Genomic DNA, 72,089 nt, shown 5'->3' with positions numbered 1-72,089 from the left:
GTAAAACAATATTATCATAAAAGTATTATTATTTCTAGTCAAATTCGTCATATACATATTAAATATTATTTGAATAATTATCATCAGTATATTTGAATAAAATTACACAGAAAAATAATATACGTTAAATTTTAAAGTCAATCGTTGATTTCGATATATTATGTCATGTGCACAATAATGAGTTAAAACACTTTGATGGATGGTACGAAAACTCAAAAAATTTCATAAACTCTGTTTAGGTAAACTTTTAAATTTTTACATAATTTTACTCTACAATATTTTTTTTTCAAATTCTTTATTTAAAAACCAGTTATATACTCGCACTATAGTGTTACACAAATATATATTAAATCCTTATCATTTTATCAGTATCCAATTTTTTTTTTATCTCAAACTCTCTTTTTAATATTATTGTATAATAAACAATACACAATCGTATGTTATATTGTTTTGCACATTAATAGTTTTACATTATCTAATTTATAAATAACAGCCTTTTAAAATTATTTACACATTGTTGCGATAACATCATCGTCCTTTTAATTAACCCTGGGTCCGTGATCTAGTTTTTTTTTTTTGTTGTTCTATTGTTTTATGTTCTAAAGGAAATTTTTGAATACATTATAGAAAATATATGTGTCGTCAATACAAACAGGATAAGTATCACAAAAATAACTGTAACCGCCGGGCGCCAGATCTAAGGAAGTTTTATAGAAATTAAAACCTTGACAAAATGGAATACATTATCTGTTTCGTAAAATTATGTTACTGAATAACATAACTATTTTAACAACGATTAACATGGGATTTTAATAAATGAGTAAATGCATTATCAAGGTATTATGTATACTCCTAATACCGTATTAAGTATCTATTGGAGTATTACACGTTTTAATATAAAAAAAACTTTCCTAGACTAATTATTCAATTTTTGAACTTACGAAGAGTTTATAAGATTTAAATTAATAATATTCATTAATACTTTAAGATTTAAAAAATGTATTTTATGAACATAAAAGCCCATATTTATTCTTTCACAGAGATGTTCTAAATACTCTTCCTAGTTTCACCACGTCTCCTGATTTATCATTATGTTTGTCAATGGGGGGGGGGGTAGAAGGGGATTTTTATTTAAATGTTACGGTTTTTTAAATAATTTAACGATTTTTTTTTTACAAGATTGTACCAAATGAGTAAATCACTCTTATTATTTTCAATTTCATTTTATTAGTAATTTCTGTTATGAACATCACAAATTAAGTTAAATTATAAAAAATATTATATATTATATAGCTAGGCTTTAAATATTTTAATTATAATAAAAATAAAAAAAAACAATTTATATACGAATCGATTATTTAACACACGAGCGAAGTCAGGTTATTCAGCTAGTACCATTCTAAAATTAAAATTAAATAGATAAGTGTCATAATAATAAATACTAGCACACAGTGTAGGTTTGACAATTTTTTTTTAAATTTAATTCTTAAACTTTGAACTTTTGATAGGTACCTACTGATTTTTACAATCAAAGATCTCTTACCTTCTTTCAAAACTTTAAATTAAAAAAACAACTAATTTATTCCCGTGTTAAATTTAATATATTTTCGTTTAAATATGTAGATTCATAACGTTAATTACATTAATAATAATATATTAAGCGTGATAAATGTAATAACCACATACATACAAAAACCTTGTATAATAACAAAAAAATATGAAACTACCTATTACGAAATTTTAGTATTTTATTAATATTATATTTATAGAAAATGACATCAATAACTATCAATATAATTATTGTATGTAAATACAAAACGTATCTAATGTATACGTTCATAATTTTGAAATAATTCCAATATATATTTTTTATTATATGTAATTGATGATCATTTTGTTTATGAAATAATATAGAAATCAACATTTTACGGTTGTTACAAACTTATAACATGACTATGATATTAAAATATTAAATAATTAAGAATATTAATAAATATGAATACATTTTCGATAAAATTACAACAAAACTATTCATTTAAAATTTACTGCGCTACTATTTGATTAATATACAATAGATAGATAATAATAATATAAATAATAATTTAATATTTTTGAAGAAATATTCTGTTTTCAATCATAAAATTATCCGCGTATTATGAAAAAAATGGTAAAGATTTAATCATTATTTTTACAAATATAAAGTATAATTCATGATTACTTTAAACTATTTAAAATATTTTTATTCGACATTTTAAAAATACGATTTTAAACAGTATGATTTAATATGTGAACAAGGTGATTTGGTTTAAGTTAAACAATAAAATTATTAAAAAGTATATAGGGTTTTTAGAAATATTTATGTATTGAAATCATAACAAAACAACATTTATAAAAACATTTATATTATCGATATATATTTTCATTTTTTTGACAATTTACATAAATGAAAATATTTTTTCTCAAGAATATAAAATTAAAAATGTAATCAAAAACATAAAAATAATATACATAATTATTTTTTCAAAAATGTTATTTCATTATTTAAAATTATATAAAATAAATAATAAAAAAAAAAAAACATGTATGTTATAACAAATTGATGAAATTTTATTAAAAAATCATTCTGTATAATAATTGATTTACCATGTAAGATTAAATTGAGTCTAAAGTGTTTACATAATGTATACTATTTCAAATTATAATATTGGTACATTAATTATATTACATGGAAGTTTTTTTTATTATTATTAAAAAGCGTAATTACAATCTATACATTAATATTTGTATAATAATTAATTTTTACAACGGGAAATTACAAAGTGGGAAGGTACTCAGTACTCAGTAGTACTAATTGTCTAACACTTCCATTACACGGAAGTTAAAAAAGTTTTGAATAAATAAAATAAATTTTTTTTCACTTATATTATGTTAAATTTTCTGAAACAAATAACATAATATAGGTAGTTGAAAATATAATGTTCTTTTCGGAGGATTACTTATACTTAGAGTATTCTGATATTTATTTGGTACGTCATATTTATATGAATTTATTGCTGAAAAAGTCGGGATTTAGTTTCCCAAAAATGCTTTATGATTCAAAAAAATAAATGAGCATCTTTCCAGTTTATACCATATCATTATATATTTGATAGGAAAATAAATTTAAAAATACCATATGATCAGTGATGAAAAAACGACCTTAGCTTCTAATTAACTGGTGAGTTATCTTATTACTAGCTATACAAATTCAAATAAATGATTTTACCGTGGGAGTGATTTTCTATTGTTATTTTTCAATAATTTAAGTTGCCAATCCTCAGGGCTACTTAACTTTCTAATGGAATTATATTGACCATGTTAAGATATTATCTCCTCTCTTAATACATCATAAAGACTAAAGGCTAGGTACATTAGTATCTACTATTCCAAAAGCTACCCAACTAAAATTAAAATTTGTATTTTATACATTTATTTCCTGTAAGGATTTAATTTTAATTTAATTTTAAATTTATTTATTTATTTAACAACAAAAATGTATTTACAATCTGTAATATAGGTATACAATAAGTAAATTTGACAACTAATATGTATTAAGATAAACACATGAAGTGGTGTGTGGAGGTATGTCCACCAGTATGGAAACTCTCTGACTTGGGGGAATTTTCATTTTTAAATCGTTAAACATATCGTTAAAATTAAAGTGTTCAACCCAGTGACATAATGAGGAGAGAATGTATCAACGTAAAATGGTTATTAAACATAATTAATTGCAAGAACGTTTTATTACAAAATATGAATTTTAAGAAAAAATAAAAAAAGAAGTAACTTCTTTGTAACATTTTGAACTTCCTGGTACCTATGTAGATGTAATTTATAACGTGAAATATTAAAATACACCCATTAATTAAATTATTTTGCTAAATTAAACTCAATAATATATTCAAATTTATATTACATGCATTTAAATGTTACATTATAAATACTGGTTATCCGCTACAATAAGAAAATAACGATCCACTCACATGTGTTATTTTCGTCGTACAAACGTAGATACAACATAGCAAATTTGAGTTCAATAGAACCAAATTTGTGTTATTATCATACGTTTTAAACCTTACAGTGGAAATTGACCTACGAGTAATACATATTAGTAAATTTGCTATACTATTCCATCAAATTTAAAAGTAAGACAATTATCTGAATTTGTAGGTTGGTTTTTATATATCTTAATTTTTTAATGAAGTATGACTTATGAGTAAATAAAATATTAGAATCTAAGGCTTAAGTTAGAGGATTAATTAAAATATTGTAAATAAACCAACGAAAAACACAGATTACATTCTCTCCTTAAGTTTGATATTTTTCATCGACTCAATCACATATTATAATATTATATTATTATAGGTACTAAAACAAAATTGATATTTCTGTACGCGAAATTCCCCATTTAGTTTTTTTAAGATAGGAAAATTTGTTATGCAGGTATATAGTTCTATTAGATGTAAATACAACAAATTAGATGAACAATGAATTGTAAAGTATTGATTTTAAATCAAATAATATAGTGGCAATTATATAATACAATTTAAAGATTTATTTAGAGTAATACAAATCATAGGTTAAAAAATAGTTTATTATTTATATAATATTATGATCTAGTAGTGTATATAAAAAAAATAATAAATTAAAGTTTCTATAAAAATTAAAGATCATAATTCATATTAATATTATAGTGAAAATGTCAACGAATTGAAAAACGGACTGCAGGATTTATCATAATATAAATATTAAAACATAATTTTATAATACTCGATACTTATATTATTATTTCAAACTATATTCTTTATATCACAGTATAAATGAACTCATATGAAATTTGAAATCCAAGTTACATGTTTTCTCAAATTTATTGTATTCAACGGTAAACCATTCAAACAGTTCATACTGAATAACAATGCTGACAATGTGATTCTTATAGGTACTTTTTCGTCTAATACAAATGTACTATAGGTTTTCTCAATAAAAATAAGCTGCAAACGATAATGATGATTCGCCAAATAGTCAGATTATGTTTTCAAACCGTTGATATGACATTGACCTGAAAAAAAAATTGCCACTATTAAATCAATCATTCATACGTAATCCCAAGAGCGAGATGAGGACACTTATGAATTTCCGAACGTTTCCCACTTGAAATGGTCATAAATATTGTTGATATTAATTTTTCATTCAACCAGCAGTTTTGGTTATGGCTACCGTGTTTTATACGTATATATATATATATATATATAGTGAATATACAGTATACTACACACGTATATATTAGATATAGATATAGTACATGCTATGTCTTTTATAGTTTTATTGCACACCCGGGTTGTACAGCCGAGACCATTATAAACTCAGCTGGCAGATAGCCTGGAAAAAAAAAGAAAAAGGAAAAAAAACGATGCCATAAACTATACAGATACGTATGCAAATGGCTCTGTGGCTCTGTGTCGGGAAGGCCCAAGAACTAGTTTTGAAATTCGAAAAAAGAACAGAAACAGGATTTGCGATTGTCTCGTTTCTGCACATATTATTATCACGACTCGCCGAAAGAATTCCCAACATATTATTTTATTATTATTCGAAAAACGGTGTATATGATAAATTCCGTCTGCAGATGTTAACAGATAGAGCTGTATTTCAACACGGACAACCGCGTACTCCATACAACCGGATCATTGTTTTAAAACCAAAGGCGCTTTGTAGTCAACTAGACGCACCATTATTTGTCCGTTGACCATATCAAAAAAGCTTTTGGCAATTTGCCTAAAATGTTTTTTTTTTTTTTTATCAACAGGCAATATTTTAAGGGTACAATTTATAAGTGAACCATACCACTTTTAACTCTTTCTCGCAAATGTTCAAGTTCAGTATTAAATCAAAAACTCCACAAGCATAAGTACACTTATTCTAATAATAATAATAATATAGAATATTATAATTATTTTTGTATAGTAATCAGCGCTTTTAATTTTATAAAATTTAGAGCTGAAAGATTAAGTGTTGAATCAAACTAAATATTATAATACATTTATACTTTTAAAACTTGCAGTTAGCTTCTTTTCTTAGATCATTAAGTAAGTTTTAGATATATAATAATTATTAATTAATCATTTGTATTAAAAACGTAACTTAATTTTCTTTAGTGTCTCTAAAACCTAAAATAAAAATTCCTATGTTAAATTAATAGCATGCATTTAATTTTACTATACCTAGACAATATTTTATAAATTATATAGAGTATAGATAATTTTCATAAGAACACTTTTCAGAAGGATTTCTAATGTATAATTTAGTTATAAAACTATTATAATTGTATTATATTTAATAAAAAATCGCCTTTAAATTCCTCGGATAGCGCATAAAAAAATTTTTTTAGGATTTTGTACGAACTATTTCCTAACAAAGTAAAAATAGTATAATTACAACAGTTTTATTTTACAACATTATCAGTATCATAATTGTATGTTATATAATATATGTTATAATATATACAATTAAGAATACTTTTAAATTATTTTATTTAAGAAAAACTCTATTTCCAGAATTTTTAATCGTCTATAATTCTACACATCACTAATTTCTGAGTACCTACGTTTTTAAATTCTATCGTTATTTAAAGTTAATTCAAAAATCAAAGTTAAAGCTTTTCTTTCAAAAAAATATCTAACTAAGAGATGTGAAATATTTTGCTGTAAAACAATTGTTGGTTGTTTTAATGGTTTAATTTTATTTATATGGCCGACTGTATGGCTGCGCGCCACCCGTAATTAGAAATTGTCTGAATTTTCACACCTTAATAAATAGCTAACTCTAGCCTTAGACTTAGTCAAACGACATTTTTGAATTAAATTTAACCTAGTTACGACTAATAGAGTATGAGTGATAAGAATGAGTTCGAATTACTTTCCTTACCTAACTGCGATGTGTCATCACTTTACGAAATGCATGCTGGCAATACAACCCAGAGTTATTATATAAATTAAATGACTTATAATACATACATCTATTAAATTAGAACCTATTTTTTAAATACGTATATTATATTATTTCCATCATTTAATCGTTATACATGTTGACTTTTAATTTATACCTAGATAATATAATAATAATCTGACCTAATACAACTAATGAATGCTTCATATAAATACGTATTTACAAAGGTAGTATAAATTAATTATAGCACTGTATAAACTATAAATTATTCAGATTAATGTAAATTATTATAATAAATCTTTTATAAGAAAGTATCTAGTACCTACCTAGTATTTACTAATCGTAGTTGTGGTTGCCTAATTTAACCATTGTCTTAAAGGTTGTTGTTTTTATAATTATAATTATAATATTATATATATATATAATTATTTTGATTAACTAAATGTGTCACGATTGTTATACTGGCTTAAAACAGATGATCAAAACTTTCATACAATTATCTAGTTTATATAAATTTAGTTTCAGTAAAAAAATACAAGTACAAAGTACAACTTCATCAACTTTTTAATTACATCAACGTACGTTTTTGAAGAGTTTTATAATGATTTCAGTACTTGAAATAATTAGCTATCATCTACTATTCATATTGAATTCTGTAGTCATATTGGCGTATATTATAGAATCTATCCAATTAAAAATATAGTTATCAGGAATTAATATTGAAAATCATATTTTTTTTTACATATAAATAAATAATAATTAATAATAATTTTAATGTTAATGTAGTAGTATACCTATATGTATTTTAATATATTTTAACAAAATATTATTTCGTATATAAATATTTAAAAACACATTAATTACACATATCACATATATAAATTATATAATCAATCACTATTTATCTTATAAATTGAATATAATTATACCAGACGTCTTATTATTTTTTTTTTCATAGAATATGAAGATTTTAAAAACGATTAAATGTCTTTTCCTGATTCTATTCATAACATAAATATATTGAAAACAAATAGGTATAAATAATTATTATATTAAGAATATTATGGTGTAAAGTTAACATTGTATTTATTAAATATTGAATAGTAATTATTAAGGTATTTCTTTTAGATAAAATCGTCCTTTCCGTGGTTTAAGTATAATATTTTTACCTTTTTTTTAATTCGTACACATTAAAGTCACTAGTTCTTTCATATACTACTAACCGTCCTTCACTTTTAGTATCATTTATCTAATAATTATTTTTGTTAAAATATTCACTTAATTTTTATTTATAAGAAAACCTAATAACAACAAATGATGCTAGAGTTAAACACGTCATTGCAATATAATATTTTATGATTCTAATTTAAAAAGCAATCACATTTATTATCATTGTATTAAAACAATTATATATAGCTATAGTTAACTGAACATGTATTACCAACAAAAAGTTAAATTTCAGTTAAAAACGGTATTGTTAAAATATAAGATTATTCACGAGTTTACTCACGTTATTTTTATCCTATAAAAATTCTTTTATTGAATTCTATAGTTTTAAAGTACCCTACTACCCCATACTTAAAAACCACATTTCCAGATATTTATTAGTAGGTTCGGTGTATAACTACATTATAATATATTTTTTTATATTTATAATACTATTAAAAATGTTGATTTAAAAATTATCGTAACCAATATTAATATTTTAGTTTTATATGTTTTGAAAAGCTATGTATATAAAGTTATATTTTATACATGATGATAGAAATTATTATCAATAATTGTTATATCCGCAGTACCTATATAAAGTTTAATAACCCTGTTCGTTCCAAATTGATATATATGCATCAATATTTAAAAAATAAAACCATATACGTTTAATAATTTACAGGAAAAGGTTGGTTTTATTTGAAAAAATGAGTTAGTATCACTACAGCTTATAGACCACTCCAAAATTAATATTTTAAAAAGTATAAATATCTAAAAAAATATATATAAATGTATATTTTTATATAAAAACTGATATAAGTACCTAAAGATTTAAAAAATCGTAAGTAAATAAAAAGCATTATTAAGAATAAAAGAGGAGAGGAGTGAGCGCAGAAAAAAATATATATATTAAGAAAATATTATGTAAAAAGTCACGCTTAGATATTACATAATTAAAATATTTAAACTTTCAAACATTAATAAATAAATTGTCTCATCAAATCTAGAACTAGTGGTACAAAAAGAATATAATAATATTACATATAATGTATACAAAAATGTAATATACAATGATTTATTTTACGTTTTATATTCTGTCGTACTGTTGAATCTGGAATTTGCCACGACAATCGTGATCGTATTGTGGTTACAAAAATTATGAAGAAACGCTGTTAAGTTATAAATGAAATAAAACTGTATTTATAAAAAAATGTTATCTACTTAAACCTATCATGCATTTATCATTCAACTTGACACTTATGAATCGGTAACAATTAATATTATAAAACCAGCAATGCAATTAAAATTTGTGTATGTATATTACTTTTAAGTTCAAAAACAACTATAAATATATAGACTTCATATTAGAAGTCTTTTAGTTTCATATTCTTGCGTCTCTTTTTATTTTAATTAAAACATTTATTTAAGACCATAATCCGTAACACAAAGGTTTTCACGTAACATCTATAATGTTCCGATAATTTCCGAAAACCCTTATGTAAAGGGTATAAAAAATAATGAATATGTATATTAGTCCAAGGTTACTGGTTAGGTACTTGAGCAAGTAAATATTTATTTGCATATTGATAACTTTTAATTTGGTTATTTCTCGTAATTGTTTTTTGAATATGGTAGTTGTTGTGCTGAAATTAAAAAATAATAATATTGAATTACACATATTCAATGAAAAGTCGATAAAAACGAGATCCTTACATAAGAATCGCTTTGACCGCATTTTTTTATAATTTGTTATTTTAATATTGACACCAATTTGTAATACACATTTAGATAAATTCATCTAAGCGACTAAATTTTGAATCTATTGATTTTTTATTTTAAACATTATTTTTCAGAATTTTTATTAGGATCTGCGCTTATGACAGAAATATTTTTTTTTAACAAAACTATAATATTTAGGAAAACGCCGAACTAAAAATAAACACTACTAATTCATAAAATTTTTGAAAAATATTTTTGGTGAGTCGACAATATCAAGTCAGAATGCAGCGTTTATTTGGAATATCAAAAAATCGAATTTTCCTGTACATTTTAAAATTTTTGTTACAAATTTTTGCAAACAGTTTCAAAACCGGAACTGAATTGAAAGCGGTAACTAAATATATCTATGTTTCATGAACTTTGCACCCTCGAAAAAATAGAATATTCCCGAAAATGGATGGTGTTGCATATTTCAAAATTCGATTTGCAAATATTGTCATAAATCAATTGTAAAATACTGGCAAAGATACGAAGTGCATCACTCAAGTGAATGTTCTAACTTCAAGAACGTTCCTTTTTTTACATAGTAATAATATAACCGACTATATACGATAAAATAATAATATGCTGATAATGACAGGTCTGATCCGCGTGTCTCATTTATGTATTAAACGTTTAACGCGTAAAGAAGGAGCGAGAAGTGTCACAGGTATTAATGCTGGGTAATTATACGGGTTGCTTGCTTATTACTATAGTTATTATTAATCTGTGCCTTGACGATAAAATAATATAATTTATTATATTATGTATAGCCGACTGCACTCACGCAACTTAAAACTGATTTCCTGTAAAAATAGCTAGCTGTATTTTCGAGATTTAGTCGATTAATTTTTTATACTAAATCATAGTATATATGATAAAATATTCTAAGGTATGCATTTGATGACTTAGAACAAACTTAATGTATTAAACCCGAATATAGCTGTAACACGGGGTTTGTGTACGCCGTACGCGCAATATGAATATTTAATGCATAAAATTTAAAACATAATATGCTTGTCTATGGTACTACTATACATAAATTAACTTTATATAATAAAATATAAAACATCATACCACGTTATTGCTACTACTACTGTAAATACGAGTGAAACACCTAAAAGTTTTTAGAAAATAATTATGCCTCTCGACTGGGTATTACCTCTCAGCGCTGTATATTAATTGAGATACCTAAACGGGAAAAAAATAATATACTAATTGAGTCCCGGGGTTAGGAAACTAATAGTATACGAATTGAGTCCGAGGATTATTTCGAGTAAAATATAATTTTTTATAGTTTTATTCAGCCCATCCAAACATTTACCAACTTATAAACATTTTGTTGGATGTACAATTCGAAACGTATACAAAAATTAGAATGAAATTCGTTCATATAATTAATACAAGAAATTATATAAAAGAAAAATAAAAAGAAATCGGACATCAAATACAGCTGTTACAATCAAACACAATAACTAGATTTGAATATATGTATACAATACTTATACCATACATTTTTACCAATATAAACAATGTTATTTTATCATTATCTATATTTAGTAAATTATACACAAATTATTTATATTATATCATACCTCTACATTATTATATATTTATTATTTAAATTATAAAATATTTAAAAAAAAAAAAAAAAAACATTTTTAACCATACCTGTAGATTGTTTTGCTACAGACAGTCCTAAGTCTGTAAAAATAGTAAGGAAAATTTTTTTTTCTTTAATTTGACGAGACTCAGTTAGTATTAAAACATGGACTCAATTAGTATTATACTTAAAATTTCTTTGTACTCAATTGGTATGTAGGTACCCTAAAACAAGCCGGGATTTAATTCGTCATGAAAGGTTATGCTGGGACTCAGTTCGTATGCAGCCTACACATACATCAACGGCTACTTAACGATGGGCCCAAATCATAACCAATTAATAAGCTTTTATATTAAATTACCATTTTATTTGATGAAATTTAACGTAATTGCATTTATACAATAGTGATGTAATTTATTATATAAATCAATAAGTATTCAATTATTTTAATATAGATGCCTATCCTCCCAATAACCGTCTCAACATCAACAAAGCAAATAAACGTGCTATTATTATACCTACACATGCGCAATGCAACATCGCTTACTAATAATAATATACACTGCCAATAATAAAAAAAATTTCACACGCCAAGTAAGTTATCGGAGAGGTGACGCACGGTAGGTACCTGTATGATTAGGTACCTACTGTTACAGTACAATAGAATATAAGCCATTTTTTAAATTATATTCACGTACCACTGCTCGCCTATCCTATAGAATTAAAAACTATGTTGTTGAGTTTTTAATTAAACAATTTTACTAATTTCATCAAAAAAATTAGCGTGGGCGTTATAACAACAAAGATCTAATATGCACTACCAGTAACAAAAATTATGAACGAAACAATAAGATGTGATTTTTCAAAACTGGGCAATGTCCAACGACTACACCCATTATGCATATTATATACGTGCTTTAGTTTATTGTTTAGATATTAATAAACAATACTATCACAATTTAACAATTAATTTGTTACAATTCGATAAATTATTTCGTTTTTGAATAAAAATGTAAAAAAAAAATTTGTACAACTTACACTAATTATCCATAATTATTATTATTTTAAAATCTATGTTATGAATTTAAATTACTAATATTTCATCAAAAAACGATACAGCTATATCATTTTCTTGCCAATTATAATTAAGTTAATAATTTGAAATTCATAATTATGATTTCTGTAATCTTATTATTATTACGACTTTAATAAAAAAAAGATTAGTATCAAACCCGTGTGTTGAATAACAAAAATAAATAGTTAATTTTACAACCTTATATTATTTTATATTTATAAAATCAACTATAGTGTTCGTACTAGAATTCTTATTATTAACTGAGAATTTTTTTAGTATTCAACAAGTTATTAACGCCATGAAAAAAAAATGTAAATAATATTTATTAGTACATTTGTTTCCCGTGGCTATTACATTACCATTAATGATAATTTTACCATAGAATATTATAATATATTTTCATTAAAAACTACAAATTCTCATTCAAACCTTGAATTTAAATGTTTAATGTACCTTAATCACTTATAGGTAAAACGTATTCTGTGATTATTACACACAACGATTATTTTTTCATACTAATATGAATAATACGATTGTCAATAAATAATGTTATCAACTAATACGCATTGCATTAAACTATAATACTAAACCTTAAATATTATTTTCTCAATATTCTTATTTATGTACTTAAAATATTATAGATTAGCGAATAGTATTTAACTAGTAATTTTTATTCATCTATTCAACATGGACAGGAGTTTAAATGCATTTAAAACTAATTTACGCGTTGAGTAGTATTACATAACAAAATAATATAAACCATTTAGGCAAAAACTGTAAAATGTATATAATTAATTAATTTTCTTATCACATATCTATAAAAGTTAATGTTATTTTATTCAACGATTAACTTATAAAAACTATCATATAATATTAAAATAATTGTACCTAACCAGTATAGTATAGCAGAAGTATATTTAAATTTTATTAAACTCAGCTTAAATGTACAAAATAAATTAAAAACTACATTGGTAATATATATTTTTTTTTTTTGTAAAAATTCTATTTATGTCTATTGTCTACAGATAAATTATTGAAGCTTAACGTTACCGTATTACATCCGAAAACCACTCAACCATTAATGTAATTGGCACATTTGATAAGTCAGGTACAAATTGATGGTCATTTAAACTTAGGTTAGGTATTTATTCACCCTAATCTTAATTAACTATTTAAATTATCATCATCACTTAATCAGTTATCCATTTGTTTAAAATGATTTGATTAATTTCCATCATGACCTAAGACAGTAAAACAATAAGCCATTCCTATTAGTGAACATATAAAAAATAATGAAAAAGCCATTCTTTTCGTAGTGTTTTTTACTATTGATTTTTTTTTAATTAATATTAATCCAGACCACTTTTAAAAGACATTTTATTGAATTTTATTTCTTATTTCCAAATAATTATTTATTTAACTTTTCCAGGCACCGCAGGGATAAATAAAGAATAATCCTTAGCCCGAGGTTTCGTTTGTTCAGTACCTAATACACTATTGACGGCTGTAGCCACGATTGCAGTGAACGTAACTATATGAAGATGGCCATTGAACCATATTACGTACGAAACGTCAGATTAAACACATACGCACAATATAATGATATAGGATGCCACTAATTCTTGTACATCGTTTGTTTTTTTTATTTCAAGACCAAATCGTTCTTTGCCGCAGATCTGATCATTGATTGTAGATCCGGTTTGGATTACGTGTGCCATAGGTATATTATACTTCAGGTGATTATAATAAAACAGTCGTAAATAACAAGCTCACGAATGTATATGCAGTTCGTAATAGTGGGAGGACAATCAAAAAGCAAAGCTTAAAGTGGGGGAGATGAAAGAGAACTTGGTCCCCACCCATCACAGGAACCTTTTATAATACGTACCCTTCAACGTTTATTCGAAAACACGAGCTAGCGCAATCAAATATGACTTAAAATAATTGTCTACTGTATTACAAAGCAAATGTATTTGACTGCTAGAAGCCTAGAAGATTACCTTTAGTTTTGTACAAAATAATATTGAGATACGACAGCAGTGATATTATTATATATTTCATTAAACAAATTAGTTGACTATCTAAACAATATAGTTTTTTGAAATTTAAGTGTATTCTTTTTATTTCATATAAATACACGTGTACTTATATTATAATAAAAATATTAGATATACAGTAGGTATGTCTATTGTCTATGTGATATAAGTTCGTAACGACCAAAATCGCATAGAAATCATAAGAGTTTCTTTGTTAATTTTCAAAACTTTAATCTCTGTTTAAAATTATACCGATATTATAAGTATGTACTCTGTTTACGTCAAAGTTCTTATCTATTTATACATAATGCAAATAATAAAGTTGTATTAGTTGTATAAATGTGAATAGACCGTAAAATCACGTTAGATAAATTATGTATAATATTTGCGTCACATTGCCACGCGTATCTATTCAAAAGAAGCGACGAGAATGTGTACAAACGGAATATATTATAATAATATATATAATATATATATATATTTGGGTAGGTACCTGATAAACGGTACTTGGTAAAGCGGTGACGAAAATAACGAAAACCTAAATAATAATAAATATATATGTGTGTGTGTGCGTGTGTGTATTATTTTAGTCACGGGTGGTCTTTCTCTGTTGTTCTGTTCGTTCTTCTTCTTACTCACGTCCGCCACGCATTCGGGCGGCGGAGACGGTGGGCAGATCCATCCAGAGGATATATTACAAGGGAAAAAATACCTCCAACGTTTGCATAATAATATGCAACCAGTGCACATGCAATTTATTCATTGTCTCGGCTAGGCTGGCTCTCGTACAATAATATCTCACGTCGTATACATATATTATAGTATATATATATATATAGGTATTTCTGTAACGGGTTGGTGTACGTATATAAACACGCAATGTCGTATAGTCTTCGACCAATGACCATTTTTCATCGGTGTCGTTCAGAAAAAACAATAGTCGAAGAATATATTTTTTTTATGTGTAGATAATATTATTATTACTGTCGTGACCCATTATAGCGAATCAAATTTCTGAAAATCCCTAAAACGTGTTTTTAAGTAAAAGAATTACTATTTATTCTCATTTACTTATCAGTTATCACCATTGTTACATTTACATTGAGAATATTGTATGTATTAACCCAATAGAAAAAGTAATTAACAAACCACCTAACTCCCAAATTGATTTAATTTAATATCCATTAACAATTAATTTATATTAACATGGTACATATGTCCAATGTAGACACTAAAAAATATTTAAAAAACGCCAAATTCTACTAATATACATATGCATAACTATAGAAAATTGGTAAAATTAAAAAAAAATAATCATATATTAAATATATATTCATGTATTACATTTAACTGTTTCGGTTTTATTTATAAAAATTATAAAATTAGTAACCTTGTAAAACACTGAACAATTCAAATATTAAATACCTACTATTATTTTATTAATTATTATTCCATATTAGGTATAATTGATTAAGATTTTTTTTGAATGTTTTAAATATTCATGTTTTCGTGTCAATGTGCTAACAAGGAACTATAAATTTATAACTTTATAAAATTATAAGGGTTCTGCGCACTGCAATTTTGGAAATATGCAATTAGGTATAGTAAGTACTATAATTATGTTGAATATTGATGACTCAACATGAAATTGGCAACTAAAATGTATGCATCATATAATCTCATTTGTTTGGCAAAACATTCAAAATAATTCTTTTATAATTTTACCTAATATGGAATTTTTTTTGTTAACAAAATAATAATAGTAAGTACTTAATCGTAAATTGTATATGTTTCGAATACGTCATATGGATATACATAATGATGTATAATAACATGATGTATAATACATTATTATTTTTCTTTGTTTATCTTACACGCAATAATAATTCATTCATTGTAGACCTACCATTTTTGTATCAAAAACAAAAATTTTTAAATAATTTATCGATGTAGAAGAAAAATATTTTAAATTAACATAAAAATAGCTCCCACGTGATACTTTTGAATATACCAATATATCAAGTGAAAGTGTTCCGTCATATTATTTATTAATGTACCTACATTAGAATATATATAGTAGAAATTTTTATCTAAATAAATACATTTATAAGTATAAGTAGAAATTATGTCACCGTGATTCATGTAAAATTATCTTGGGTTATTGATCAAACATGCATCATGATTTAAATTGTTATTATTTTACTTTAATTAGTCAAATAACATAACTGGGAATATGTAACCATTAACATTTTGAAAATGGAAGTCATGATTAATGTGCGATAAATAATTTTAAATGCTGCCAAGTCATGTTAGTAAGTTATGTGTACCTATAAATGTATTAGAAATAAATCTGTTCATAGTTATTATATGTTATTATCTTTGATGCCATAATCTACTTACTATGCCATAATGCATAATCAAAACACAATATATTTATTAGTTATATAATTGTGTCAATTATTATAAATGTAAGTATGTTTTGAATAATATCTAAAAAATATAGTACAAATAGTACAATAATTCGTGAAAACTAAATATTTTGATTTATCCGACTTAATATTCAAAATTTTTACAAAATGATTTTAAAAGTTTTACAATAATAAATAAATAATTTAAATACCTACAAATATATTATTTACATATAATTGTGGTATTATTACTAAAATATTTTTATTTTACCATCGTTGAAAACTTAAAAATTACAATATGCGTATTGCATATATAAATGTAGATAAAAAGTTTTGTAAAAAAATATATCTCAGATTATCAGATAGTAGTAACACGAATGAAAGAACTTTAAATATACTATGCTGACTTATATTCGTTTCAGAAGTATTTAAAAGTTAAAACTATGTCACAATAAACTAAAAATTGTTATTATAATTCATAGTGTAGATATATTTAACGCATTTTAATTTATATACGATCACCGATCGTAAGACAAAATGCAAATTTCTTTATAAATATATTATGTTTATAGTAATTTATAACTAATAGATTTATAGAATGACAAATTGTAATTTGTGTAGTACTAGAAGTTCTATATTGACCAAACTGAATGAAAACAAAATTTGTTAATTTTATTTTCAAAAGCCATATTGTATAAATACCATAAATGGATAATGCAAATCTTCACCAGAAATAGAAATAAAAAATTAAGTGATTAATATATAATATTAGTGTACCATTAACTGTAAGGTTATAATTTATAATTCATAATATTATATTATAATAAAAAGATAAGATTAATAATATTTATAAATAATTTTAAAATAATGTTCTAAGTTTTTATTTGTAACATTTTGGTATGTGAACCAATATTATGTTATATGATCAGTTTACAGTTCCCTAATTAACAAACCATTTTTTTTTTAAATAAATTCATAAAGTCTACAGTAAATCAATTTATCTGTAAATTAATAATTTATAATATACATAATACATATACTAATATCATTAATATTGTTCTATTATAAATAGTATACTAATTTCTACATGTTATGCATAGAGAATTAAACTGTTGGTGTTGGTTTAGTTGGTTGTATACTATTATGTTATTAGCCAATTGAAAAGGTCACCAAACTATGATGCATCTTATTGATGGGTATGTAATATTGAAATAATTATCATCATTCAGCATACCTGATAGATTTTATGGAATTCCACGTTGATGATTTAGCCATGGATAAAATCTATTTAGCTCAACCTTGGAAATTGGATTTCCATATTCAAACGATAAATTCGATTTCACAGTTGATTTTAAAGTACCTATCATTTATTATAATAACATATTGCCATCCGTGAGAGATCGGTTTGGGTTATTATCATTTTTATTATTATTGAAAATATTATTATTATACTGCTATGAGGTGACAATTGCAATGTTTGTGTGCCTGCAATTTTATTTTATTTTTATTATCATGTAACTATGTAAAGTATATAATATATATTTATACATATATATATATATTTCCTATGTTAGAAAAATACAATTTTGCGCATAGGCGTGTTGTCGGTACCTTGACACTTGACATTGTGGATAAACTGGTTTTCGGTGGTATTCTTCAGAATTTTTGTGGACCTATAATATACACGTAATACTGTGGTTAGAAGGAACTAGAAAATTATATATAATTCAAAAATACACACACCAGTGCTGATAAACAAGAAAAATATCTTCAAAAATTATACAAATTAACGAAATACTATGTAGACAAAAATACAAAATTTAGTATGACATATCATTAATAACATAATAAAAAATGTATAAATAGTTAAGATCTCTAACATACCATACATCATTTGTTTCTCACTTAATATTTATAACTTGTTATATAACTTAACCAAACACAAAACTAATATAATATTTTATATAAAAAACACTTTTACAGTCTAAAAAACTTAAAACATCTATAAACATAAAATGTGTGTAATAGAGCAAATTACTATTCCACTTTATAAATACATGATATATGCAACGTATGCCTAAATCTATTTAAAAATTATTTTTTATTCGTTAGTACGCTGAGATATAAATTATAATCAACGTTAATATTTTGATTATAACTTATAGGCTATAACCAACGCCGTAAATTACCGACTCCAGTGTAATATTATAAACAAGACATTTTTTCATAAATCAAATACAGTATTCCTTTTATTAGCTTGAAAATTATTTAACTTCATAATTATTAACAATAAAATGTTTATAAAATCAATTTACTTTTTAATATTCAATTTATATTGTAATGAGACATTTTTTTATTTAATCAAAATAATCATATAAACTCTTGTATTATAAACAATGACAGAATAACTTATGATAGATATGTTATTTTTTTTTAAGACAAACATCTTTGATCTTTGGTGGTTAGAGGATTATGTTATTTACATTTAAAACTTTAAAATATCATAATATGTCAAATAAGATCCAGTGATTAATGTACTAGATTATAATATATTTACTTGGACAACCTCGATCATCAGAAAAATAATAACAACATTGTATTATTATTATAAAATTTAAGGTGATAGTCATATAATTCATGATGGTGTCCGAAAAAATGACGACGTGTCGATCATTATGTTAATTGAAGCAAATTGCGCTATTAAATATTTCACAAAATAATTATTTTAAATAATTAACATGAAATGATTAAATTTTAAACATAATACATAATATAAAAATTAACATGTAGTTAATATTATTAAGTCTAACTGATGATTGGACATTGCATGGATAGGATTTTCTTTGCCACCAAACTTTAATTCTATTAGATCTAATTAGTAATAATATTCGGAATTAGTTATGTTAAAATTTAGCTTTTAAATTTACTTTTTATGTAAATAACGAGCGTAGTAAGAGCGAAAGGTCTATGTATTTTATAGTTGTTTTAACAAGTCACTCCAATGTGGGCTAAAGATCATGGGATATTGAAAACTGATGAAAAAATGTGGCTTTTATAATCAATTTCAATTATTAAATATACCTTGGTATAATGGATTTAAATTTAAATAATTTAGTTTCACCGTCAAACTGGATGAACGATTAAATCAACAAAAAAACGATTGTAAACAGAGAAGATCTATCTGTCTATATCACTAAGTTTATTAAATACATAAACTTTTCATGGCATGATACAAATACATTGTATTAACTATTCATGAGTAAATACTAACTTTGTACTAAATGTATTAAATTATCAAACCTAAGCTATAATAATTACACATTTTATAAATTTTCAACTGTAAATTAATTTACAAATTTTTATTATTTTACATAATTTTGTCAACATTTTGTCAAAATTTAAACTGCAAACGATTATAAAAAATATCGTGACTGCATTTTTTCGATATTTTTAAACATATGAAAAACTTTAAAATTATATTAATGTATATAATTTATGTGACTTTTTTTCATTTTTTTAACATTTTAATTTCTACATTTAATACAAATCATAATAATTTATAATTTATCAAAATAAATAATAAATTGAATATAATACGTTCAACTATACCTAAATAAACTGTAAATTCAAACTAAACTGTTAGACATTTGATTCCAAAAAAATATTTTCAATTTTTAATTTGCTTTACAAGCCAAGCCAAGTACTCAATATACTATGTAATACAAATACATTAATAGTGATTATATATAATACGATATATCAGAAATAAATAACATCAGCTCATCATAACTATGTTTACTTGAAAGGCGTGTTAGGTACTGTTGTACTATTTCAGCAATACCAAGATGAACATGAACAATATTACATTAGTTATATTCATCTAAGAACATAAGTTATATATTAGGAACGTATAGAAATTAGAAACCAAGGGCTTAGAATATGTGAAGCGAGTGTATCTCACCTTACTAATTAGTATTCAGGTAAACTAATCTTATTAATATAAACTAAACCAAGCAAATTAATGATTTAAATATTTCGATTTTACGATTTAATTATATTGTTTTTCCGTGATTATTTATTTAAATGGAGCGATGAATATATTAGTTTAACAATGATGTTTGATTTTTTTTTTTTTTTGTAAGTACTTTACTTGGGTTAAAAGTAAAAATGACCAGTAATCTTAAAAAATAACCAAGAAAATCAAGTAAAAAATATACACCAAATATTTATAATAGTATTTAATAGGCAAGATATAATTTACAAAATGTTTTATCTGTTATAACTTATATTTGCTCTATTTATTTGAAATTTAGGTAACATATTATAAACATATAATACTCATCACTTTTTTTCAATTTTATATGCACAACATTTTAATTATTGTGTACTTATATATAATTTAAGAGATAAGCTCTAATTTGATTTACAATTGTTTGTTTTTATTTTGTTTCGGAAATCAGTTTTTTCAGTAATTAGAAAATAACAATATGTAATAATTGATTGTAAAACAAAAATATACGCGTAAAATATTTTTTGTGTCTAAAAAAAGCATTATTAATGCACAGCTAAATTAAGGTTTACTGTATATTTATCGTATTGCCTTTCAACCAAAAATTTATCAATACAATAAATTCAATGTAAGATTTAGTCTGTGACAATTTGGACTATTAATACACTCGCCCGATTGAGATGATTTTTTTTTGATTTTTATGTAGTTTACTATTATCTACTTTATTGCCTATACTAATGGTTTAAATGGGTATATTGGCCCACAGTATTATATCGTATCGCATTATCGTTAAAGAGAACGTAGTAATAAATGACCACGCTGAAATTGTTGGATGCACCGTGTCAAGTGAGTAGTGGACCGGACAACTGCTGATAATAAATTTAGGACCTCAGAGGTAAGACGGAACACGACGCAAAACGTCTACACGATTGCAGATTATAGATCCAATCCCTGACCCACAGACGTCTATTAATTATATAATACACTCACGTAGTATAATAATAGAGATCTATGCCCCGAACGCGGTCTTTGTGATGTGTATTTGTGACATTATAAAAACATTCCGCAAGGAGACCAAACGCTGTTTTTTAGCCCATCTCAAGGTGAAACTTTCACCGTGAAAGCCGAGTGACTTATTGGCCTTATAAAATGGGGCGCCGACATACAACTTACACTTACGTGAATACATGTTTTTGTTATTTTCAGTTTTCGACGAAGTATTAATTGATCAAAGGATAAAAGTTAAGCACATTAATCACGTTATTAGTGCATATTCATCGTTGAAAATGGATATTTCGTATACAGACAGAGATTGTTAACTTATTTATAACAATATATTATATTATATAATATCGTTTTAATTTCGATAAGATTTTTATTTTTATTTTAAAGAAATATTTACAATCTATTCTTGGTCAAGAACATATTATTATTATATAGTAGAATAAGTTAATTTGGTATAATAATTTTTAAAAAATAATTTTTTATTATGAATTATAACTAAAAGATAATACAGAAAACAAAACATTGGTAGTACTAGTTAAATCAATGAGTTGTACTTTGTTATTAGGCTCCGGAAAAAAATAGTACAATAGAATATAATTATTATTTATTTTATAATATTATATTATTATTGATCAATGTTATTTTATTGTATTATTATTATTATTGATAATATTGTAATATTGTGCACATAAATTATGTAATTTATACCATACCACATAATATAAACACTATTTGGTCATTTTTATTATTTAATTTATTTTATTGTAATACCATTACCTTACATTCATATGTATTAATAGTTACAAAATGTATTGATTTTTTTCATAAAAATGGCTTAATTTTTTTTTTGTAATTTTAAATTTAGGACGTTTAGGTTTATATTTCATCCAGGAATTAGGAAAATTGTCTATACTAGTATTCGTACCAACCTTACATTTTGTAGTTTTTATCCCGAGACTTCAAAAGAGATAGTTGATCTAACTTAATAATTTTGTTCTTAAATAATAATATACTACATATTTAATGACATAATAATAGTTCAATGGATACACCTGCATGTCATCTAATCTAACTAGATAATATTCTGGATCACTAGAAACTAATCAGCTAAATCTACTAGGTATATATTTAATTTATAAATTACTTGAATCTATCCGATACACAACTGTACATACAACATGATATAACATTTTGCTGAAATCATTTGTATAATGAGTCTGGGATTTTTAATTTTTTTATAAAATAACAGACCGATCAAATACTATCGTGGCATATGCAACGTTAAAAAATACGTTAGTATTTATTTATAAATGTAATCAATAAATATATAACACCCCCACCCCAAGGGTTAAGAGTACATTATATAAATTCAAAACAAAATTATAATTAAATAAACATTTAAAGAGAATAATTTAATACAATTTGACAAATAAAAATTATATATCAAATATTTAAGTTATAAATACGAGTTTTTAACATAAAACAAGAATCGAAAAAAAAAACAAAAGTTATGAACTTGATTGCTCATTATTAGCAGGCAACGCACTGGACTATTAGTGAAATAATTATTTTTTAAATAAGGTACACCAAAAGGTGAATTAATTCTGGAATGAAAGGAGGGTACTTTAAGACTAATATCTTATTGTAAGAATTCAGAACAGTTAATATCACCATTTAAGATTTTATAAGCGAAAGTGACAAATATTAACAGCCTACTTTTTAGTGACTTTAAATCTAAAAAATTAGCAATCTCACCAGTATTATGATAAATTAATTTGGTTTTAAATATACATAAAAACGTTTCTCTGAATTTTTTCTAGTTAATTAATTAAATACGATTGATTAGAATTCCATAATACTGTACCATATGTCCATATTCAAGTAATGATCTTACTAGTGAACAATATAATACTTCCATACATAAAGGATCATTAAAATCAAAGCAGGTGCGTTTAATGAACCCTAAAACACGGAAACTTTTCACATAAAATGTATTAATATGGGCACTAAAAGATAAATCAGCCGACAGTATTTTTAATTTTTAAGAGCATAAATCTTTGATAACATTCTATCATTTTTTTTTTTTTTGATTATAAATTAGAATTTTAGAGTCATACTAATCGAACTGAAAAGATTATAAATTTACATTATCACATATTCTGATAATTAAATAATAATAATTCAGAATTCTTATATAACTATTTTATATTTTTGTTATTGTACTAAAAATTATTCATATCTATTAGAAACCCTACAAAATATTCTTTTTATTGACACATAACACATAATAATCGTGAAACGCGTAGTATAGTATTTGTTTATAGTAGTCAGCACCTAAGAAATTTACCATCACAAATATGTATTATACTTGTAAATAATTAATTATGAAATAGGGCCAAATGTAGGTACGTATCGTAACTTCTACGGTTTTATGATCCCCACACCCTCGCTATATTAGGAGAAAGGATCACAATAATTACTGTTTACTAAATACTACATCATATTTCGTAAATTTGCGATGTCAAATATATATTATGAATACATTTCAAAATGATTTTATTTTACGACTCTTTAAGCTGAGTGGATTACATAATCGAAATAATAGTATTTTTAAATGGTCCATAAATATCTTGAAATATTATTTGTTGTGAATAAATATACGAAGAAGCGTTTATTATACGTATTATAATATTAATAGCTTGTATTTTATTTAAGCACTGATAATCGTTTAAGCAATTTTTAGTTTAATTATAAAATTTAAATTTTTACATTTTAATCTAAAGACTTTAGATTTATATACATCTAATATATATGTTTTCAGTTGAAAAAAAAAGTTACCAACGTTCCATCGAAACATGTTGAGAAGTGTATTATTTTTATATTTATTTTGCCTATTATTATTAGTATTGTTATTATTATTTGTGTAGTCGTGTTGTGTACAAATCTTTAGTACACACCGTGCCGTGACGAAGAGACGTAGATACGTCTTCGTCTGCCATTTAACGTTGTCATATTATTCTTGTTACATATTATTTACTTTCGGCACCTCAGTCATTGATGTGGTTATTCAACAAATGCATTAACCGTGTATAAGTTTGATTCTCCTACTTACTATATTGCCGCGAGTCATCGTAATCGAGCACATATTATTGCAGAAGCTACGGTGGCACCAACATCAATCGTAAACAATTGTTGATCCAGTGGACAGGATTTGACATTAAAATTTTAGCAAACATTTCAAATAAAAACATAAAATTATTATAACTTTTAAGTATATTTTGAACACACTGTTGTGTATTTTAAATTAATAGACATTTTTATTTGAAGTATACTGTATTTTTGTGTGTTTGCGTGTTGTTGTCATTATTGTACCTACTAAGGTCTCTAATTTTTCATATAATCGATTATTGAAGTATGATTATTCAATAATAATAAAATAACCATATATAAATGGCTGAACTCATGTTATTATGAATGGAAATTTCAAATCAACGATGATACAAGATTACCTAACATAAAAAATCAAATATGCTAAAAATACATCTATAATAATTATACAAATTAATAAAACAATCAATTTTTTTTACGTTAATTAAGTAATTACTTCCTATTTATCTATTTATTTGTTTATCAAATTGAAAATGTACAACAACATACAGTTGAATAAATAAACTAGTCTTTGATTGATTGAAATGTATTAAATAAAAACTGAAATTATTCAAGTAAATAAACTTATAAATAAAAACACAATGTAATAATGTAAATAAAAATACTATACAATCAATAACAAACCACCTTTAATTTATCTTTATCATTTACTATTGCTACTAAATCATTTGGAAAATCATATACGTAGTATAATATTATTTTGTTATTAGGAACTGTCTATAATATATATTTCTTCAAATGTATAGGGGCACCAAAATAAATTGAAAATTATGTCCTATATCTGTAGGCTTAAATAATTGTGCAACATCATATTGATCAAGCTTACTTTGCATTATTAAAATGCAAGTTGTTCGAGTTATTGAGATTCTTAATATAATTTTCTATTATGTTCATCTTATATGCGCGACGTATAATATCATAAAAGCCTCGTAGACTGTAGTATACATTCTACAAAGTGTTAGGTATGCATTATAATACTTCTAAAAGAATATTTTTCCTGCTGAATAAATTATTAATATATATATATATATAAAAATTCAGTGTCAGATACTGAATATTACAAATTAATACCTTTCATATTACCATAATATTCTATTGTACCAGAGATTATTATTATTATTATTATATTTTATATTAACTAAATAATTTAGTGTCCGTTTTTTATAAGTGAATAAACGTATTGAAACTTCACCGTTAAGCAAATTCACTGCGAAATGTTGATTAATAAAATAGTTGAAAATATTAATTGGTCTAAAAAGAAATTCTTGAGTATTCATTTCAGAGGACTAAATTATATTTCTCTACAGAAAAAGCATTATTAAAGCTGTTCTTTCTCAAAACATGGTAAATAATTTAAAAGCACCAAGCTTCAGTATTCACACCATGTTTCATTAAAGATAATGTATTCAACGTTTATTGAATGGTCGAATAAACTTCTGATAAGACAATTTTATTAAAACATGTTTTATTTAAAGACAGTAGAACTTCATGAATGTAATAAGAAATTGATAATGAACTCGTAGGAATTATAGGACATACATGATTTGTTTGGCCAGTATTTTTTAAATTGGTAAATGATATAGCCAAAAAAAAATTAAACAAAAAGACTTAGAAACAATTACTATATATTGTTCACTTTGTTTGTAAAACTAATATGTAGAATTTAGACACCTAAGTAGAGTTAGGAGAGAATATTTTTTAATTTATATTAGGTATATTTTATTATTATAAAAAAAAATACATAAATATATATATTTTACCAGTAATGATATCTTTAAATCGATATCAAAAAAAAAACAATAGGAATTATTAAATACTGACTGTTTTGGTGTTAAAAATATTTTAAACTGTTTATAAGCATTGATGTATGATTATATTATAGCGAATATCATAAATCATAGTTGCACGCAATAATGATATTTAGTAATCATTACCTATAAATTCAATGATGATTTAATAAACTCTAATACTCTAGAACGAATTAAATCTAAACTATATGCAAACAAAAACTAGTAAACTGCTTGACATTCAAACAATTCTAAAGTCTGTAAGAGGAAAAGAGATAAGTCTCCAGGAAGAGACTAGGGCAAGTAGTATAACCAGCCCATAATGATTCGTAAATTTGCATTACAAAATAAAATTGATAACTAAAAAGGAAGGGAAATATAGGTAACATATACTAATATAGTATATGTGTCGAGCATACCGTATTATTTTATTTTTATTTTTATATTTCACACGGACCGGAGTCCAATTATAATATATATTATAATGTACAATAAACCATAAACAAATAATAATAATGATAAATTACAAACAATACAGATAAACATTACGCTCTATATATCTGAATACTAAACAACTAAACATTAAGTTTAATACTATTTTTAAATGTATAAAGACTTTTTACAAAGGGAATCTTATATTTATTTTCTAATTGTAACATCCGATTAATCGGTGAATTTGAATTTAAAAATGTGATAGCAGAGTTAGGGTAAAATAAATTGGTATTACATAATTCACGCCGGCTTATTTTTAAATTTATCGTTGCTAATAATTCAGAACAATCTATATAATTATTTATTGTTTTATATAAAAAGATAAGATCCGATTTTTTACGTCGTATTTCCAATGTGTCTAAATTTACACAAGAGAGTAAATGTGAATATGATGAATGTGGAGCTTTGTAGATATTGCAATTAAAGGAAACAACACGTAGAAATCGATTTTGTATGGATTCTAAATCTTGAATTAAATAAAGTTGATATGGTGACCAAAGAGATGAGTTATAATCGAGACACGAACGAACGAAGGAACAGTAAAGTGTTTTTAATTTATAATGTTATTAAAATTATTACAATGTCTTCTAATAAATCCTAACTGTTTTGCTGCTTTGTTTATAATCATAGAGATATGATGATTAAAAGTGATATCAGATGAAAATTTAATTCCCAAGTCCTTAATATGTGTAACGATTGGCAATATAAAATTTGATATTAAATAAGAAAAATATGTATATGTTATTTTTTCGATAAAAAGAAATAACACAGTATTTCGATAGATTTAGACTCGACCACTTTTCCACTGTAGTTATATCATTTTGCAGATAATAAGAGTCATCAATCGACTTAATAGATCCAAGTAATTTGCAATCATCATCAAAGGAATATAATTTAGCAAATTGTAGATTAAAAGTTATATCGTTAATAAAAATATTAAATAAAAGATGGAAAAGGTGAGAGCCTTGCGGTACCCCGGAAGAAACATGAATAGGATAAGATAAAAAGTTTTTGTATTTAATTACTTGAAATCTTATTGAGTACAAATATGTGTTAAATTTTAATTTAATGGTAAATCATTGTATACGAAAAACGAAAATAACAAAGACGGTTATCGACATAATATACTACTAAGTATACCTAAAATTTTATGATATATATTTACTTGCTATTATAATAATAAGCTTTATTACTAGTAAAACGGTAGATTGAATTCATTTTAGATTAAAACCTTGAATTTATTAAATAATTAATATTTAATTATAATTGTGTATATTTATAGCATATATTATAATTATTAACTTTTAAATCAATATCAGATTTAATGAAGACCGGTGCGAATAGGATCGAGGAATAAATAGGTAATACCTAGTATAAATCTAAATGCATTGCAAAAATCATTGTGTTTATAAATTATAATAATATAGGTAGGTACGTAAAAGTTTCAAATCTCCATAATTAAAATTTTTGAACTACAAAAAATTATTAAAATCGTTCTTTTCCATTTAAATATTTATAAAACTAGAAATGTCAACAAAAAAACTGTGTTTGTATAATTTTGAGTTTTTTTTTTTTTTTGTATGAACTACTTATAAGGAAAATTATATTAAACTGTCAATCCTTAATAATTAATATAAAAATTGATCATTTTAACAATGCTTGTTTATAAAATAATTTATAAATATCCGTGATTTTAACAAATTGTGTCAACATTTGGAATTCAAATGCTTATAAAAAAAAATCTTGTTCTTATTTTACTCAATTATTAGAAAAAATACTGGGAATTTTTCCTTTTGACCCTCAAAATGCAAACTAGATTCACTTTCCTATCAGAAAAGATATTGAAGTTAAAGATTGAAGTATTTTTTCAACTAAAAAAGTATCTCTAGACACAAAAAAATAACGCATATCATTGTAAAATCAATACATTCTTCTCTCCGGTTAGAATCTAAAATGCATATGTCGTGATCGTACCGATAATAGAATTTAAACATTAAATGCACCATAAGTTCTCATGTGAAAATACTAAAAAGAATAATATATTACGATACAATTTACAACCATTTTTAATTTATTTGTTATTTAAAATTAAAATTGCCTGAGAAACAATAATTAATCTTAAAAACATATATCTAATAGTTTTATTGTAATATTATATAGCTGTTCCCGTGCACTAAACGTTCCCCGTACAAATTTACCCATTTTAAATTTTTAAATTTTTTATAATTTTTTATTTTGTTATTATTATTATTTTATGTTAAAATGTAGCCTAACACGAACGGATAAATAATATTATGGATTTTAATTAGTCATTGGACCAATGACAACATCATGTTGCATTCTGTAATCGGAGTTAACGCCGATTTCTAAATCAATAACGATAGATTATTATTATTGGTAGATTCTGCCGTAAGCGTTCATTTATTATGCTCTTCAGGTGTTGTAGCAGTTTTTAAAGAAGCTCACACTAGCAAGTGTTCAATTCGTGCGTCTCTCTCTCTCTCTCTCTCTTCAGATGTTTCATCAGATCTAATGGCTAACAGTTGCTATACGTGTCTGGTTGATCTTCTAATATTTAATTTATTGGATGGTATTTAAAATAATTTTCATTACTTAATGTTTGTTGACAAATGAGGCATCTAAAGATAGTTTACATAATTGTTTATTAAATAAATCGTGGTGCACTTGGAGCACCGCGAGCACTTTCTCTAAAAGCACCGTACGGCGGTCTATGGCTCATATAAATGAGTATTTTTTTTGTTCTATCTTTCATTGTGTTCATAGCAGAGCACCGCAACTGAATTTGGTTCAAAAAAGGGCACCACGGAAAAAAAGTTTGGGAACCGCTGGTTTATTTCATCTATATTGTTGACATAATATTATTTTCATTTTAATACTAATTCTAATAATAGTTATAATAACATTTTTTTTTTATTAATATTACCAATGTAACATAGGTATAATGTATTTATATAAATGGTTAGGAAGGGGCAGTGAAATTGAGCTATAGGAAGATTTTAATGAATTTAAATCTTCTCTGGAGAACGCAACCATTTTGCAAAACCTACGTAATAATCAGTACGGTTGTTTTTGATTCTATTAACTTTGGATATACCAAAATCCCTATATATATATATATAATAATAATACCTGTATATTGTAAAATAATTAAAATGCTAATTTTAGTACTGTCATGCAATATAATAATATAATATAATATTATTATTTTTATATTTTTATTTCGCTGATAAAAATTATTCAACATTCTATTTTTATTGTTTTAAAAGTAAAACATTATTCAACTGTTACAATAAATTGTGTACAAAAAAATAAAATTGAAACTATAATAGTATAATGAATTAAAGTTTTAAAATATTAAATTATTTAAGTTTATATCGTTTTAGCGTTAGCCTAATGAGCCATGGGTAGGTATAGACTATACAGATATGTATACCATGTGTATACCATATATTTATATTGTATTTGTATGTCCACGTTTTAGCCATTTTAAAACCAACACGGTTGAATGATTATAATATTTTATGGCATGTACAAAGATACTGAAATTAAATAACATTTCGTTGGATGTAAAATCTAATTAAAATTTCTTTTATCGTAAAATGGTAATCGTGTTATGTAATATTTCAAATAAAAATTTAAAAAAAAATCATAATCATGGTTGTACAGGGTGTTTCTACGACGAAAGTTACCATAATAATAAGACATACTCGATATGCAGTGGATAAAATACTACATTTTTAAAATGTTTTAGTTTTTAGACGTGGTTTTACATTAATAACATTTATAACTAAGTTGTCTAATGTCTTAACCACCAAAAACATTTTTACTATCAATTGAGTGTGTTATTATTTGTATTATATTTTTATTATAAGTTAGAATTAGTTTTGAATAATAATTGCAACGTTCATCGTAGAAACACAAACCCGTGGTTTAGATAATTATATAGGTACTAAGGTACCTAATTACTAAAACGTAGAGAAAAAATAGATACTTATACCAAATAATATAATATAAATATCACCATTTGTGATAATATTATACTTACTTATTGTTGGTAAGTGTATTAAATTATTGATTATATTATGACATCGATAAATATGTATACACTGATTTTTTAAATGAATATTACACTAAATTATTAATTGCTTTAAATAATAATTAACGAAGTAATCAGTAAATCATGTTAAAATAATTTCCTTTAATAAATTACGAAGTAAAAGGGATTACTTCATGTGAAAGTGTTAAATCATTTAGGTGTATCTACCTAACAAGATAAAATGTATTACCAATATAGTAATATTCTTCTTTTTCATCTTGATAATATTATATTGATTTATGTGATGTGTACCAAAGGAAACGTGAGTTTCAAAAATTAAATTTATTACACACTTATTTAAGTAGTTTTTTTTTTATACATACAATTATTATGGTTGCATAGTACATATACGAGCTTAGACTTACAATTTATTTACACAAATAACATTTGGTTGCGATGATCTCAATTCTTTAAAAATATTTCCTATCAAATGGGTTTAATATATTGGGTGATTAATTTAAGTAATTTATTATTAATTATTTAATTAGGTTATAACTAATAATAATATACCCCAAAAAAACTACAAATAAACCATTGCAATAAATTTAATTGAAGATTACTTTTTCAAAGTACAGTCGGAACTGTCAAACACGCAAACACGAAATGTTTTATTGTTTTACCGCCGTTATAGGGTAAAAACATTGAAATTGTTCAATAACAAATAAGTATTTTTTTTCTTTTGCCACAGTCATAAAATATTTGCATAGTAGATAAGTTGTATTTTATTATTTATTTTATATTTTTAATCCTATTCTATTAGATGTACTTTTTGAATAATTTTGCATAAAAGTTGTTTAGCTATAAATAGTATACATCAATATGATATTTAATAAATATTATGTATATATTATTTAGTGCCGATTAACGCACATCTTAAATTATATAAGATTAGAAAGCATTCGTCATTTTTATTCGCCATATAGTTTTTACGTCTTTCAATTCTTGGCATAATTTTGTTTCAGTTGATTTTCTTATAAAACAATATAAATTTTTAGTCATGTATGAATAACATACACATATGCAATATAAAGTTAGTAATTAATCCAATATCAAAACATAAATAATCAACACCAAAAAGGTGGTAAGGATTTATAGTCAGTTTAACAACTCAAAAATTCGTAGTTATATGCACACCGGAACTTACCAGCCTAAACAATAATTTTGTTTGCGCACAATTATTCCACACGTAGGCAGTGCATTTAATTAAATCGTGTAGCGACAGACAATAATAATAATATGATCGGTGGTTGGCGGTCCATTTATATTATATTAGACACGAGTTGTCTTAATTCCTTGGCCGTTTACTGTCACCTATTATAAACAAACAACAACCACTGTTAAAATACGCAGTCTAAAACGATTAAGACTTAGGAGTATTAAAAATCCGGGTTTGTTCGAACAAAAGCAAAAACCCATTTTAGTCGAACCACAAAATATATAATACAAATCAAACGAAACATATCGATCGTATTGCAGCCGAGTAAACGCAAGGAATGAAAACCGTACGAAATAACGTAAGCCCACCATGTCCGGGCGACTAGTGCGTATTAAATTAATATAATGATATTATTATAACGTAGATACCTATAGATACCTTATAGATACAACTAAAATAACTGAATAACATATTATACAGTTTGAATTCTAGATTATAACAATCGCATGGTACGAGTTCATAATAATATAATACTAAAAAAATATATATATAATAAAATAATATTTCGCACACGCCGTTAATCCGTTATTATATCGTATTATATCCGTATTATTATATCGTGTACGCAGTGGCTTTAGGGGTAAAAGCTACAAGGAGTGCAAACAAATGATTAGATCGATCCGCCCCTCCCCTACGTTGCAATTAAAAACCCGTAATGAAATCAAGTATACCTACTAAGTATATTTAGGTATGCGATGTTTGCTACAGATTTTTAATTTATAATGAAATCGTTTATTTAAAAATGCCTAATTAATTTAAATTGTTTATTGGCGTACTCTTCGTAATATTTTTATAATATACAATTTAAAAAATAACGATGAACATGAATATTTTAAATTATTAAAGCTCAAATCTGATAGTTTTTTTAAACATTTGCACCTCAAAGGAATGTTAAATATCCATACCATCCAGGTTTATAAAATTCTATGTAACAAAAACATCCATAGAGAACTTTAACGTAAATATAGTTTATTTTTTTTATTATGATTCATAAGCAACAAGTGACGCAATATATACATTCAATTATTACAATATTCATACTGTTCACAGTTCTATATTATGATCTCGCCACTACTTAGGTTGCGCATAATGTATCAATGGAGTAGAGCGGGTAGGTAAGTACGGACCTAACCACTTTTTCCAATTTTTCTTTTCAAAAAAATCTATACCACTGATGTCATAAAAAGAATAAATAGATGAATACATAACGACTGTACGAGTGTACGACTCAAAATATATAAAAATTATTTATATTATTTTTATTGTATATATATATATATATATAATATATTATTTATAACTAGCTGAATTACCCGTCATTGTCGAATATTAATATATAAAAACGTATACAAATTAATGTTATTGGTTTATACTGCGGCAGGATAAAGTACACGCAACCGAATCACAAAAAAATAAGATATTAGTCAAATATCACTACTACGCAACCAACAAACTGTGTAGTTCTCGTCAATTTGTTAAATACCAATCGAATGCATACTTACATACAAAAAATTAAATATAAAATCAAAGAAATTATAGTCTTAGTAGCGGCGTGGAAATTTCCGACGTCCGATACGTCACTACATCAGATACTTAAGTTAACTAAGTTTACAAAAACGTATCACTCCTAACCGATTTTAAAAATCCGACCAAAAAAATAATATTTTCCATTTTTACCCTTTTTACCCAATTTAACCTATTTAGAAACTGAATAATGGAAATGAGGTAATAGATGTATCATTATTTATGTTACATAGTATATAAACTAAATATAAAAAAAAATCCCACCAAGAAATAACATTTTCCATTTTTACAACTTTTAACCTCCTTAAGGGTTGAATTTGCAAAATTCTTAGCGGACATCTCCTACCTTTATACTATACCTACCTACCAAATTTCAGCTTCACTACAGGTTAAATATATTTTTCGAGATTTCGTGTTTAATAAAAAAATACTACAATCTTTTATATTATATATAGGTATACATATAATAGAGTATGCAAGCATTCAATATTATCGTATGACATACTCCTAACTCCTAAGTGAACTGTACATCTATTTACTTATTATAAATTATAATTATTTATAATATTATTTGAAATTATTACCTGACGCTATAAAGACACTTAATAATTCGATTAGTATTATGTATTTATATAGTTCAGCACTGTAAACCATTCGTACTACAACTACAATATGGTTATATTATTAATTTATTAAACTTCATTCCTACCGTCAATAGCATTTCCACATTAATCACAAACTGCGCGGATGGCTGGTTATCGATATTGTACATACGTATAGTGCTATCTAACAGACCACCAACGAGTCAATTCACGTCGTAACGTTACAGCCGGCTGTCGCGACTGGATTCCGGCACAGACGCAATCTAAACATTTTTGATAGCACATACGGGGTCACTCATTTGTTTATACTTATGAACTGGTTTTACAAAACTGAAATGTAATATATAAGAAATAATAATTATTATTATTATAATAAACAATATTTTTCTAAATATAATACAATAAAATAATAAAACTTTCCTTCACGCTGATAATCTGATACAGGCTTATATAGCACTAGAAATAATCAAATAAATATTATTTAATATTATTTATTAGCGTCCTTAAGTTTTATTCTTAAATATTTATTAAAAGTTTTTTTATCGTGTGATATATGGAATTACGGAAACTCGCAACCAATGGTCAGCGTGTCTTTAAGTGCTGCAATGACAACGTCTAGTTACGGTGGCACGATGGTACTGCGCGAGATCCATATATATTATTAGGGCTAGAGACTTCATGCCCTAAAAAACATTAAAATATGCATGTATTTATGCCCTAAACAATCGGTGACCTCGGGCCGTAATATAAAACAAATATAGTGTTTTTTTACACGTAAAGTGTTGCGGACACCCATCAAACAAAGACTGAAAAAATATTAAAAATACGTATATTTAGTTTTTTAGTTGAAAAACGACGAAAAATGAACAGGGGCCGCGGCCGGCCGTAATAAAAAATAAAAATCTCGATTATTTCGTGTTTTTTTGCACGCAAACTGTTTCGGCAACCCGCCTCACGATGCGTGTATAGTTTCAGAGTTTAAAAATAAATCCTTCACCGCGAAAACTTGCATACGAGTTTTTTTCAAAAAAGTGGTTTTTACTGTACTTAGGTGGTTAATATTGGGATTTTCGAAATTTTTTTTGATATAGAAAGAAAGTCGGACGGTACCTCATGCACGCTACATCGTTTTTAGAGGCATCGCGCGTACGCTTCCGTCTTAAAATTAAGTATATTTAGTTTTTTAGGTGAAAAACGAAGAAAAATTAGCTCAAAACCATATAATATTGTTTTGGTGCATAAAATTCATAGCCGCTCGACGATGCGCCATTCGTTTTGGTGTTCACATTACTTCACCTACAATATATACCGATCGTTTGTGAGTCGGCCGACATATCAGTTTCATTGTCAATACGGCCCTTATATGCACTTTTTCCCGGACGATGCCTCTCGCCTAAATCAGTAAATCACGCGTCCTCACAGTGCAAACGCGGACAGGTCGCCTCTTGTAATTGTACCGTATAGATACGTCCGTTGTGCATATTATTATTATTATTAGTATGAATGTGCTTCGTTCATAGACCTTATACTTAGTATAAGGTCTATGGCTTCGTTACAACCACGATAATAATATTATATATTATAATTTATATTATAATATACGTATAGTATTATTGTCAATCAGTAGCCGATATATTAATACGTTTGTGACTCGACTTATCGTCGACACAGGCCATCGACATTCGACGGTTTTGTTTTCAGTGGTCGCGATCCACGTCCTTTAATTCGTTTTTATGCTACTGAGCGCGGGCGGATGCGGTCGTTGTGTAAGTTCGTGGTGTTCACGATACACGAGAGAGATGAATGAGCCGTTTCGTGTGCCGACAGTGGACTATACAAAATCACCACACGGATGTAGTCCGATATTAGTCCACACTGCTACCGCTTGCATATTATATTGTCAAAACCCATTCGAATATGCGTGAAATAAGTGCGCCGTTACACGAATATACTCGTATTAGCATAACCGCGTGTGTATAAACATATGATTTAACGATCACTACATGTAAACCGTAAGGTGCAGTAGTTGTTGATACTCATTTGATCTCGATAGACATTTCCTTTAGTGGTGTTCTCACGGGGAATGCCAGTTGAAGGGTTCATATCTGTCCCAGTTTGGACTAGTTTTTAAATCACAACCCTTTCTATCCACCTACAAGCCTACAAGTCTATGAAAAGTAAAAAAATATTTTATATTAGAGGGTATTAACCTTCCGCGCCATGTGTATAATAAAAAAAATTGAAATCGCCATATATATATCGACTTATTGCAGCATTTTCTCCGTGTGTCGTAGTCGACAGTCGTTCTGTTCGACGATAACACACGAGGTCGACTTACGAACTACCGGTATAATATATATGATAGCAAAATGCAAATTACATACCAAGACGAATGGTGGGTGAATTGTTGAACGGCTACAAATTTCACGCACCAAAACGATATATGATTTTAAGTGTACCAATACACTCATCACTCAATCAACACTAACTAATTTTTAGTTATGTATATATTATTATTTATTTTTTCAATACTTATAAAACTTTTAAACGATTATAATCTTCTAACAAAAATAACATTATTAGTACACATAAGACCTAACATTCTTTTTCAAAATACTTTTAATCAAAAATATCCATTCAGCTATATATTATTATGTTCTCGACTAACAGTATGCTACACCGTGTGTCAAGTTAAATCAGCTGCAGATAGTATGTTAAAACACTTCGATTAGACATTAAAATATATAATTAATGTTGTATTAATGTGTAAGTATATAAATGTAGTGAAAATCTCTGTACAATGCGCTGGACAAGCCGAGTAATACGATACACATAATGTATATTATTATTATTATAAATTTTATATTATTTGATCATTTTAGCTTTAAATACAGGCATTATTAGTTATCAATAGTTACTATCATTGATTATAAATTCTAGTATTTATAAAAGATGCGGCAACGTATATTTCATTAGATATTCAAAATCCATAAATATCAATCTTCAATTACTAAAATTAGACAATCAAAAATTACGTGAATCGCGTCATTCTTTTATACTCTATAGGCCATAGGACATATAAACCAATAATGATGTAATTATAGGTAGGTATACGTCAATAGTTAAATATACTAATCAAAGCAGTGGTGTATCCAGGGGGGCCACAGGGGCCATGCCCCCCTCGTAGGGTCAATAAAATGAATTAATTTATATGTATTTACTTTAACAATTTAAACATTATTTTGCTTGAGATTTAAATGTCTTTTAAAATGTTAATAATTATCCCTTGCAATAGTAGAAAGTGCATACAATATTACACTCTTGTAAATATATTGCATTTAATGTTAAGCACATTTTAATCCATTATTATTCGAATAAAACTGTATTAAAAAATAAAATTATTTAATACTACATTGTACTAATGAATTTTTATAATATTTAAAAAGATTTTTATTGTTTGGACAAAAAAAAATTGACCATAATAAAGTAGAGTATCATATATTATGTTCAATTATTCATACATGTTCCAATTTTTTAATAAGCCACTTATCACTTAGTTGTTTTTGCGGATTTAAATCAAAATAGCTTTTATTTTTTTTGTTGGAAAGAATATCACAGTCAAGGTTGAGATTTTATTGCGTATTTGCGTATTAGGTGTATTTAAAGTTTAGACAAGCGGAGTAGTGGACAAACATTTTGCGGGGTAACTCTGTACCACTCCACTTCACGCATCTACACTTTAAACACTTATAAGTTATAACTCATAAACTACTCGCCCTAAATTCGATTTTTATGTATCAACATACTCAGAAAATTATTCTGCTTTGGAATATGAAATTAAAACTATGTTGTCATTCAAAAAAGTAAAAAACTTAAAAAAAAATATAAGAATAAAAAATATTTAAAAGTATATTTTTTTTAATAAAACCACTGTTTTGTTAACAACTTGAAACAATGTAACAAAATATTTTCAAAAACATAAATACTTTTTGAAATAATGAGAGTTTTATGATAAAAGAATCACCCTGTATACTATATTACTATATTATCTGAGTACTCGTGAACTTAAAGTCATAACACATAATCAGTGGCGGATCTAACACCCGGGCAACCCGGACATGTCCGACCGAGTCCCGGCTGTGTGGTTCCCCTGGCCCCTTAGTGAAAAGAAATAGAGTTAACACTAGATTTCATAAATAAATATATATTAAAATAGTTGTGCTACAATAAACCATATTATTAAAAGTTATTATATAATAATGATATTATAGAAGTGAGCTAAAAAATATCAAAAATATTTATGTTGTTTAGTAATTGCAGTCATTTTTTTTATAAGTTAGAGTTGGAAGGTTACCGGTATTTTTCCCGAATCAAAATTCCCGAATGAACATTTTTCCGAATCAATATTAAAAATCGTAAATTATAATGCATATGAAAAATTAAAAACATAATAAATTATGTAATGTTATCATTAAATATTTTAAAATCGATAAATTATAATGCATACCTAGCCACTAGGTATGGTGCTCCTAGTTATAACAAAATTTTTAAAAAATTTTGTTTCGGGAACAATAACCGTCGGAAAATAGTCGTTCGGGAAAAAAGATTTCGGTTTTCGGATAAAATACCAATCGGGAAAGTTCTTTTTGGAAAAATGGCGGGTACCGAGTTGGAAGTATTATATTAACAATTTATTTTTTTTTTGTTATGGGGGGGGGGGGGTTAATTAAATAATTATATGGAGGCGTGGGCCCACTGGGCCCTAATTTTAAATATCCGTCCTGGCCATTATTTTTAGATCCGCTACTGCACATAATATACAATATATTAATATATTATATACCTACACACATAATGGTACCTATGTTGGTATCTTTTCCATATTAATTGATAATATAGTGATAACAATGATGTGTAAAATATGTCAATGCCATAGCCCATATTGCAATATTTTCCTTACACATGTTATATATCATATCAATATTGCACGTTTAATAATTAGTTTACACAATAAATATTGCTGTATTGACCTTTAATATAAAATACAATTTAATTAACTTGAAGAAATTCATACCAATTGTCAAATACCATAGTCACTAATTGCTCAATTATATTGTCTTAATATTGTGATGTTCATAATTTTTACTTAATATTTAAAAAGTAATAGTTATAATAATAGGTAGTACAAATATTTATCCTTTCCATACTGCATACATTAAATTTAATTTTATGGAAACATAAACATATGGAATGAGGATATTACTATTTTATAATAACTTGTTTAAAAATTAATCATATTATTTACTTTAATATTTTATTAACATAACTCATAAGTATAAATTAATTAATATTTTTTAAAAAACATTCATGACTATACTAAAGTAAGTAACTTTTAATACAAATATTGTAATGCAGTCTCTACAATTAATATGTTTTTCAAAACTTTCAAGATTCTTATCAAATAGTTATTCATCTAGAACAGTACATTTTAATTCTCATGATATATTTTCTAAAGACAATTCTTTAAAATCTGTGAAATGTTTAAAGTCGTTATGTCCTGAACTGAACACTGATGGTAAACGTCAAGCTGCTGTCCTTATCCCATTATGTATTGTTAAAGATGAAATATCATTATTGTATACATTAAGAACAAATAATTTAAAAAGAAATAGTGGCCAAGTATCTTTCCCAGGTGGAATGCGTGAAGCAGATGAACAATTACAAGATACAGCATTAAGAGAATCTTGCGAAGAACTTGGAATAAGTAAAACTAGTATTGATATTTGGGGAAGTGGTAGATTTATTGTTTCTAAAGACATAGCAATTATGCCATTTTTAGGAAATATTGGTGTTATAGAACCAGATAATTTAAATATTTGCAATGAAGAAGTACAGTATGCGTTTGCTGTTCCCCTTAAGCATTTCTGCAAACCAGCTAATTGTAAACATACATATTTCAGACAACATTCAAACAGAATAATGATGATACCTGTTTACACAAATGACTATAAAAGAATATGGGGTATGACTGCTTATTTGACTTGGATGGTATTAAGATCCATTATACCGGAGAATTTCAATCAAAAACTTAATTCATCATTAAATGGAAGAAATTTAAAAGTATAATAAATGTATAATTTATTAGTTACCATTTTAAGTCATTAATTTAGTAATAAGAGTCAAAATAATTTATTATATTATTATGTACACTATTTTTAGCATGTACAATAGATTTAATATCTGTAGTTATAATCATAATTTAACTTATTAGTAAACAAATTGTGATACAAATTTTTAAAGTGAATTTTGGCAATATACAATATTTTTCTTATACATTTATTTTATATTTAATAAATTTGATTTTTTTATTATATTATGTATTAATAATTATTATTAATGTAAAAATAACAATAATAATACACGATACACGTGTAATTATCATTTTATTTTATTATTGTTATAAACCTAAAATGTATTATTTATTAATCTCTTCAAACTTGCTTTCATTTGATAATATGAAGTTTACTCGACTTTCTCTTTTAACAAACATTATTTAAATATTTAAAAAATAGTGTCATCAATTTTAGGATTTATTATTGAAGCATTTTAAGATTTTAATAATCCAATTACTTTGAAAATATTGTATTTTTCACTGGTAAGTTCTACTTAGAAAAATATTTCTGGTCACCTATTAATATTCAAGTACAGAGTACATATTTAAAATTATTCATCATACCAATGTAGTATTCCACAACAACTTCATACACAAATCTCAATAAAAGCCTTTGTTATATCCATTATATTTGTGCTCAGCTGATCAGGATATTTTTAAATATGTCCTATAAAAATAAGTTATCAATGTAAAGTTAAAATTACTTTAGTAAGATTTTAGAGGAAGATAAAATACTAGATGAATAAAAGAGAATTATTGAGGATTTTGAAAATTATATTTAAAATCAAGGAAGATATTGAGTATAAAAATTAAAGATAATATATACAATTAATAAACGGTTTGGTAAAATAAAAGGTTATTGAACAAGTTATACAATCGATGTCAATGAGCTATGTTCACAGCTGTAGTTGAGTAGATACTATTGTATTTATTGATAAATAATAAATGTATGAAATATTATTTTTTTTACATTAATTGACAGCAGGCATTTGCATTTGCAGTCTTCCTTAAGTATTAGGAGATAGGGACCTGTGCCCACTGCCTAGTCGGAAATTAAATAATTGAATAACATCTATGATAGTAAGGTTCACGAATTAAGATATATATCTTAAATCGTAGTATGGTCAATGAATCTTATATCATAATATGATCTATAAGCACAGAATAAATAATATAATGATAGGTATGAATCATACCGTATGATGTCCGCGATAGGTCCATACTCTGTGAGAAAAGGATTGTGTATTTGTGTGAATAATGAATATGAAACCACAGAATAATTCTGTGATGTAACGTTGTAGATAATAAAATCTATAAACTCTGTTTCTGGTGATAACGTTTAAACTGTTATCTTATTTTTATCAATATTGATAATATACAATTTGAATTATACACGTGTTTTTTAGTTTTTAGTGTTTTTACTGTTTTTGTACTCAATTTTAGTTTTTTTTTTCATTTATGTACCTAGTATTATCTAAATATTAAAGTACCTACAGTTTACACTATATATTATGAAGTATGCATTATGGACGTAATTAGTCAATCATAATTAATAACCAATATTTTATAGATTTAAAACAAAATTATAATGTATGAACCAACACTTAAAAATTTAACAAATGTTGACTATGGTAAACCTCCCGATTCCCAAAATCAAGTAAGTTATAAAAAGAATTTTTATTATTTATGAATGTTCATTTTTAAAATTATAAAATTATTTTCAAGATTCTTCAAGAATTGGGTACTCCACACATTGACTCCTTTAATTATATGATTGAAGAAGGATTGAATTTGGCGATCTCTGATTTGTTACCAGTTGAATTTGATACAAAAGGAAAGTATCGTGTGAAACTCACCTTACTGGTAATTAATGTACTTTTATAATTTGTGAGAAATTGTATATATGACTATTTATATATCATTTATATGATGTAAATTTAATATTTGTATCAATTTTTAATCTATATTAATTTTATACCTAAATGTCTAAAACGAACTTATATTTTAGGATGCAACTATTCATCAACCGCGAGTACCTTCAGGATCACTTGGTGTTAAATCACATAGTATATATCCATTAGAATGTCGACAACGCCATGGTACTTATTCAGGAAGATTAGAAATAAAACTCAGATGGAGCATTAATGATGCTGAACAAATGATAATTGACAGAGATATCGGCCAAGTGCCAATAATGTTAAAGGTATTTATTTTTATTATTATTACAATTATTATTTGATGATATATAATTTAAGATACTTATTTTTTTTTAATCATGATGAATGGTAAGCTAATTCAAAGAATTTAATTACAAATATAATTTTTACCTTATGTTGTTTATATTTTGTTACATTAAGATATATTTATTATATTTTTAGTCTAAACTATGTCATTTGGAAAAAATGTCTCCAAAACAATTAGTTAATCTAGGAGAACATCAAGATGAATGGGGTGGATATTTTATAGTTAAAGGCAAAGAACGTCTAGTTCGGCTTTTACTGGGAACAAGGAGGAATTTTCCAACTGCCGTTCAAAGAAATACATGGAAAAACAAAGATCAATATTTTTCAGATATTGGTATTTTGATAAGATGTGTTAAAGATGATTTAACAACTGTTGTAAGTTTTTTTGATACACTTTTATCTAATATATTTTAAGTGTATAGTTGAAAACTATTTTTCCTTTTAAAATAAATAATTATAGACGAATAATTTACATTATTTGACAAATGGTACTGCAAAACTAATGATCCCAATTAAGAAGAGAGTATTTTATGCACCCATAATTTTAATAATGAAGTGTCTAACTTACAGTTCTGATGAATTTATATTTAGACACATTATTAAAGGACATGAAGATGATTTGTATTTCATCAGGTAAGTTTGTCAATATAAATAATTTTTAAGTTATAATATGTATATATTTAAACTATTAACATTTTTTTTTTCTCGAAAAATGAAACATAAAAACATTTTTTCTAAGATCTGTAATGGAAATGATGCGTTCCTTGCATGAAAGTAATATACATTGTCAAGAAGATGCTAAGGAATATGTCGGTATCCTGTTCAGACCTAGATTTTATGAATTACCCGAATGGAAAACTAACAAAGAAGTTTGCGATCATATGCTCAGGTTTGAGATTTTATTTTCGTAAATGTTGTAATCAAATGCTATAATTTTCAAATTGTTCCAGGAATTATGTTTTAATCCATTTGAATACTGATTTTGATAAATTCAAACTTTTAGTTTTTATGTTGCAAAAGTTATTTTCAGTGGCACAAAATAAATGTTTAATTGAAGGTGCTGATGGAATCATGATGCAGGAATTAATGCTTGGTGGTCACCTTTATCTAAAAGTAATGAAGATAAATTCATTAAACAATAGAATTATAAAATCAATATTTTTTTCAGATTCTCAAAGAAAAGTTGCAATTGTGGTTGAATTTGGTCAAAATCAACTTGCTTAAAATTGACCAAGGTGGTCAACCATCTATTGGTGATATGATGACTGCATTAAGAAGATGTGATTTAATTGAGCACTCATTGACAAATTTTTTTGCTACTGGTAATCTCAATAGTCAATCTGGCTTAGGAATGCAGCAAGATAAAGGTACTTTATTTAAAATTTAAATTTATCCAATTATTAATTTACGATTTATATAATTGGTTATAGTTATTAGTGACGCATGTGTCGTATACAGTCAATAAAAAAAAAATATACATACATTCTTACCTTTATTTAATTGAAGCCTAAAGTTTAACAGTTATTATAATTTCATTATATATAGATGACCAAATATTTGTCTTATAAAAATATTTTTAACATCTCTTAAACAACTTTTGAATACTTTTGGTTGGATTAAATTATTGTTGCTCTTTTTCCTATAATTGTCTTTCAAATAGTTTGGTAGCTCTTTGTGATCTTATACCATGTTTTTCCATAAACATTTATTAATTGTTCGAGTTAGTGGTGTTAGTTCATTTATTTGTATTCCCTATTAAGTACTTACTATGATTGGCAATTAGGTAACTTCAGCATACTGAGGATCTCTATTCATCTAAATAAATAGTAGTTTCTGCTTCTAGTTTTTGAATAACTTTTGGTTATAATGTTGATTGATCTCTCTTAATATTAATTATCAAATAATTACAATCCAAAATACCATAACTACATCAATAACATACTAAAAATCACAGTCCTAGAACTAAAATTATCAATAGTGATTCACCCATATTAACAATTATAAAAATTCGAGTACTGAACACATACAGATATATATATACATAAAAGTTGAAACTACAGTTATTAAACATTTTTATTTCTTTAACAAAGGACTTACAATTTTGGTTGAAAACATAAGTCGAATGCGTTATATGGCTCATTTCCGCGCAGTTCATCGTGGTGCTATTTTTGAGTCTATGAGAACCACTGAACCTCGAAGATTGTTACCAGATGCTTGGGGTTTTATATGTCCAGTTCATACTCCTGATGGAACTCCTTGTGGACTTCTTAATCATTTGACAAAATCATGTATAGTAAGCAATAACCATAAAATTAAAATTTATTAATTTATATTTTTAAACTAAATATTTTGTTTTTAAATTAAATATATTTATTTAGGTCACTAAATCAGTTAGTAGAAAAATACTGCGTGACATTCCAAAGGTATTAATATCCCTTGGTATGTGTGAAGCATCATACAAACCTCAGGATGTCAATATTGGATTTGTATATAATGTAATTCTCGATGGTCGCATAATTGGATATGTACCTGAAACATTGACAGCACTTTTTATCAAAAAGCTCCGTACCTTGAAAGTGAAAGGAAAACAAGTAAATACCATTTATATTATAACATATACTGATGTTACTTATATAATGATTGCGCTAAAATTCTTGTTCAAATTCTGTAACCTAGAATAAAATGCTCAACACTAAATATTATTACTTAATTTAAAAAATATAAATTATAACTAAAATGTTTAGATACCAGAGACTACTGAAATTGTATGGCTTCAAAAGAAAGGAGAAAATATTTTGGGTCAATTTCCAGGTCTTTTTTTGTTTACTGGAAATGCAAGAATGATGAGACCCGTTTTTAATTTAGATTTAGAACAAATAGAGCTGATAGGAACTTTTGAACAAGTTTACTTAGATATAAGTATTTCAGAAGATGAAATCAGACCTAATGTATGTATAGCTCATAAAATTTAAAAATTTAATATTATATTAATATTAATATTATAATATATTTTCATAATGTAGATAACATCATATAGAGAAGTTACAAAAACAGATTTTCTTAGTCATTTAGCATGTTTAATTCCTTTGCCGGACTACAACCAAAGTCCTCGTAATATGTATCAGTGTCAAGTAATTATAATTGTGTATTTTGAAATAAATTATAATAAAAAATGGTTATATTAATATTTATTTTTATACATATATACATAAATGTAGATGGGGAAACAAACAATGGGAACTGCTTGTCATAATTGGCATTTACAGTCAGAAACAAAATTGTATAGGATACAAACACCAGCATCACCATTGTTCAGACCTGTTCATTATGATGCATTATCAATGGATGATTTTGCAATGGGTACAAATGCTATTATAGCTGTAATTTCATACACGGTAAAATAAAATTATATATTAGTATTTATAGTTCAACTATGGACAATTTAACAATGTTTAAATTGTTTTTAGGGTTATGACATGGAAGATGCTATGATTATAAATAAAATGGCATTAGATCGAGGTTTTGCTCATGGTTCTATATTTAAAACTGAATTAATTGAAACCAAGGTATATTAATATTTTTTTATGTTATTTATTAAACCTAAATTAACTGAACTATATAAACTAAAATTTTTCTTAGCCACATACTTATTTTATGCGTGATCCATTTAAAGAAGATCTTTCTAATTATTTGGGCTTAGATGGTCTTCCACATATCGGTTTAAAACTATCTAAAGGAACACCATATTATAGGTAACTAAAATATAATTTGCTTAAACTATTTTATCCAACTTAATTATATTTTGTTGAAGTTATTTTGATGAACAAATACAAGGATTTATAATAGCTAAGTATTTAAGTAATGAAGAAGTTATTGTTGATTCAGTTCGTCAATGTGGGGATTTTACAACTGGCCGAAAAATACCTAATAAAGCTACAATCACCGTGAGAGTTCAAGTATGTTAATATGATAAATATATATTAAATTCTATAGTATATTGTTTTTTTTTTACATTATACTTTTATTATCAGAGAAATCCAACAGTTGGAGATAAATTTGCTAGTCGTGCTGGACAAAAGGGAATATTTAGTAAAGGCTGGCCTTCAGAGGACTTGCCATTTACAGAAAGTGGAATGGTTCCTGATATTGTTTTCAATCCTCATGGTTTTCCTTCAAGAATGACTATCGGTGAATACTTTTCTATACTAATAACTTTAAACTTTTCTATAAAATAATTTAAATGTTTATTTTTAGCTATGATGATAGAATGTATGGCAGGAAAATCTGCAGCAGTGCATGGTGTAGTACATGATGCTACACCTTTTAAATATAGTGAAGAAGATACTGCAATTGACTTTTTTGGAAAACTCTTAGAAGCAGGTAAAATATCTATATTTTATTGGGAATATTATATAATTAGTCTTTACTTGCAGAGGGGGCTTGTGTAATATTTACCTACCTACCAAAAACAAATATTGAAAATATTAAATCGTTATAATACTACTTATGGTATTATCTATAGTACTATGATTATTATATTTTAAAATTTTAAGAAATTTAGAATATGAATATATTATATTTGAATTGGGTTATTACTTATTTATAAGAAAAAAAAGCTGTGCACCCTTCGTTGGGTATGGTGACGCTGAGTAGATGGTTGGTAATTCATACAATTGCAATACACTACAGTGCAGTGTTAAACTTGAAACATGTCATTACATAAAAGCTGTCTTAAATGCAATTTATGTGCACAATTGTTTCCATACACATAAACTAATTACATTTTTATCGGTAGTTTGTTTAGACATCTTCATTGTGTGCCTACCTTGTTATTTATATATATTGTCATTCTATTCTAATTTGTCGTAGTGACGTAGTATTTTTATAAATTAAGAATAATTAAAAGTTTTACTTGTAAATTGAATATGTAAGTTTACTTTTTTAACTTAAATAAAATAAAAGGTTAACAATTTAAATCTGTAAACAATATTTGTTTAGTATAATATATATATATATATATATGTGTATGATCATTAAATTAAATTATTTTTGAATGCGCACAACTTTATTAAAATCTAGGACACCACACCCTCGTGTATGTTGTCTTGGTCTTACAAACGTACAACATGTCAAATTTTCATTGAGTAGAACCAATTTTATGGGTTAAGCCTAAGTATAAGAGTGAAATGACCTAATTAGAAGGAATAGCATTATTTGTGTTTTCTCTTTGAATTATTATGATACTTTATTTTTTAAGTCAATTTTGAGCATTTTTAAATACTAATATATTACATATTCATAACGCGCTTAAAAATTGAAATACTGTAAAAATCCGACGAAAGAACACCGATAATTTTTTTATCATTTAGTTCGATAATTGATAATTTTAGTATTTTACTCTAATATTTTAACTAAATACATAAAATTAGTTCTATTGAAAGAAAATTTGCTATGTTGTACGTTTGTAAGACGGAGACAACACATGTGGGTATGGTGTCGTCTTAAGTTATTGATAATAAGTTTGATTATTTTAATGATTTTAAATTGAATAACATTTATTATTATAAATTCTTAGGTGGATACAATTATTTTGGAACAGAACAAATGTATAGTGGTGTAGATGGCCGAGCAATGAAGGCATCTATATTTTTTGGTGTTGTACATTATCAGCGATTGAGGCATATGGTGTCAGATAAGTGGCAGGTAATTATATCACAAGCCAATGTATTATTAAAAACAAAATTGAAAATAGTCTACTAATTTTATGTCAGGTACGAAGTACTGGCCCAGTTGATGCTGTTACAAAACAACCTGTTAAAGGCCGTAAAAGAGGTGGTGGTGGTCGTGTTGGTGAAATGGAAAGAGATGCACTAATATCACATGGAACTCCATTTTTAATGCAAGATAGATTCATGGATTGTTCAGATAAATCAACAGTTAGTATTTATAATTATAAAATGTATCAATACAAGCTTCAGAGATGCTCTTGATAATAATATCTTACCTTATAATAAATCAATTTTCTCTAATTTTAAAAATTATCGAGTAAAATGATTTAATGTGATACAAATATTCATGTTTGGTGTGTTGTATATTGGTAAGACAGATACAATACTTAGAGGAGTGGAGTCTTCTCATTATTAATTTTAACACAAACTTTTAAATCATAATTAATAATCATAAGCAAATTCGAGTTAAAACATTTTAAACTTTGAAAACTTAAATAATATTTGACTTTTAACTATTATCTTTTTAAAATATATTGCACTAAATACTTTATTATTAATAAGTAATTATACTCTATTGTACATTTTTAGGCTCTGTTATGTTTGAAATGCCATACAATACTATCTTCATTAATTCACTTTAAAGAAGATAGTTATTCAAGTAAGATGGCAAAATGTAGAACATGCGACTCTACTCAAGTACAAGAAATTGGAATACCTAATGTGTTTCGATATTTATGCTCTGAACTTGCAGCAATAAATATTAAATTACAGTTAAATATTGAAGTATAAATACTGTGAAAAAATAAAAACAATTTCAAAACAATTTTTTTTTTTTAACTATATAATAAATAAGAGTGGAAACTGTTTGGTATTATGCTTGTTTTTTTAATATTTTAAAATTATTTGTCCATATTTTCCTTTCGTACTCCATTTCATTTCTCTAGAAATGGTGGATTATTTATAATCTTTGATTTTAAAAACAAATATTGTGTGATCGTATGGACTCTTGTTTCCACAAAAGCATTTACATTAGCTAATAAGGTCTCCAATTTTTATCAGTTTTAAAAGGTGAACATCTGACATCAATTGCCTGGCGGCTGGTAGTCAACTTGCAAATATGATTTTAGCTATTATTATTTGTATTAGTTATGACAATTTATCGATGGTGGACACTTTTATTGGCATATTATAATATCCTTATCTAAGTCCTTAACACTTAAATGCATAGATATTTTATATAAAAATACTTATATCTATACTTGAATGAGAATTTCTATGAATGACGAATGTATATGTATACTGTGTAATGTGTGTTTATGGCCAAGAATACTAAAAAGACAGTTATAATACTAATGAGTTGTAGCGTTATATGTTATCTTGTGATTTTTTTTATTAATTTATCCTAAATGGTAAGACTTGTGAACAAATAGGTATTAGGCATACACGCATACCACATAATTTCTATCAGTTTTTTTTTCTAATATAAATAATATAGTGACAAAACTTAAATTATTATAATTAATCAAAAATAATAAAATAAAATTTCATAAATATTAGTTTTTATTATCGAGGGAGCTTTTGAGACTTATTACTGGCCGTATGCTTATTTATTTTTAATCCTGTGGAGGAAAATGACCGTCGAGCAAATTTCTGATCTAGGCAAGGAAATTGATGGGAATTGTCGACTAAAGAATCACAATAACACAAATTGAATAATTGGTATTTAATAAAAAAAAATGTATGCAAGGTAACTATAAGATAAGAATAACAGTGTTAGGTAATTTTCCACACCACCTGTATTATTAAACGACGTACAATAACATTGTCCGTATTGTTTAATAACTTTATGAGGTATTACACGAGGCGCGTTTTTTTTATTGTGGTGTCCCCAGTAGGCCTAATCCACATCGTAAGCGAGAACGCATCATATGCAGGGGCGTATTTAGATAGGAGTTTTAGGTTCAGTTGTCCAGAACGGCAAATTTTTAAAGATTTAGAGGGGTGGCAAATTTTTGTTTCGTATTTTATGAGTACTGGCGCAGTGACGTCAATCATTAATAATTTTCACAACACATGTGTGCCATAGAGGTATAAAATACTATAGTATTTATATAACATGGTATTCTATGGTATTAACAGTTTGACCACTATTGCGCGGCGTAGAAGTTTTTTAATTTTTTTTTAATGGGGGGAAGGCGGCAAAATATGTGTTGCTCTTATCCTAAAATTCCTAAATACACAACTGATCATATGAATGCATTCAAATAATAAAAAAAAAATATACAATAACTTAAACTATGTAGGTATTAATAATATTATATAATATAAAACGGGTAATGTGTATAATATATGTGTGTTGCCGGCCGGCGTAGTCAATGTGTTGGATGAGTGGATGAGAGATGAGCGCTAATGCGTAAAGGGGGGGACAACTAAATTAAGATGAGCTTCTTTTTGATGCTGCCAATCTTCCTCCGGGTTGAAACGAAGCCGAGTGCCGACACATTTCCCATCAGCTTTGTGACAAATTCTTCTTCACTAATAAATATTATATAATTATATATAGTATACTGTACCTACTACGATTCTAAAAGTTATAATATAATACGAACAAATCCTTTGGACAGTTGATTATCAGTTGAATTTCTTTTTGCTGCTGCTAGACGTCCTCCGTGTTGAAATACAGCCGAGTGCTGACACATTTTCCATCAGCTCAATGACAAATTCTTCTTCACTAATAAATATTTTATATTTATATATAGTATACTGTACCTACTACGATTCTAAAAATTATAATATAATACAAACAAATACTTTGGACAGTTGACATTAAGATGAGCTTCTTATTGATGCTGCCAATCTTCCTCCGGGTTGAAACGAAGCCGAGTGCTGACACATTTTCCTTCAGCTCAATGACAAATTCTCCGTCGGTGGGTAGTCCATGATCCAGCCAAATGTTCGGTTCCTATAAAACTTCAACTAATGTGTTGATTAAATGTAATTTAAATTTATAGTAAAATTTTAATGTTTAAGAAATCTATGTTGGTGTTCTTTTATTTTTGAATTTAAATTAATTTGAAATTTTATATTCATAATGTATCAGTTAAAAATGTAAACATGAACTAAAAAGATTATAGTATATTGCAGTTTAACTTTCTGTTCGGTGGCCACCTTTTTAATTCCTCACTCTCTTTTATAAGAAAGTTAAACAGCACAATAACTATAAAAAAAATATAAATTTAAACATACACAAAGACGAACTAACTTTGTGATAAGAAAAAAAAATTAAAAAAATTGGTAATTTATCAACGTATTATTAAAATAAAAAGAACACCTACAACCGTAGTACAGTATATTATCTGAAAAAAAAACCATAAAAATTAAATATAATTTAAGTAAATATTCATAATATACTGTACTACTGTTCAAAAAATTATATGTTATTAAACAAACACAGCCTTGCGACACTTATTTGTGTTATTCAGATGAGCTTCTTAATGATACTGCCAATCGTCCTCCGGGCTGACATTATACAAGGATATAGCGTAATTATTTCAGTTTTTCCGATACTATGGCAAGATCTGAAATTTTTTGTTTTATTTTATTATTTACCACCCAAAGTACCAATGAGATTCATATTTGCTACAAGAATTCATGACAAACAAAAAATAAACTACATAATTGTAAGATCATTATACATTTTTCGCTACGTCCACGTCCAGGATCTAAGGTGTACTATTCTACTACTATTCTAATATAATATAATCGCGAATAATACAAATAATACATGGTTGTTATTTCTTACAATTTTTGTCTACTATAACTAATGAGTAATGAGTAAAATAAGTAGGCATTGTGTACTATTTTTTCATTGGACCCTGGAGAATAAAATATGCGTCTACATCAACTACATCGTCCGACTAGCGCGGATTGTTCATATAAATTTGTATATTTTATTTTAAGTTTAAAAAATAATTTTAATCCCAAAAAATAAAATAAAAAAAAACTTACTTAAGCGTCGACTGTTCCCGTGAAACCGAGTTGTGTCAATCTTCAGACTATACGTAGTAGCTAGTGCACCGCCGCCGAAGAAACTGCAAATTTTCTTCATATCGATCTTCAATCGTGATTCTAAATGAGAATAAAAATTCATTTTTATGAAAATAAACAGCACGAAATGAAAATGAGAGTACTTGTCATGTACTTCAGTACTATTCATTAAGACTATTATAGAATTGTTAATCGTCTTCGACGAATGTCATCGATTGTCGTATGCCACAGATGACGAATATTATAATATGACAAATCTATGGTTTTTTTTTTATAGAACTCTTTGTGATATTATACGATCTATTTTTCTATTTTAGCTGTTTGACATATGAACGTAAAATTGAAACATTTAAACTATAGACCAAATCTTTATAGATATTGCAAAGTATTAATATTTTATTCTAATGAAAATGATTACAAATTATTTAATTTAATCTATAAAAATAGTGAACTAAACAAAAATAATTATATTATTATATTTAAAAAAAAAGAATTATGATTTATGATTAATATCGTTATGTTTCTGAGTTATTATTTCTGCATACTTTTGGTTTTAATCACGCAGTGCTTTAACTTAATATTACATATTCTTACATGTAAACTTACATATATATCTGAAGACACCTATTATAATAGAAACAAATTCATACATTTTTTTATTATGGTTTAGTGTAACAAATAGTACCCAGTCAATGCTTTGAGGAATTCAATTTTTAGTACCATTTTACAAAATAATCAAAAATTACATTAAATTAAAGATAAAGAAGTAATTATTACAGTGTTGCTTTATACATTAGTGATTAAGTTTATTACTGTAATTAGTGAGTGAAATTTGAATTTGAAAGAGACATTCAGGTTGACTAACCTTCATTAATAGGTATAATTTTGATGTATTATGACTTATAATATTATATGTTGATTGATATTGCTAAGTATTTTATTTTTTTTTTTTTTTTGTGAGTAAAGTTTGACAAGCTACATTTTTTCCGAAAACATTGCATTTATCATAATTATTATTATAATATTGTATAAATAATAAATATAATTTATACCGTATTATATTATTGTTAATTGTTATATACTTTTGAGTTAATAGGTACAACCCTTTCGTAAAATAATTTGAATAAATAATATCTTAAGATTAATCTATACGTATGTCAAAAATGTTATTGTGTCCGTATAGTATAACATGTAAAAAAAACTTTTATGTCCCTACAAATAATGTTTTAAATAATAACAAAATATCGTAAATATACATAATTTCAAAATATTTTGAAAAAATACTATTTGTAAGAAATACTCTCATAAGAATTTAATTAAAGTTTTAAGTATCTAAGATTATTCGTTTTTAACTATAACAAAATATAAAAATTATTTGAGAAAAAATATTTATTTTTAGGGTGGGTGTATAATAAACATTTAATAAATTATAGGTATAATACTGAACTTCAAATAGTCATAAAAAATAATGTGACTTTCCAGTAAACATATTATTTTTGTTTTAGGTTAAAAAAAACTAATTAGAATTAGTATATTAAATTTGTATATAAAAAGACAATATTATATAAATATCTGATGAAAAAATAATTTGGAAATTGTATAGATTTAGACAAAATTTTGATTTTAAACTTTATAAAAATATAATATCGTGACTATACATTTTTTATTGCAGTAATTTAGTGACTGATGAGGAACATTGTATTAAATTTTAAATCATATTTGCTATCAATAATTTTTAGTGGCTTAAAAAAAAAAAAAAATTAATTATTTAAAATTGTTAAAATGTTTTTATAATTATACAATGTATCGGACATCATAATGTAGACAGTTGGTAAAATTTTCAACATTCTATGATTAGAATTTTTGAACTAAAACTTATTAAATTAATTAATTTTGTCGAAATTATACAAGTATATATAGCGTAATGATTCCAGTTTTTCCGATATTATGACAAGATCTAAAATTGTTTATGTTATTTTACTATTAACCACCCAAAGTACTAAATATATCATATTTGCTACAAGAATTCATAACAGATAAAAAAAAAACTAAATAATTTTAAAATTAATATAGATTCATTGCTACGTCCAGCCTCCAAGGTATAATTGACGAATTTATTTTATTCTTGGCTATTTTTTAAGTTTAAACTTTTAGAACTCTCATAGTCTCATGCCATATTCACAAATTAAAAACAGTTTGCAGACCAGACAAAAATAAAAATTGTATATTCTTAAATTATTTACTATGAAAAAAAATATTATCTAGAACTTTAAAATAATAAAATATTAAAAAAAAGATTTCATCGTTTAAGAATTTAAAACGGGTCGTATACAATAACCCGCCGTTTACCGGCTATTGGAAATAAAATATAGTTCTAAGTAATCGGGGTGGCAGCTTGTACAAGTCAATAAATATTTATTTAAAGTATAAAAACTAAATTTATTACTACCCTAAAATTATAGGAAAATTAACCTACGTCAGTATCCTTCGACGCTTTTCGACGAAATCAAGCTGTGCCATATTAAAGTTCAAACGTGCACATCAGCCACCGAAGAAACAGCTAGCTCTTATTTCTTCATTCGTCTTCTTTGCCCTTCAGAATGAAATTATTGAAATTTTGTATGAAAATGAGAGCACTTGTCATGTACTGTAGGCTGTTGTTTGACGACTGTTCAATAAAATATTAGAATGGTTAATCATTCGTCTTCTACAAATGACGACGATTGATGTTTGCCATGGATGACAAATATTATAATAATATGATAGATCATATGTTTTTTTTATAGAACTCTTTGTGATATTATAGGATTCATTTTTATATTTCAGCTGTCTTGCATACGAAACTTTTGGTATCTAATTAATTTCATACGTAAAACCATAATAATTGTATATCCTGAATTTTTTTTTAAATTATAATTTTATTATTTCAATAGTTGTTTGGTAAAATTTCTCACCAACAAATAAGACCATCTTCGACCAGCATAATTTTACATTGTACACAATGTATTAATGCATTATACATTGAAAATTGAATTCAAATTTTACAAATTGTATTGTACAAATGTATTTATTTTATGTCTAAAAAAGTAAATTAAAGCTCTAAAAGTATAAAAAATCAAACTCACGTAAACATCGATTTTTTTTGTGAAACTTAGTTGTGTCATATTTGATGTCCCACATGTTCAGTAACCACATCGCCGACGCAGGAACACCTTTCCTCGTCCGTCTTTACCACGTTTCGAATTGAAGATATTGAGATATTTCATAAAAATAAGCTGAACAGAACGGCATATGCGTGTAAAATATTATATATATTAAAGTACGGTTTAACGATTTGTACGTCAATTTTTTTCTCCGTTAAAATTATTACAAGCGTCAATCGTCTCCGACGAATAGCGAAGATTGATGATTACCATAGATTATAGATTAATATGATAGATCCATATCCATAGATTATATACTGTATTATTATGTTGTAATATTATTATTAGCCAGACATTTAAATTTATTCGGGAGTCTGCCGTTCGAAAGACTCAATTGTGTACTTATACAAATTTTATATGCAAGGCGGAGGGCGGGGTAGATTGTATAGATGTTGTTCAGGACATTGAGACTAGACTCATTCAAAGTTTCTGCCATTGGCATCGCATAAATTAGTAATTAGTTGTTGTTATCGATATTTTTCGCCCGTATTATTATTGAATGACACCCGTCTTCTCATTATTAATGTAAAAAAATTAAAATATTATCAATAATCAATATTAATATCGAAAACCATCATAATTATTTTCCAAATAGACAAAAATATTAAATTATAGGTACTACAATTTTCTTCAAACTTTTTTATTGCTTTACTACCTTTTTTTATGGTGAGTCCGCCATCTCAAAGACCCCTGACGAGCCGCCACTGCAGGTGTTAATAAATTTATGGCATAAACAGCTTAAAACTAATCTACATAATATTTTGAATACTTCTCTGTTAGTGTTAATAATAATACACGAATTGGTGTCTTAAGTCTTTAAATAATATTTTTGTAATAATAACTTAAAACAAAATAGATAATTATATCTATATAATCGTTATTTTTCGTTAAAATATACAGTTTTGTCAATATTCAAATTTGGTATATGTACTAACAGTAGCGCCGAACACGGGTATGAACTGGGGAAAATTCCCCAGAAATATTTATGGGTGGGTGGGTGGGTGATAATCAAAAATAGTTTGTTATGCAGTATCTTGTATGTATATAGTTTTTTTTTTTTTTTTGGAGAAAAGTTTTTTTTTTTTTTATTTATTTAAGTAATTTACAATCTATACAACATTATGTACAATAGGCAAATTTGATAGTTAATAATGTGAAATAACAGAATTTAACATTTAAGGGCAGGCACTCAGCAGCACCACCCAACCGAGAACATTATGATGTCGTGGTTTTTTTTTTTTTTTTTTATTTTTATTTTAGTAGGTCTCTAGGCCACTGTCTTTTGAGTCTTCTGCACACATTGCCAGGAAGTGAGGTGGAAGAAAGTTGCTTTATTAATGGATTACTGTGAGAGTTTAAGTTGGAGTGAAATTTAGTGTAATGAGCTTTTGCTAATTGATTAAGTGTAGGAATTTTTAGGTCTTTGTGAAGATTGTTGTTTGAGAAATACCAAGGAGAAGATGTTATTAATCGTAGGCAGATAGATTGAAAAGCTTGAAGCGTGTTGGTGTTAGAGGGCTTTGCAGAGCCCCATATCTGGATACCATATGTCCAAGCTGGTCGAATTATTGATTTGTATATAATAAGTTTATTGGAAAGGGAAAGTTTGGATTTTAAGAGTGGTCTAAGGATATGAAGTCTAGAATTAACAGTTTTTCGTTTAAGTTTAATGTGTGGGCTCCAGGTTAATCGTTTGTCGAGAGTTAGCCCAAGGTATTTAACTTCGTTTGCCTTAGGAATTGTTATATTATTTAACGTGACAGGAGGAGAATCGAGATTACGTAGTGAAAAAGTTACTTGAACAGATTTAGTTTCGTTAACTTTGATTTTCCATCTGTTTGCCCACAAGCTGATCATAATATGTATATAGTTAGAAATAAATATAGTACCATTCGATCGTAACTAACTAAACATTTTTTTAGTAGGTGGGTCTAACACCAGCATTTTTTTTCCCTAACATGAAATATAGATCGGCGCCACTGGACTTACGACTAACCTCTGAGACTGGGAGTGAGAATATGAATAAAGTTAGAACTTTTAAGCAATAATAATAATAGAATAGTAGCTATAGCTAGTTCTATAGTTGTACTAATAGTTATATAGGTTTCTGATTAATATAAAAAAAAACATAAGATGGTGACCAGACATGGGTTATGGCTATTTTAACTGAGAAGTGAAATGTTCAGTAACTACAGTTACTAATTTTAATTTTTTATTAGATGTATAAACAAAACCTAACATTATGAAAGCTTTATTTATGAAATAATTTATGCGTGTATTATTAAAACATTAGGTTATAATAATAGAAAATATTTTTTAATTGTCTATTAAACAAAAATTCAGTGGCGAATTCTCCAGGCATGCTCAGCATGCGCACATGCTTAGAAATAAAAACGTTATTAATCAAAATACAAAAATTATTTTGCAATCAATATTATATTACGAATTTTAAAAGAAATATAATGTGTTACAATAATTAATTTATTTCTGTTATACTTATCTGTGTATACTGTATATCTTTATTGTAACATTTAATGCCAGAGCATGCGATAGATGTGTGCGCAAGCTATACGACCCTTGTTATCGCTGTAAAAAAACCAGTTATTCCAATACCAGCTCTACTATAGCAGCCGCAGTATTAATCACCCAGGGCATGCTCATTCTGTTGCGCTTCGTCAACGTACGTAATTTACGTGTACGAGTATTAGACAATTTTTTTCTCGTTCTGTTTTATTTTGCTATTTTTAAATATTACTTAGTTTACTAGTGTTTACTATTTAGTACTAAAATAAGTTTATTATTTTAAATAATATTATGGCTATTGTAGAAACTGAATATTGTGTTTTAAGTGACTTGATTTTTAAGCCTTTTTCAAGGAGATATTTTTCTGAAAAAAATGAAATTATTAAAATAGGTAGGCCTTGTCCAGTAATTCCTAATCTGACAAGTGTTCACAAAGATAAAAAAAGAGAATATATTCGATATTTTAATAGTTCACAGTATGATAATACTATTTGGTTAACAGGTTCTAGTGTATTAAATAAACTTTATTGTTGGCCATGCTTATTATTTTCAACAGAAAATGGTGTTTGGTCAAAAGTTGGTTTTGACAATTTAAATACATTGACTGTAGCGATTTGTAGACACGAGAAATCAATTAATCATATAAAATGTTTTCTTCAAATAAATACTTTTGGTAGAAATCGAATTGATCACCTACTTGACGAACAAAAAAAAAACTTGTGATTTAATGCATAATGAAAAAGTTAAAAAAAATCGTGCAATTTTGAAATGTATGATAGATGCTGACGATGCTGTGTGTTTTTTAGCTAAACAAGAATTACCTCTTCGCGGTCATGATGAATCTAGTACATCTATAAACAGGGGTAATTATTTAGAACTCCTAGAATTAATTCGTCAGTATGATCCTATTCTAGACAACCACTTAAAAGAATCGACTGTGTTTCGAGGTACATCATCCGCGATTCAAAATGACATAATTGCTTCCCTTGGTACATTAATAACCAACAGATTAAAAGAGGAACTCGATCGAGCTGATTTCGTAGCACTTATTTTAGACGAAACGTCTGATATAATAAATAAATCTCAACTTTCTACTGTTGTACGCTTCGTAGATAAAAATGGCGATGTTCAAGAGAAATTTCTTCATTTTACTGATGTAAGCAATGATCGATCTGCCGTTGCATTATTTGAATATATGTATATATATTAAATTAAAGTCTTATTTATAAATTAATACAAATTTGTGTATTATTTATTAATTATAAATTAAATAGAACTATAATAAATTATGATAATTAATGAGCATGCCCATACATCAGAGTCAGCATTCGCCACTGTGAAAAATTATATGGTTTATGCTAGATAACAACTGTTATACTATTGTTACTACGATGTAATAACGTAAAAGCATTTAAATACATTGATAATTAAAAATTAATAATACTAATTAGAAAATTAATTAATTTGTAAAATCCTTATGATTATTTTAATCTTGCGTCAATTGGATCCTCTTGCGTCAGTTAGTCACCGGGATCTAGCTGTCGAGGGATCTATGTGACCGTTCACCATCATGGTGTAATTACTCAATTGTTCTGTGCGAATAGTGCAATGGTTGAATAGGGTCATGCCCCCCACCATTATTTTGTCAATTTTTATATATATAGACTAACTTAGTTAAAAGCCAATAGGTCTGTGGTCTATAATATAGAATATATCTGTAAAAGCATGCATAAATATATATTTATATATAATATATACAATGTCCTCCATTGGTGAACATTTTTGCGTTTGCCTTGCTTTTAAAAATTAGAGGTGATACATTTGATAAATAAAGATGTTTTTTTAAGGTACATAATTAATTAATATCTTACTTCAATATATCTTGATATTTCTTTATCTCTGGGTAGTAGTTAAAATTGAATGATCAGTGAAGGGGGCTATGCAAACCTTGAATTTATAAATCTGTACCGTATAAACCCGGACTGTACATATTTGGACCATATAAATGTGTATGATACATTCATAAAAATCTGAACTATACAATTCTACGGTCCTAAAATGTATGATGTTGGTTCTTGTATTCTACGAAACGTGGAATTTTTAACTTTATGTTGTATCAGATTATTGCAGGGGCTAAAATATGTGTCCCTTGAATGCCAAATGTGTGTTTTTAGTTTTGATTGCAGAAATAAGTAATAACAGTCAACAGACATTTAGGATTTTCAACACGATTTAAAATATTTTGAACTTATACTTGTATTTATTTTATGGATTTTTAGCACTATAGTATCATATAAATAATATTAATGTGTAAGGTAAGTGGTATATAAAAGAGCGGGGATTTTGGGAGATATAACCTCCACAGGTTTTTTTTTGCCATAGAAATATGTCAAAGTCAACAGTTAAATTAATAAGTGAGCCCTGAAATCAGATGTATTCTAAGCCCTAGATTATTGTTATTAATTATTATTTATTATAGAACTAAGCTTAAAAACCAAAAGTTATTTTTTAATATTTTATACAGTTTTTGCCTTAATCTATACCATTCATATGTTGATTAATGGTAACACCTATTAGTAACAGTAAGTGCTTGGAAAATTATATTTAGTCATCAAGCACTTAAATTTGAATAGATACATGTATCTGTAAGTTATACTACTAATATGGAAGTATAGACTTTAAAACTTTATATACAAAAATAAAATAAGTTCAACTTCTTTTTATGTTAACTTTTAAGTTTAAATGTAGGTGCCAATAAATTGACCTAGTTCTTAAAATAATGTTGAAATATAGTTCACACTTAATGCCAGATTCTATTTTAAATACCATTATCAAATATTAGTAAATTGAATTAATACTATTTGTCAATGAATAATAGTACTTTAAGGCCAATGTCATATTTTATCTACTAGTATTTTCAATTAGTTGTAAAGCTTTATCAGTATTCTTCAAACCTTGACCTTCAACATAAATTTTACAAGGCATAATTCTAAAACATTTAATATTTCACTATAACACTGTACAACGAATAAATTTAAACAAGAAATAACTTAATTTAAAAAGTGTACGTGTACAATACATTACTAGGTATAATAAATGGGAACAAATAATAACAAAAAAAATAACAACGTGATTTTACTCATAATTTAATCTATTATAGTATTGTCACAAATACTGACATTACGCGGTAGCTTTTTTCAAATAAGCAATAACGTTGTTTCTTTCATCTACTTTCTTAATGCCAGCAAACACCATTTTAGTGCCAGGTATATATTTCTTTGGGTTTTCTAAGTATTCGAATAATGTTTGTTCACTCCATGTGATACCTATAAACAAAAGAAATATGTATAAATTAATCAAAGATATAAAACGGTTTAACAAAGCCCAATTAATTGTATTATTGACATTCCAAAAACTAAAAGTTCAGTTGAATTTTAAGACTTATTTATTAAAGTGACTTTGAATTTTCATTTAATTTCTTTATAAAAGTTCTATTTTACATGGAAAGTAGCAGGGGCATTTCATAAAATGTAGTGTACTGTTTAGTAGTCTTTAAACGATTATAAATAATTTATTAATAGTACCTTATAAGAAATTAAAAAAATAGAATGGTAAAAATGATAAAAGTTGAAAGCTTACAACGAATAATAAAAAAACCAAAATCAAGTTAGTAGTATATAAAAAATACATCAAATAGTTAGAAATTTATTGAAAAAAATATTTACCTTTTTGTTTATTGGCATCAGTATAGGAATAACCTGCAGCTTGGCCGGTTTTACGACCAAATAAACCATGCAAGTTAGGTCCAACTTTGTGTTTGCCGCCCGCTTCGACAGTGTGGCATTGAGAGCATTTGGTTTGGAATACCTTGAAATTATATTAATATTTAATCTTGCAATATATTTAAATAAAGTATAAAATATTTACTTTTGCTCCTTTTTCTACGTCACCCATTTCTTTTAATTAATTGAAAATTTGATATATCTGCAAAAATTTAAAAAAATCAAAACGTGACTCAGAAATAAACCTCAAAAAAAAAAAAAAAAAAAAAATTAAAAAATATTAATTTATGCAAATAAAAAAAATTTATGGCAAAATGAAATAAATTTTTTTATGAAAAAAAATCATATTAAACTTAAAATATATTGAAAAAATTGGAATAAGTACTTACGTGATGAGCGGAAAGGCGGGTACGCACGACCTGTCAATACAAAACTGTATGTGAAAAGAACGAGGAATTCGTATTGGTTAAGGAATAGGAACTGACCCAGTCAGTGTCCTACGATTGCTGTTCGCCCTGATTGCGAATAATGTTGTAAGCCAATTGGGTGGGGACGCCGGAAGGTCATGCTTTTTATCATCCATGATTGTAAAATTGATTAGTTTGTAAATTGTTTTCTCCATGACATCGACCAAGGTGACATTACCAGATACCGTATAACCTATCATACTGTTTATCAATTATTTACATATAAATATATATATAGCCTACAATTAATTACCTACCATGAACCAGCAGCTAACAGCAATGTTTACTGTTGAATAGTATATCTACTATTCTTATTTTTCAGCTGATTAGAAAATTAGTTAAATTATAAGACATTACTACATAAGTACACTTATTACACCTTAAATTTCTCGAGTTTACGATATTTAACTTTCAACCATTCAAAATTAATTTATTATATATTGCTGAGAAATTAAAATACTACTAAAAATTTATAAAAATGATTGGTTTGCTGAAAAATGTCAATCCAATTTCACGAAGTACTTATTCAAAAATTGTAAGTATTTGCTCTCAATTTAAATTAGAAACTAGTTAGGTTCCTGTTAATTACTATAAATGTATGGTTATAAATTAATCTTTAAAAAAAAGATTGTTTGGCTATTTCTTATTGCATTCTTACAAATTATAAATGAATGAATGGTTTAATTTCAATATCTTTACAATACATTACAAAAATATTAATTTTTGGAGTAGTTTATTAAGCGATTCATCTCTAGAATCATCAAATTAAATTCTATTTATCGTCACTTTATACATCTGTGTATAATTGTTGAAATTCTAAAAGCCAAATTTCTTTATATTTAAAATAATTTATTAGAAGCCAAACTATGGAAATTATGTAAAGCTTAGGTACAGTTTTATAGAAATATATTTGCTGTATTATCAATTTTTTATTATTACATGACTCATAAGCAAAAGGCATATTTTTAATTAAAATTAAGAATAGTATATGCAAAAAATTTTTTAAAAAGTAAGATGAATTAATATGAATTTAAAAATTTATAACAATCTTGAACCTTATGGCTTATGAACAAAATTAATTTGTAGGTTCTTCTAAAAGGTCTTCTTTTATGCATGCCACTGATACTAATTAAATTAAATTTAATTGATGTAATTAAAAAGTAATGTATATTTATTTATGTTAATAACTGTATTTTATAATTATATATCTTATATCTATCTATAATTTAGTTCTAATGGTTTTCAAATTCTTTAATTTAAATGATTTTTGTATATTTTCATTAAACTGTTGTTTTAAAGTTAAAACTAAATAGTTTTTATTATCTACATATCTGCTCAAAGTTTAGTTATTAGTAATAAATTATTACTTCTATAGTAGTATTGCATAATGTGTTGCAATGTTTCAGTAATTATTAATTTCTCAAACTAATCAAACAATTAAATGTTTTAAGGAAATAAAAATAATAAATTTAATATTTTTAAATGATACATTTTTTATTTTTATGTTTATACATATATATTGACATGATTAATTTTTGAAAATTTGTGAATATCTATATAGGAAGAACTTAATAATACAAAAATAAACTATGAAAAAACTTAATACATAATTTACAGTTGTTTTTATCAATGAAATAACATTATATTTGTATTCAAGTAGCATAAGTTAATCAAATTTATCTGTGTATTTATTTTCTAGAATAATTGGAGCCGTCCATTAATTTGCACAAGAAACTTACATCAATCCCAGTACTATTCATCAAAACAGAGTTCAGCAGTAAGCATTTTTTTCCAAAACAATTCCTAAATAATATAATTATTTTAATTTTTTTATTTTATCTTTATTTATTTTTTGAGAAGATAATGGGCCCCATTGAACATGTTTTAGTGGGGGCCCATGAGTTCACTATTTGAAAAATAAATAAATAAATTACTTAATATAAAATCAAAAGATTACAATTTGCAATAAACGTTTCTCGCATAATTAAAGTATCAATATAAATAAATACATATTTTTTCTTTGTTTATATAATATAATATTATAATGTAGTATTGTGTAATTAAAATATTAAAAAAATATATTATTTGAAGCTTTGTTCAAAATTGAACAAATTAAACTACTTAGATTTGTTTTTATTTAAAATTATTATAATTAGCATAGTTTATTTATATTGAATGTTAAATAATTTTAATAAACATACTTTTTTTATTTTATTTAAAAATGTTATATGTCTAGTATTTCAAAGTACTATTTTCCTTTGTCAATTATCATAATATAAAAATTATAAAAATATAATTTTGTACAATTTTTTTAATTGATAAAAATCTCTAGGGAACTAATGCATATTCAGTTATTGATCATGAATACGATGCTGTTGTGGTTGGTGCAGGAGGAGCTGGTCTCCGTGCCGCCTTTGGCTTAGTTCAAGAAGGATTTAAAACAGCAGTTATTACTAAACTTTTTCCTACAAGATCTCATACAGTTGCTGCCCAAGGAGGAATTAATGCTGCTTTAGGGAATATGGAAGATGATGATTGGCGCTGGCATATGTATGTAAATTATATTATTTTTATCAAATATTTAAATTAATGTAAATAGTTTATTATGTTTATTTATTTTAGCGGTATTTAAACTTTTATAAAACACGGACCCTCGATAAATTTTTTTTAGATACTGCAGACTCTGCTTACCAAAGTTTTTTTGACAACAATTTTTTTATAAATATCTCTTGTTATATGTATAGACCAGAAACATTGATACAGGTGATGGAGTGATCTCCTTAGGGCCTGTGCACCATAGCTAATTTATTATATTTAAGAGCAAAGTATAACCTAACTAATTTTATTGAAAATTAAATTAAATTTTAGCCTTGTTCATGTTTAAAAAAATTTGTTGGGTTTTTATACTAACATTTTTAGTAGAATATTCTGTTTTTGATTAAAATATAAAAATCAAAAGTAGATAGAGGTTTCACTAACAAGCATACAGGTGTAAAAACATATATCTTTTAACTAAAGCCCAGAGGAATATATTAATTAGGAAAAATATATATTAATATATTAACATGAAATGTATGAATAAGTATTTTAGCCATTAAGCAATTTGTAACTAAAATATGTATATGCGATTCTAAATGATTTTATTTATGAAATATATGTTGTTAAAATTAATTTTATTTATATTTTAGGTTTGATACTGTTAAAGGTTCAGATTGGTTAGGAGATCAAGATGCTATACATTATTTAACTAGAGAGGCACCTGCAGCTGTCATTGAGTTAGAAAATTATGGTAAAGCTATTTGAAGTTTGATATTAAATAAAATAATTAATTAGTAATTACTTTTTATATTTAAGATAAAAAAAATACATTACTAAATTACTTTTATTACTAAACAAATAATTATTATCTAGGATTTTTTTTAAATTATAACTATATTAATTTAAAAAATTTAAAAACTGTATAGGTATGCCTTTTAGTCGTACTGATGAAGGCAAAATATATCAACGTGCATTTGGTGGTCAGAGCTTACAATTTGGAAAAGGTGGCCAAGCTCATCGTACTTGTTGTGTAGCTGACAGAACGGGTCACTCCCTTTTACATACTTTATATGGATATTCATTAAAATTTAATTGCAATTACTTCGTCGAATATTTTGCTTTGGATTTAATTATGGATAAAGGACAATGTGTCGGAGTTATTGCCTTATGTTTGGAAGATGGCACTATTCATCGCTTTAGATCAAAGAATACAGTTAGTATTTATTTTTATTTTTCTAAATTATATTTTACTTTACTTATATAATTATGAATTTTATTCTTAATAAGGTTTTAGCTACTGGTGGTTATGCTAGAGCCTACTTTTCATGTACAGCTGCCCATACTTGTACAGGTGATGGTCAAGCTTTAGCATCAAGAGCTGGCATTCCAATGCAAGATATGGAATTTGTACAGTTCCACCCTACTGGTATCTATGGTGCTGGCTGTTTAATGACAGAGGGTTGTCGTGGTGAAGGAGGATATTTAATCAATGGTTTAGGTGAAAGATTTATGGAAAAATATGCACCCAATGCTAAAGAACTCGCATCCAGAGATGTTGTATCTAGGTCAATGACTATTGAAATCATGGAAGGAAGGTTAGATACTTATTTTTTTTTAACATATAAAAATAAAAAAAATTAATGGTTAAACACAACTAGATAAAAAAAAAAAAAAAAACCATAGATATTATACCCATAGATATTTATATATATAAAATATAATTTTATATAATAATTTGTAGTGCCCTCGGTGGATGTCGACATTTACATTTTACATAATAAGATTTGAAAGTATGTGCATAGTGTTGTATGCAAAGCTGGGCAAGTTAGTCATTTTTTTCAACTAGTTAAACAGTTAAAGTTGTGTTACTTTAATATAAAAACAAACATAGTAAGAATAGAAGTTGATTTCTGAAATTTACCAAATTTCTAACTTAGAAGTTAGTTTAGTGAAAATATTAACTTAAGTTAAAAGTTATTTTTTTTTAGTTTAAAATAAAAATTAGATTTTTCAAATTGATTGTATTACATAAATTAGTTATAATGTAGGTAGGTAACAAACAGTTCAATATTGGGGATGAATGAAAAATTAAATTGAACAACTGATATTGATCAAATTTTCAAGTAGGTAGGTACGTTATAACTTTCATTTCTTGGAATATCATAACTCATTAGAATATAGAAATTTTAACAAAATAATAAATATACAAACAGTATAACATAACATATTTGCTTATACCTACTCTATATTGACACAGTATAAATACAAAACTTCATACATAATATAAGCAATATATAGCCTATATTTTCTACATTGGCTATATAATATAGTATATAGTTTTATTATAAAAGTAAATAAAAATAAATATTTTTGTCATAAAATTGAAAATTGAAAATACCTCAGAAAATACTCAATAATAATCATATTAATACATTATTATCTGAAAAAAAAACTACTAGAATAACTAGTTACTTGTTGGTTTTAACGAGTTTGATTAGATTATTTTACACATTAAATTCAACTAGTTAAGTTACAAAGTTAATATGCATTAAATCTAACTAGTTAAGTTAGAAAGTTATTTAAGTAACTTTAATTTTTTAATTAGTTAGTCCCCAGCTTTGGTTCTATGTTTAAAAATAACAATCAAACGTAATATTATAGTATTATTGGTATTTTTAATTACATTAATTCAGTGATTGTGATAATATCTTTAGTAATAAAAGTCAAATGTTTAAAGAAATCATCTTGTACAAAAAAAAATATGGCGGTAATCAATAATTATTAATTCTGATAGCTGGATTGGCTAAAAAACTATAAATAAGAAAAATGAACTTGAAAAAATTATATGCACTGATACTTTTAAAATCCCAATTATTCAAAAACCATTCAAAATAATGAAACAAATATGGATAAAACTTAATTCCTTTTAAAAAATAAAATAAAATAATACAAATTCCTACAATAATTTATAAATATGTATTGTGCTATTTGATTGCTTATTGGGGGAAGACTAGGGTAATTTAATTTTCAATATTATTAATACTGAGAAAAAAGGCTGAATCTAATTGTTAACTAATCAAGAAAATATTTTTTAGAGGATGTGGTCCAGAAAAAGATCATGTTTATCTTCAACTGTATCATTTGCCGGCTGAACAACTTCATGCTAGATTACCCGGTATTTCAGAAACCGCCATGATATTTGCTGGAGTTGATGTTACTAAAGAGCCTATACCTGTGTTGCCAACTGTTCATTATAACATGGGTGGAATACCAACAAACTACAGAGGACAGGTTAGTAAATAAATGCTAAAAATTTAAAGTAATATTGTTAGCATTACATTACAGTAAATTTACCTATTTTCAAACTAAAGAGTTAAAAATATTGTCTAAGGTAGACTATTATTTTATATTCAGAATAATTTTAATAAGAATATTTCTTACCTTAAAATTTGATAATAAATCAATTCACTCTAATATTAAAGCTAACAAGACAAAATAGGATTTCCCGAAAGCACATTTAATATGTTGTCTGTAGAGCAGTGAGAGAGAAAACCATTAATGCGCTGAGTACTGATATCATAATATAATTATTTATTTTAAGTTATTTATATTTAGTAAGGTTATAAAAACATTTTGAGTTCCAATACTAAAATAGCTATTGTGGACCCTATTTGTTAATGGGAATAATTTAGTAATTTAGAAGATTAATATTTTTATTTATAGTATTTAGTTATTTTAATCTTTAATTATGTCATACAATTTATTAATTTTTAATTATTTAATATAGGTAATCAATCCTGAAAATGGAGAAGATAAAGTAGTACCTGGATTGTATGCTTGCGGAGAAGCTGCATGTACATCTGTTCATGGAGCTAATCGTCTTGGTGCTAATTCATTACTCGAGTTAGTGGTATTTGGACGTTCATGTGCTTTAGATATTGCTAAATGTAACAAACCTGGAGATAAAATACCGCAAATTAGTGATGTAAAGTCTTAATAATATTTAATTTAAGATATATTATTTAAACAAATACAATAATTAATACATTTGTATTATAGAATGCTGGCGAAGAATCCATTTCCAACATTGATAAATTACGTTATAAAAATGGAACAATTCCTACAGCAGACTTACGTTTAGATATGCAAAAAACTATGCAACTTTATGCAGCTGTTTTTAGAACTGGATCTACACTTGATGAAGGCCGCACAAAAATGCAATCCATATATTCAAAGCTTAAGGATATTAAGGTATGATTATTTGTCAATACAATTTTACTTTACTTTAAAATTTAAATAAGTTTAAATAGTTTAATAATATTAATATATCCCAATAAGATACATTTTTATTATAATCAGTGACATACCAAAGAATTTTATGAGTTCACACAGTTCACAAAAGTATTATCATCCGTTCCTTTTTTTAATATGTAAAAATTATACACTTGCCCTAATTATCACCTATAATATAATATAAATAGTTTTACCTCATTTGAAAGATATTTAAAGTAAAAGTATGCTTATATAGATCTTTACATATTCAAAAATAGAATTCAGAGTGGTTTTTGATAGTCAATTTTATTATAATTGTTAAATGTTCAATAAATAACTTAAATTAATATTTAAATGTTAAAATTTTTTAAAAGGGTAGAAGTAATAATTTATTATACTAACCATAACACAAAACTAGAAATGGTTAATTACTATATTGTATTCATATGTTTACAGTTTTAAATTTTGTTTATCAGCCAAATTTATTATAAAATGATCAAAACATTTTTGTTGTATAATTTTACCAACTAAGATAAAGCTGCATATAATCAGTGAACAAACATTTATTTTCAAATTCTTTTAAAAAGTAGAAAACCATTAGTACATTTTTAACTTATTCAATGGCTTTTTTAAAACATAAATAATAATATATTATTAATTTATGTTATGGTCAAAGTGATGATTGTGAAGGGACATAATTGGATGAGAAATATCCTCAGTACCCAAAATTAGCTAACTATGTAAGAAATGTATGTTAAAAAACTTATTTTATACTAGAATTTCTAAGATTGGTGGTCTAATATGATAAAAATATAACATTGTAAACTTAGGGATATAATTTCAATGAAAAATCTATGGGAACTGGAACTCTTAGTTTTATGATTATGAATTACATAATCATCAACCATATATCTTTACCAATACTGTAATGTCTCATAGTAAAATGTTTAAACTGTGTCATCCAAAATAAATAGATATACCCATTGATCAAGTTTTTATATCATTATCAAAATAAAAAAAATTATACTTTTTATATAGATAAATGATCGATCAATGGTTTGGAATTCTGATTTAGTGGAATCATTAGAATTACAAAATTTAATGATAACCGCACAGCAAACAATTGTTTCTGCTGCTGAACGTAAAGAGTCCAGAGGGGCACATGCACGAGATGATTTCAAAGTATGATATTATTATTATTACTATTATATTTCCTATATTTCAAATTAATTTTTTCCTTAGGATCGTGTTGATGAATTTGATTACAAAAAACCATTAGAAGGACAAACCGAAGTACCTATTGAAAAACACTGGAGAAAGCATACACTTGCACACATCAATCCAGACTCTGGAGAGGTTTGTAAAACTAAATTTTTTTTTTTTAATTGTTTATTTAATAATAATAATTTTTTTTTTTTAGATAAAATTAACTTATAGACCTGTGATTGATCATACTTTGGATGATAAAGAAGTGAAATCGGTGCCACCAATGATTAGATCTTATTAAGATTCACCCATTACCACTAATCAACTACTGCTCGTAACTCTAGTCTGCCCACTCAATCAAATCACATAACAGCTCAAATCTTGTTTGCATTTAAAAATATGTATGAAAAAAAACCTTAAATAAGGTATATCAGTAAATACTATCATACTGATTTATTAATACAAGTTGTTTTACGAGCAAAATTCAAAGGAAGTATTAATAGTTAATATTATAGTAAAAATAAATTACATGAATCTATTGTTATTATTTTATTTTGTTTATTACCTGTAAATAATTATTTCATGCTGTGTCTATTAATATTGGTAATATATATATTTTTCAACAACCAAGAATAAAATGTTATAATTTGTTGCAAATGTTTATCCTTCATTTTGATTTGTTTTAAACTATTAATTGAATTAATACATTAAATGTTTATAAACCATATTGGCATAGTATGTTATTAATATAATTCATTTTTAAATATATTTAGAAACATAGGCATAACTTATAAATAAATGAATTATGTGTTCTTAATACTTATATAAGTGTTACTAGTTACATAACATTATTCAATTATTTTTTATGCTAGAAAACTCAGTTACTTAAACAAAACTAAAGATTTTACCTATTT

The 72,089-nt window shown here is 25.8% G+C and overlaps 4 protein-coding genes and 1 long non-coding RNA gene across 7 annotated transcripts; 3 read left to right on the top strand and 2 right to left on the bottom strand.

Moving 5' to 3' along the window:
• Window positions 1-39,936: 39,936 nt before the first annotated feature.
• On the top strand, window positions 39,937-41,364 carry LOC132918126 (mitochondrial coenzyme A diphosphatase NUDT8). 3 transcript variants are annotated; one of them, XM_060979233.1, is made up of 3 exons: window positions 39,937-40,757; window positions 40,833-40,882; window positions 40,954-41,364. In XM_060979233.1, the coding sequence occupies exons 1-3, from the start codon at window positions 40,403-40,405 to the stop codon at window positions 40,996-40,998; spliced, it is 450 nt and encodes a 149-aa protein (XP_060835216.1). In that variant the 5' UTR covers window positions 39,937-40,402; the 3' UTR covers window positions 40,999-41,364. The 3 variants fall into 3 exon arrangements, with proteins under 3 accessions (XP_060835216.1, XP_060835214.1, XP_060835215.1); XM_060979231.1 differs by having other exon boundaries at window positions 39,947-40,757; window positions 40,833-41,364; XM_060979232.1 differs by having other exon boundaries at window positions 39,949-40,882.
• Window positions 41,365-42,549: 1,185 nt separating this feature from the next.
• LOC132932296 (DNA-directed RNA polymerase I subunit RPA2) lies at window positions 42,550-50,011 on the top strand. The gene is made up of 22 exons (XM_060998601.1): window positions 42,550-42,681; window positions 42,736-42,822; window positions 42,891-43,028; window positions 43,174-43,368; window positions 43,544-43,783; window positions 43,869-44,041; window positions 44,148-44,297; window positions 44,359-44,521; window positions 44,577-44,775; window positions 45,499-45,701; window positions 45,787-45,999; window positions 46,153-46,356; window positions 46,432-46,539; window positions 46,627-46,803; window positions 46,876-46,974; window positions 47,048-47,160; window positions 47,220-47,364; window positions 47,440-47,596; window positions 47,663-47,788; window positions 48,984-49,111; window positions 49,180-49,344; window positions 49,726-50,011. The coding sequence occupies exons 2-22, from the start codon at window positions 42,754-42,756 to the stop codon at window positions 49,924-49,926; spliced, it is 3,366 nt and encodes a 1,121-aa protein (XP_060854584.1). The 5' UTR covers window positions 42,550-42,681; window positions 42,736-42,753; the 3' UTR covers window positions 49,927-50,011.
• A 1,019-nt stretch (window positions 50,012-51,030) lies between these two features.
• LOC132917867 (uncharacterized) lies at window positions 51,031-52,306 on the bottom strand. The gene is made up of 3 exons (XR_009660352.1): window positions 51,949-52,306; window positions 51,747-51,868; window positions 51,031-51,672 (listed from the first exon to the last, which is right to left on the bottom strand). It is a non-coding gene; the product is annotated as an uncharacterized LOC132917867 (long non-coding RNA).
• A 9,588-nt stretch (window positions 52,307-61,894) lies between these two features.
• Window positions 61,895-63,236, bottom strand: LOC132922571 (cytochrome c-like). Its single transcript, XM_060986154.1, has 4 exons — window positions 63,082-63,236; window positions 62,838-62,894; window positions 62,636-62,777; window positions 61,895-62,236 (listed from the first exon to the last, which is right to left on the bottom strand). Exons 2-4 carry the CDS (start codon window positions 62,862-62,864, stop codon window positions 62,091-62,093), a joined length of 315 nt encoding a protein of 104 aa, XP_060842137.1. The 5' UTR covers window positions 62,865-62,894; window positions 63,082-63,236; the 3' UTR covers window positions 61,895-62,090.
• A 231-nt stretch (window positions 63,237-63,467) lies between these two features.
• Window positions 63,468-71,813, top strand: LOC132922563 (succinate dehydrogenase [ubiquinone] flavoprotein subunit, mitochondrial). The gene is made up of 12 exons (XM_060986140.1): window positions 63,468-63,694; window positions 64,859-64,936; window positions 65,492-65,709; window positions 66,348-66,448; window positions 66,624-66,910; window positions 66,985-67,292; window positions 68,793-68,988; window positions 69,485-69,682; window positions 69,757-69,948; window positions 71,008-71,151; window positions 71,212-71,325; window positions 71,390-71,813. The coding sequence occupies exons 1-12, from the start codon at window positions 63,638-63,640 to the stop codon at window positions 71,474-71,476; spliced, it is 1,980 nt and encodes a 659-aa protein (XP_060842123.1). The 5' UTR covers window positions 63,468-63,637; the 3' UTR covers window positions 71,477-71,813.
• The last annotated feature ends 276 nt before the right edge of the window (window positions 71,814-72,089 follow it).

The sequence above is a fragment of the Rhopalosiphum padi genome, chromosome 1 (genome assembly GCF_020882245.1).
Source record: "Rhopalosiphum padi isolate XX-2018 chromosome 1, ASM2088224v1, whole genome shotgun sequence".
Lineage (NCBI taxonomy): Eukaryota > Metazoa > Arthropoda > Insecta > Hemiptera > Aphididae > Rhopalosiphum > Rhopalosiphum padi.
This window is presented reverse-complemented; position numbering and strand designations above follow the sequence as displayed.

Excerpts from the sequence above, each read along its gene's own strand:
- LOC132918126 (XM_060979231.1), top strand. The coding sequence starts at position 40,403 with ATGCAGTCTCTACAATTAATATGTTTTTCAAAACTTTCAAGATTCTTA. Across the intron at positions 40,758-40,832 it reads TTGCGAAGAACTTGGAATAA|GAAATATTGGTGTTATAGAA; the intron begins GTAAAACTAGTA and ends TGCCATTTTTAG.
- LOC132932296 (XM_060998601.1), top strand. The coding sequence starts at position 42,754 with ATGTATGAACCAACACTTAAAAATTTAACAAATGTTGACTATGGTAAA. Across the intron at positions 43,784-43,868 it reads AAGATGATTTAACAACTGTT|ACGAATAATTTACATTATTT; the intron begins GTAAGTTTTTTT and ends AAATAATTATAG. Across the intron at positions 47,365-47,439 it reads CAATCACCGTGAGAGTTCAA|AGAAATCCAACAGTTGGAGA; the intron begins GTATGTTAATAT and ends TTTTATTATCAG.
- LOC132922571 (XM_060986154.1), bottom strand. The coding sequence starts at position 62,864 with ATGGGTGACGTAGAAAAAGGAGCAAAA. Across the intron at positions 62,778-62,837 it reads ACGTAGAAAAAGGAGCAAAA|GTATTCCAAACCAAATGCTC; the intron begins GTAAATATTTTA and ends TATAATTTCAAG. Across the intron at positions 62,237-62,635 it reads TGATGCCAATAAACAAAAAG|GTATCACATGGAGTGAACAA; the intron begins GTAAATATTTTT and ends TTTTGTTTATAG.
- LOC132922563 (XM_060986140.1), top strand. The coding sequence starts at position 63,638 with ATGATTGGTTTGCTGAAAAATGTCAATCCAATTTCACGAAGTACTTAT. Across the intron at positions 68,989-69,484 it reads CAACAAACTACAGAGGACAG|GTAATCAATCCTGAAAATGG; the intron begins GTTAGTAAATAA and ends TATTTAATATAG. Across the intron at positions 69,949-71,007 it reads CAAAGCTTAAGGATATTAAG|ATAAATGATCGATCAATGGT; the intron begins GTATGATTATTT and ends CTTTTTATATAG.